This window comes from Sphaerodactylus townsendi, linkage group LG05 (assembly GCF_021028975.2).
Source record: "Sphaerodactylus townsendi isolate TG3544 linkage group LG05, MPM_Stown_v2.3, whole genome shotgun sequence".
Classification (NCBI taxonomy): domain Eukaryota; kingdom Metazoa; phylum Chordata; class Lepidosauria; order Squamata; family Sphaerodactylidae; genus Sphaerodactylus; species Sphaerodactylus townsendi.
In genome coordinates this window covers 6,942,455-7,012,084 of record NC_059429.1, presented here as the reverse complement: position 1 = coordinate 7,012,084, position 69,630 = coordinate 6,942,455, and the positions used below count along the sequence as shown (strand labels likewise).

Below are 69,630 nucleotides of genomic sequence, written 5' to 3'. Positions count from 1 at the left end.
GTGCCACGGCACTCACAGGGACCTCTCTGGAAAGGCCTTCTCTACATTCAAAGATAACAGGGATTGGACGAGGGATCTTGGCACGTGGAGCCTTTGCGCACAAAGTGATTGGATGCCTATTTTCCAAGAACCTTTTCGGAAGCTGCGGAAGAGAGGTCTTTTTCTCTCCGAGTTGCCACATTGTGGTCACTGGCTCAGTTGGGAGCGGGTCTGCCTTTCGTATCAGAGGGCTCAGCTTCAATCCCAAGCTTCTCCTTTGAAAACAGGTGTTGGGAATGCCCTTCCTCTGCCTGCATGAGTCCCTGGGGACTCATTGGCCGATTGTGGGCCAATGGACTGACAACGTTCACTTCATACACGCGTGCATGCATTCTGGGTTGATTGAAAACTAGCAAGCGCACACCATATGAACCCCCTGCTGACCAGTTTGGTTCCGTGGGACGCCTGCTTTGAGGAAGTGATGTGGGAGGTGGCACTCCAGGCCCTTTTCTTTCCACCCCCACCCCCCCTTTCAGGACAGCAGCGAATCCCAGCATCAGAGCCTCCTTTCTCTTGGCAGGTGAGCACTCACGGATACTCTCAGAACCAAATCCTTGTCTGGAAGTACCCATCCTTGACTCAAGTAGCAAAGCTGACTGGGCACTCATACAGAGTTCTTTACCTGGTAAGTATCCTGCCTCTTCTTCCGCTCCCGTTTTGTTTCTCAAGAGATCTCCCCTTCCCCACCAGGGCCAGCTCAAGAGAAGTCCTCCTTTCAGAGGGGCTTTGTGAGGTGTCCAGTGGGCAGGGGCGGAGCGAGGGGGAACTGCGTGTGGGGCACGCATGCGCCTCATGCCCTCGCCATGCCCCTGACACGCCCCCAGACAGGCATGCGCCTGGCCCCCCCTCCCCCGTTGATGCTTCACCACTGCCAGTGGGGGAACTCTTTGGAGACTTAGTGCCCCACAGGGACAAACCTTTTATGTTAACTGTATAAACCATCTTGAAGGTGTGGGTGTTGACCTTTAAGGCCTTCCGCGGCCTGGGACCCTCATACCTTCGGGACCGTATTACCCCATATGTCCCCACTCGGCCTCTGCGTTCAGCAGAGGCCAATTTACTGGTGGTTCCTGACCCCTCAATGATGCGGCTGGCCTCCACTCGTGCCAGGGCCTTTTCAGCCTTGGCCCCTGCCTGGTGGAACACTCTTCCTCCAGCTGTCCGGGCCGTGCGGGACCTTGGTGAATTCCGCAGGGCCTGTAAGACTGAGTTGTTCCACCGGGCTTTTGGAGAGACCAGCCGCTGACTGAGGTGCCCCTTCTATTCCTTCGGTTTCGGAGTCCCCTTTGCCATCTAGGGGACCCACTTTTTGTTCTGTTTTCCCCTCCTTGGGAGGGTTTAATTGGGGTTATCGCTGACGCCATTTTTATTGAATCTACCGCTGTTTTTTAAATTTAAATTATTTTAATCTAATGGGGTTTTTTGAACAACATGGATCCCACAGTGTGTGAGAATGTAGCAAAATTTCTGCTAACAATAATAGACGTAAGTCTAGATGAATACCAACCAATGTCTATGTATTATGACCACATATAGCCAGCAGTAATTTTTCTAGCTTCTGTCAGTATCCGATGACGTTTAAGTGAGTTAACTTAGCTGAAGGAATGTCCTATAGTTACAGAAGGACCATGTATATATTTTAGTATTTAGTATTTTAGTACCAGTGTCTATAATTGTGAGCAATAATGGGCAAATTTTGTATGCTGATTTTGTATGTTTATTTTATGCCAATAAAGGCTTGTGACGTGACTTGAATCTAATGGGGTTTGTCTGCATATATTATATGTAGAATCTGTGTTGTGCACCACCCAGAGCCCTTCGGGGGTTGGGCGGTATAAAACCCCCCATAAATAAATAAATAAATTAGTTGAATGCATTGAATTCAGCTCTATTTCTGGAGCCAGTTTGGGGCCACAAAGCAAGATAAAATTTAGTAAATGCTGCTTTCTGGTGCAAGTGTCATTTGGGGGGGTGTCCTTCATCTCTCTTCCCACCTTGGCTTCTGTTCTCGTCCTTCCTCCCCTAACCTCTTCCAGGCAATGTCACCTGATGGAGAGGCCATTGTAACAGGTGCTGGGGACGAGACGTTGAGGTTTTGGAATGTCTTCAGCAAAACCCGCTCTACCAAGGTAAAACACCTGCCTGTCGAGTATTGTGCCACATGTACAAATTCTTACAAGCTCCTCTGGAGTCAAGTAATCTCTGTGTTGTCTGCATGCTGTCATGGCTGATCCAGTTGCACCCAGGGTGGAAAACCTGCCGTTGAAGGAGGTATTTGCTGTGCCTCTGGATGAGTTGCTGTAAGGGGCGAACACTCCTATAGTAGAAGCATGGACATAGTGGGTGACCGCGGAGAATGAATAATCCTCCTTCCACCGTCTGAAACAGAACAAACGTGTCTGTTTGGAACTTAGCACGTGGCGCAGTCCATCGTAAAAGCTCTGCCCAACTGCCTTCCTTCCCAGAAATGGGCCTCTGCTTTTTTTTTATTATTATTATTATTATTATTATTATTATTATTATTATTATTATTATTATTATTATTAGTAGTAGTAGTAGTAGTAGTAGTAGTAGTAGTAGTAGTAGTAGTAGTAGTAGTAGTAGTAGTAGTAGTAGTAGTAGTAGTAGTAGTAGTAGTAGTATTAATTGTATTTATAAACCGCCCTCCCCCGAAATCCCTTTCCTGGTCTGTGACTGATAGCACTGACCCCCTGTAGCGCGTATGTGAAGATGTTCATGGACTGCAGTTCTCATCAGCCCCTGCCACCATGGCCAATTGGGCAAGCTGGCAGGGGCTGATGGGAATTGTACTCCATGGACATCCGCAGCACCATTGGTTAGCCACACCTGCCCTTCCACAGCACCAAATGTCTCGCTATTCATCCAGTGTTGCCATTGAAAAAATGCCCAGATTTTCTCACGACTTTCTTCTCTCTTTCCCCCCCAATCCTAGGAGTCCGTTTCAGTTCTTAACCTCTTCACCCGGATACGGTAAAGCCCACCGAGAGACTCTGTTGGGGGGCGGGAGGGGAGAAAACCACTAACAAGATGTGCATGGAGCCTACGGTCATCGTCTGGGGGAGGGAAGGGGGGGGGGAGAAGTACGCTATGTCAATCTGTTCAGAAGGTATCGGAGATGCTTATTAAACACCTGAATATGAATGTTAGCAGACGTTGTTTGGGGGCAGCAGGACAGGAAGCAGCCAAACTTTTTCAGTTTTGTTCCAGTGAACGTTGCAAAGTGTAAACCTTGTCCTGTTCTCCCATCTACACAAGCAGCAGGGAGCCCCTGGCTTCCAACAGAGAAAAGTGTTACTATTATGTATTTTGAGTGTGTCTGCGCACTCGGCTGTCAAGTGAGTGTGTGGGTGGGTGCGTGTGCGTGCGTGCGTGCGTTTTAAAGAAACCAAGATTCAACATGTTTACTTGTCCTGATTGAGGAGGATGTAATTATTTTTGCTTTCGAGGGGTGCCAAACAAGAAAAAACCAGGGTTTAACTTGAAAAAAAGAAATTTAGGAAAGTAGTGAGTGGCTGAGAGAGTGGGGGAGGGGTAGGCAAAAGGGGCATTTCTTTGGCGCTGCACCGGTGAGTCACAGGTGGAGAAATCTAGTTCACTGTTGAGCTGGTGACTGGCAGATTGATAGTGCTGAAAGCGGAGGAGAGAACTCCTTTTCCAGCCCTCTGTGCACAGGGAGGGAACAATACTGGGGTTACTTGTCTGGAAGAGACCAACGCTCTGCCTTTTCATTCTTTTCATCCTAAGCATGTTTCGGGGGAGAGCAGGGAGAATCCTGCAGACTGTTCAAGTTACTTATTTCCAAGTAACGACACATCAGATCATGGCCCACAAAGCACGAGATATTGTCAGGCGTTCGGTCTTGCTTGACGATTGGAGGGGGGAAAGGGGGGAGTTAGATTTTTGGAAGGGGGAGGGTCACCTAAGATGGGCATAGGTTTGGTTGGGGTTGTTTTTTCTCAGAGAAAGGGGAAAGAAATAGCTCCCTTCTATTGTTTCAGGCACGAACAGCAATTGCCATTTGGGGGTTGCGGTCTCTTTCATGCTGGTCCAAAGTTTGTTTTTCTTGGAAGTTAGCGAACTCTCCGTTTAATGGAGCACATGTGTAAGAGAGAGAAAAGCACTTTGTGTTCTTACATGCTGCTTTGAATCCAGACCTCTTCCAGCAGCTCAGGAGTTTGTGCCAATTATACCCCCAGCTGTCTTTTTGTGGGGGTTGCTCTCTTCCTGCCTCTTGTTGTGTGATTGGGGAGGCAAATGTTCCTTTTGTGTGCAGGGTGTGTCTGTGTGTGTGCGTGCAGAAAACTGACAATGGTCCTATTTGATGTGACACGCAGCAGCGTGTCTTCCTCATGTTGTCAGACTGTGTGAAGGGTGCAGCGAGCGTGTGTGCATTTCTGTTCGGCGGCAGACGAAAGCCAAACCGTGTCCAGCTCTCCCACATACGCAAAACAAAGGGAGTGCCGTCCCAGAACTCTTTTTCCCCCAGCTCAGACTGGGTTTGCTCACCATTTGTCAGGGGAGGTGTGGGAAAGGGAGCAAACCACTCAGCGACACCTCCGGAACGGACGCACCCTGACGAAAGAGACCGCGCAGCACTTACAAGGGGCACCCTGACGAACTGTGTGTAAAACCAACATCCTGTCGAAACGCCCTCTCTCCTGTTGACTGGAAGGTGAAGAACGCATCTCTGGACTTCCGTGTCCCTGGAAGTGGGACCGCTTCGGATGTCTGCTTCCTGCTATCTGCTGGGCAGTTGCTGCAGGCCAGGGAGATCCGAGGAAAGAAAATATCAACGCTACTGCTGTTTGTCTCAGAATTCTCTTGGGTGTCAGAAAAAGTGATATTTGTGTTTAAAAAAGAAGTGTGTGTGGGAACTGGGGGATCACATTGTAAACTCGTATTACAGTACATGGTTCTTCCTTTCTGGCCAGAATTTGGGGAGGGGGGAGGGCGAGGTTCTGATGGCATTTCCCCCCTCTTTTGGTGTTTGTTATGAATGTGATCTGTCGAAAGGAGAAACGGGAACCCTCTTGTCACTCGAAATATCAAGTTTAATCTATCTGGCATTAAAGGGAATTGCTGACATTCTCTGCCTAAAGTGTGGTGTTTGTCGAAGCTTTTGGCCCAGCGTTGGTTCTCTGTTTAGTCTGATTCTCTGTTTAGGTACATTTGATAAAAAAATATTGACTAGCCCTGGGCCCAGGACAGAACCCTGTGGCACCCCACTAGTCACTTCTCTCCAGGATGAAGAGGAGCCGTTGATGAGCACCCTTTGAGTTCGGTCAGTCAACCAGTTACAAATCCATCTAATAGTGGCATTAGTCTACACATTTCATTAGCTTACCCTGTTTCCCTGAATATAAGACATCCCCTAAAAATAAGACATAGTAGAGGTTTTGCTGAAGTGCAAAATATAAGGCATCCCCCGAAAGTAAGACATAGCAAAGTTTTTTGTTTCGAAGCATGCCCGACAAACAGAACACAGAAAAATAAGACATCCCCTGAAAATAAGACATAGCGCATCTTTGGAAGCAAAAATTAATATAAGAGACTGTCTTATATTCGGGGAAACACGGCACTTGCAAGAATACTATGGGGCACCTCGTCAGAAGCTTCACTAACATCAAGGGATGCTACGCCCACAGCATTCCCTTCGTCTACCAAGCTACTCACACTATCAAAAAAAGAGGTGACTTGTTTTTCAAAAACCCACGCTGACTTTTTGTGATCACAGTATTCCCTTCTAAGTGCTGGCAGACCGTCTGTTTAATGATGTGCTCCAGGGGGATGGTTGCTAAGGGGATGGTTGCCAAGAGGTGTATATAGCAAACAATGATCCTCCTTTTCTCACCTGCTGAGAAAAGGCAAACCCTCCGGCTGGCCTGGAGGAGTTGCAGTCCAACCATGGATTTCCACGGCTTGGCTTACAGAGATTTAGTGTTAGATCGACCGTATGTCCCCCAGAGCACTCTGGAGACTCAATTCCCCGCTCCGCTGTACAGGTGAGTGTCTTCTTCCATTCCTTCACCCACCCACTTGGGTTGGCTTCCGTTCCCCATCATCTGGGGGGGGGGTATAGAATATTGTATTCATCTCCTGCCCCCTGAACGAATGGTGTTTGAAACGAGGCTCACATTCGCGTTTTGCTAATTACTGTGTAACTGCCACCAGCTCAGTTTGCCCAGAGCAAGCTAAATGTTTTGTGGGGGTGGGGGTCTTTGTGTAGAAAATCAGTGGTTCATAGTGGTGCCCCCGGTCGAGGGGCACCGGGCGCTTCGCCCTGCTTTCCTCAGGGTATTGACACCAGTCCAGTCTCTTGGAATAATACTTTTTACACGCAGGATACTTGACCTTCAATTTAAATGGTTAAAAGCAAGTTAAGCAGTCGATGCAAATTAGAGGGGACTCGTTTTAAATTTGTCGTTTTGGTGAAGCAGCCAGTTTGCAAAATGAAAGTTTTCTGTTAAGAGGCATGAAGCGCCGGACAGGAAACGCGTGCAGGTTGGTAGGAGCCCCCACCCAGCACGTTCTCTTGATGATCAGGACAGTTTGGAAACTGAAAACCCTCCGATCAGAAGTTCTGCTAGCCCAAGGTCTGCTTGTTTTGCCTGGATTTGTTCAATAACGGGGAGAGGGCGGGGCTGACCCACACACGAGAACCAGTCGAGCAACGCAAAAGCCGTTGACAGACATAAGGGGCTTCACGTCGTAGTGTGACATCTATGAACTTTTCTTTTTGCTAGAAGAAGAAGAAGAGTTTGGATTTATATCCCCCATTTATCTCCTGCAGGAGACTCAAAGGGGCTTACAATCTCCTTGCCCTTCAACCCCTCACAACAAACACCCTGTGAGGTGGGTGGGGCTGAGAGAGCTCCGAGAAGCTGTGACTAGCCCAAGGTCACCCAGCTGGCATGTGTGGGAGTGCACAGGCTAATCTGAACTCCCCAGTTAAGCCTCCACAGCTCAGGCGGCAGAGCTGGGAATCAAACCCGGTTCCTCCAGATGAGATACACGAGCTCTTAACCTCCTACGCCACTGCTGCTCCTGTTTTTTTGGAGCAGCAGAATGTTAAAAAAAATTCCTCAGGCTTTTATGTAACCGTTCTAATTTGTGCTCTACCAAAAATATTTGCTAATTGTAATTATTTGGGGGAGGGGGGAATCTCCCATTGATTCTTCTGCTAGTTTATCACGTTGAGGTCATTTTTCAGGAGTCTCTGTTTCCAGTTCCACCTCTCCACGTCAGGTGTAGTGGAGTTTGCAGGAACACACATGGCTTTCAAGGTGACTGCTAAGCAAGAGCCTCCAGATACAGAGGCAGAATACCTTCAAGTACCATTTTGTGGGCCAAAGTGGGGCTTTGTGGGGATTTTCCATCCTCTCTTCATGAGGCTGGGTTACGTTGTCAGATGCTGGATTAAATGGGCTATCTGGCTTTCTTTTGGGTAGCTGCTCGTTTTGCCAGTGACTTTGGAAAGGTGAGCTGGCATCAAAATGTGGTCAACAGAGGAAAATTCAGGAAGGTCTGGGAAAGGGAGTTAGAAGATTAGAGACCATTTCTCACTCATTGAGCAGCTGATTTGGATGAGCTGGTTTTTATATCTTGTTTTTCTCTAAGGATTCTCGAAGTGGCTGACAATCTCCTTCCCTCCTCTTCCCCACAACAGACTCCTTGTGAGACAGGTGGGACTGAGAGAGTTCAGAAAGACCTGTGATTAGCCCAAGAGTAGCTAGCAGGTTTCATGTGGAGGAGTGAGGAACCAAGCCCAGTTCACCTGGTCATGAGTCCACCGCTTATGTGGAGGAGCGGGGAATCAAACCACCTTCTCCAGATAAGAGTCCATAGGTCCGTGGTGGCGAACCTTTGGCACTCCAGATGTTATGGACTATAATTCCCATCAGCCCCTGCCAATTGGCCATGCTGGCAGGGGCTGATGGGAATTGTAGTCCATAACATCTGGAGTGCCAAAGGTTCACCACCACTGCCATAGGTCTTAACCAAACTATTCCGCACTGTGTTGAGTACCTCGTTCAAATTCTACCAGCCCAAGTTAAAATGCTCTTTGAGTTGCAGCTCTCGGACAGATAATTTCCCTCCCAGTCATCTTGAAACCAAAGTCGGTCTGGAAATGGTGCTCAGCTGCTAGGTCGGATTCTGAGGCAAACGCAGGCAAGTGAAGGCCGATGCCTGCCTCCTTTGAGGACAAATATTTATTTAAGCTAGGCCTAGTTGTTTAGACAAGCCTTGTTTCCTCCGCACAACAGCATTGCAAGGTAGGGTAGGAGGTTGAGCGGACTGGGAATTGGAACTCCTAGTTCGTACCAGCGGTTCTTCCTGCCATGTGCTACCGTCTGTTACAGAATGTGGCCCTTTCCACTCTCTCTACAGCGATGAGTACTTAGCACTGAGAGCCCCCCGCAATGCGCCCGTCATCAAGGAGGCTGTGCGTTGGAAGTTCACCCCCATGGGGTGGGACGCCATCCCTCAGACCTGGTACACAGGTCTCACCAACTGCCGCAACCGTGATGCCTGGTATACCCTCACCGATGGTATTGGCCGGGAGGCCTACCACCGCTGGTACAAGTCCCATGCCAAACGGGAGAAGACGCTGCCAGCCGGTAAGGAAAGACCTGGTTTTATTTGAGCCCCTTTCCCTTGGAAGAAGAAAAATCTCTACGTTCCCTGGCCTTGCATATCTCACCTTAAGAACATAAGAACTAGCCTGCTGGATCAGACCAGAGTCCATCTAGTCCAGCTCTCTGCTACTCGCAGTGGCCCACCAGGTGCCTTTGGGAGCTCACATGCAGGAGGTGAAAGCAATGGCCTTCTGCTGCTGTTGCTCCTGAGCACCTGGTCTGCTAAGGCATTTGCAATCTCAGATCAAGGAGAATCAAGATTGGTAGCCATAGATCGACTTCTCCATAAATCTGTCCAAGCCCCTTTTAAAGCCATCACCACCTCCTGTGGCAGCATATTCCAAACACCAATCACACGTTGCGTGAAGAAGTGTTTCCTTTTATTAGTCCTAATTCTTCCCCCCAGCATTTTCAATGAATGCCCCCTGGTTCTAGTATTGTGAGAAAGAGAGAAAAAATTTTCTCTGTCAACATTTTCTACCCCATGCATAATTTTATAGACTTCAATCATATCCCCCCTCAGACGTCTCCTCTCCAAACTAAAGAGTCCCAAACGCTGCAGCCTCTCCTCGTAAGGAAGATGCTCCAATCCTTCAATCATCCTCGTTGCCCTTCTCTGCACTTTTTCTATCTCTTCGATATCCTTTTTGAGATGTGGCGACCAGAACTGGACACAGTACTCCAAGTGCGGTCGCACCACGCCTTTATATAAGGGCATGACAATCCTTGCAGTTGTATTATCAACTCTTTTCCTAATTTTCCCCAGCATAGAGTTTGCCTTTTTCACAGCTGCCATGCATTGAGTTGACATTCCCATGGAACTATCAACTAAGATGCCCAAATCCTTACCTTCCCCTCAAATCAGACAACTGTGTTCAAAGGGATGACTACATTCAAGCGGGGAGCGGCAGAAATGTGCAGAAGGTAGGGATTGGGAGGTGCTTGGAGCATATTTAGTTTGAGTGCCTTCTGGTCTCTCTTAAATCTGGCTTAAGAGATTTTGCAAATTCTGGAATGGGCCTGTTGGAAACAGCCGCTATTTCCTTAAATCGGTTTGCATCTTCTGCACCTGTGCGCGCGTGCACTCATATGTTACTGCTACGGAAGCACTCGCTGCCGCAAAATGGGTACCAGTGCACCAGTCCCTCAAGTCAGAAGCATCGTATTGGGCTCCTTCAGCTGAAGCAAGCATGCTTTTTTTTGGTGTCGTTTAAACCCAAGGGGGATGTTTGCAACAGTAGTACGGAAGGGGAAGAGGCTGAGATGCTCAGGCAAATGTGCAATCCAGAGCGGTAGCAAGGGCAATTGCGCCCAAGGCACGTGTGTGCCCTGCCACAGCCCAACCTTGGTTTGCCTCCGCCACGCCCCGGTACACCCGTCACGGTGTGTCATGCCCCCCTGCCCCTTGGTGCTACGCCACTGGCACAACCTGAAGTGCAAATGAAGAAGTGAGACGTTTTGTGGGATTTCAAGGGCATCTGTTGAATTTCAGAATCTGGGGTGTCAACCTTAGATGTCCATAAGAAGAAGAAGAAGAGTTTGGATTTATATCCCCCCTTTCTCTCCCGCAGGAAGGGGCTTACTCGAAGGGGCTTACAATCTCCTTGCCCTTCCCCCCTCACAACAAACACCCTGTGAGGTAGGTGGGGCTGAGAGAGCTCCGAGAAGCTGTGACTAGCCCCAGGTCACCCAGCTGGCGTGTGTGGGAGTGTACAGGCTAATCTGAATTCCCCAGATAAGCCTCCACAGCTCAGGCGGCAGAGCTGGGAATCAAACCCGGTTCCTCCAGATTAGATACGCGAGCTCTTAACCTCCTACGCCACTGCTGCTCCTGCAAACAGGATGAATGGGGGGGGGGGGACAACATCAAGGTATCTGTGAGCTGAAGTGCGGGGGTGGAGGGGCAAAAACCTTTTCCACACAAATCCCTAAAACATTTTCAGGCCCCCCTTCACCACAATGTATACCCACACTCACCCCTCCCAGGCACCATTTTTGTGATTTTCCCTTCTTTTAAGTTGTCCAACTGATGTTTCTATGCTTCACAGCTTTGTGCTGTGATCATCTGCGCCTTCTATCTTCCATCCTTTACAGATTAGCTCCTCAAAACTAAAGAAACTCATAGAAACAGAGCAGGAGAAACAGGCAAAGGGCAGAGAGCGAGCTCAGAAAAGAGTGCCAAGAAGGAACATCAGAACGAGCCTGCTGGATCAGACCAGAGTCCGTCTAGTCCAGCACTCTGCTACTCGCAGTGGCCCACCAGGTGCCTCTGGGAGCACACCTGCAGGAGGTGAAAGCAATGGCCTTTTGCTGCTGCTGCTCCAAAACACCTGGTCTGCTCAGGCATTTGCAATCTCAGATCAAGGAGGATCAAGAGGAAGCTCAGGGAAGGCAGAAAGGGGTGGTAAACGGCGTATATGCAGTTTTAAAAACGTTTCAACTAAAAAAAACATTTTAAAGGGGCATTTGTTTAAAGCATTTTGAGGCTGCAAATAAAACGTCGTGGGAACCAAAGGAGGCAAAAACCATGCAGAACTCCCTTGAGGAAATGTTTTATTTCCTGCCTGAAAACGTTTTAGTGCGGAAAGGACCAACGTGTCCCCAGTGTGCCTGGTCCCTGCTTCACAAAACGGGTGTCTGTCCTTTCCTAGAAAATGCCCAGATTTATTTCGCAGTACGGTCGCCCCCTCCACTTGAGATGGGATCGGTTCTTTGCTAAACGAACAACGCTCCAAAGAAGGGATCAGCCTTGCGGCAGCCATGACTTATCTTCATGGTGGGTTTCCTCGCAGCTTACACCCAGCATTTGCGGGACAGCAGCTGGTACGATCCGATTGTCCCGGCGCAGTATTTGAAGCCTGCTACGCGTTGGGGAGCCTTCCTCTGGCAAGACAAGCCAGTTCCTGGAAAGGAATACGGTAAGTTGCTTCTAAGGAAGGTGTGGGGTGGATCCTTTGACACCTCCTCGACTTGACCTATTGGTGTCTTGGCAACTTTTCTCCGTCTGAGGCTTCTTCTGCAAATTATTCCTGTAAGAGAACATTCCTTTTCCCATCAGCCCCTCATTCCTATTACATCTTCAACTCTGGATAAATTATGAACCCCTTACTCTATTGACCGAACCTGCGCCCCTGCCTGCCATCCTGTACCTCGCTGGGCTTTGCCTACTCCCGTATTCTGGGCCTCAACCTACCTTACAGTGTTGGTATGCAGACAAAATGGTGATAGGGAAAATGCCGTACGCGAACCTGAATTTCTTCAAGGAAAGGTGGGCTTGAAAGAAGTGAGGGGTGAGTTCAGAGGTGGGATCCAGCAGGTTCTCACCAGTTCCCGAGAGTGGGTTACTAATTATTGATGTGTGCTGAGAGGGGGTTACTAATTGGGTCTGCTTTTCCGTTAGAAATTCCATTAGGTCCAAAAAAAATCATAAAGTCCTGTTGCTTCCTATGTGGCTGGTTAGCGAAGGTAGAAAACGGGATAATTCTCCCTGTTGGGCTGTTTTAAAAACATGTTTTAGAAATAGGGTAAAGTTCCTTGTTTAAGGAAAGTCTCCTTCTTTTGATTTCTAGAAACAAAATTAAGTATTTGAAAGTATGAAGTATTTGACAGGCAGTCAATTAGAGGAGAAGTAGTTGTTTCTGTTGGCAGTAGACGATAGGACTTGCTACAATGAGTTTAAATTATGGACAGAAAGATACCAGCTGGAAATTAGGAACTTTTTTTAAAAAGTAAGAGTTTTTTACAGTAACAGAGAAATTATTAATGCCCCGCCCCCAGAATGCCCAGCCACGCCCCTGGAATGCCCCGCTCAGCCCCATTGGCGCTACGCCACTGTTTGAATCCCACCACCGTGGGAACCTGTTACTAAAGTTTTTGGATCCCACCACTGGGTGAGTTCCCTTATCAGGGGCTTGGCCCCAAGACCCTCTGACCCCCCAAAACCACAGATCACCATGGCTTGCAGTCCAGCTCCCCCCGCCCAATTTTGCCTTCCTCTTCTCTAGTGGTCAACCGCAATCGCTGTGCCAAAGACCTGCCAGGGAAGCCCGGCTATGTACCTCACCTGTCTCTGTACACACCCGTCTTCACCGCCAAGGATTATCGCACCTGGAGAATGTTCAGTCACCAACCTTCCACCAACAACCAATAAAACCTTTGCTACAATTGCCTCAACCGCACTTCTGAGTACTGTTGCCACCTTTTTGGAAAAATTCCTGGAGATTTGGGGGTAGAGGCGGGAGTAGAGAAAGGTTTGGATGACGTCACAAGGCCCTTTCCCCCGAGCAGAGCCGATCTTGCAAATGAGGGATCTGTTGTAATTCAAGAAAATTACAGCTCTCGTGGAGTTTGTGAAACGGCTCAGGCTTCGCTGCCTTTACTGGGGATTACTTAGATCCGTGGTGGCGAACCTTTGGCACTCCAGATGTTATGGACTACAATTCCCATCAGCCCCTGCCAGCACGGCCAATTGGCCATGGTGGCAGGGGCTGATGGGAATTGTAGTCCATGAACACATGGAGTGCCAAAGGTTCGCCACCACTGACTTAGATCAAATCTGTCTTAATGACATAGCCAGGGGTGGCCAACCTATGATGCTCCAGATGTTCATGGACTGCAATTCCTATCAGCCCCTGCCAGCACGGCCAATTGGCAGGGGCTGATGGGAATTGCAGTCCATGAACGTCTGGAGCATCATAGGTTGGCCACCCCTGAAATTGTGCTCGTGTGTGTGCAGTATTGTTTGAAGAACAAAGAAGAAATCCTGCAACTTGCAGGCACTGATACTGGGCAATTGACCCTAAGCCCTCCTATGGGGCTCTACTGGAGTGAAAGACAGACAGTGTGTGTACCTACAGATGCATGGACAGGGGTGCAGGTAAAGGGCAAGGGCCCACAGCGGTGAGAGCCCACCAGGACACAGACACACACCCAAAGGTTAAACACCAGCACCTGGGGTCTGCTTTGTGGGTGGTTTATAGTGGTGTAACCTGCAACTTGATACGTGTAAGAGGAAGTCTGCCTTCCCATTCTCTCAGACTAGCTAAAATTCTGCAACCTGGGCACAGAAATCCCGCAATTAAAATTATTTCACACAGTCTGCCTTTGGTGGGTCTAAAATGCAAGACTTTTTGTGCACCCGAGAGAAGGAGTTAAGTGTCCCCCACCACACACACATTCTGTCTCCTGGATTAAAAAAATGCCTCTCCCACCTCCATAGGGTTGCCAGCTCCAGGTTGAAAAAGCCCTGAAAATTTGGGGATGGGGTCCGGGGAGGACAGAGACCTCAGTCGGGGTGCGGTGCCATCGGGTCTGCCTTCCAAAGCAGCCCTTTTCTCCAAGGAAACAGATCTCTGTAGTCTGGCGAGGAGCTGTCAATCCAGAGGCTGCCATCCCTAACTCCCTACACACTCTATAGTCCTATAGCAACTGCATAAGAAGTCTAGAGGAAGTCAGCATCTTGACATTTATACATATCTATATATATAAAAATCTATCAGTGTGTTTTTCTGCTGACAGGTAATCTCCCAAACTACTGGACCGATTGCTTTGCAGAAATGTTCACACACAATAGCATTTGCATGTGGCCCAGGTTTCCATACTGTTTCCACACTACTTCCTGGTGTGTACATGCTGCTAACAGTTCCAGTTATTGTGTACATGCCACACCTGTGACAGCTGGAACCACAGTTCTGTTTACAAGAAGTGTTTGTAGCATGCATCTGCTGGCCATCGAAAAGCAACACCCCTCACTGATACAAGGGAAACAACCATTGCCTTCCTTTGAAAAACGCTGCATACCATCTGGAGTGAAAGGGATCGGGCCCGCCATCTGGACATGGCCCACCCAACCTAGCGGAGGAAGGGGAAGGTGAGGGAGGGTCTGGGGGTTTGCTGGACCAAACCCTCTGAAATTTGAACACGTTGCTCATGTCTCCCAGCATAAGCTTTTCAGCTGCGTAATGTAATCCCTGCAAGGGAAGCCAAGGAGTGAAAGGGATAGGGACAGCCGCACCTGGACATGGGCTCCACCCACCCTAGCAGAGGAAGAGGAATGTTAGGGAGGGATGGGGCGGGGTGCCATGCAAGGGAACGGGAGAGAGGGAGGGGAGCGAGGGGCCCCTTGCCCCTCCCTTGCAAGCATTGTGCAGTGACACATGTTCGAACCGTTCGCTTCCCCTTTTCTTTCTTTTCCACTTCACCAGACTGAGCCACAGCAACGTGTGGCCAGGCCTGCTAGTATGTATATATTTTGTTAAGCAGAGAGAAGTCTGAAACTCTGAAGACTGCCTGAAGGTTATTACGAAGTCAGGGCCTCTATGGCCACTCATATATCTGTCTCCATTTTCCCACTTATACCAAAAATGCCAACAATTACGGGGTTTGTTGGCACAAAATTAGGAGGATGACTCCCCGGTGGGGTCACCATTTCCCCCATCCTGCCTGTTCTAAATCCGTGGTGATCCGGTTGCTCTGATCAGACTCTACCCATTGGAACCCGCTGCCTCCCCCCACAAGACGTCTACCGCCTTTTTCTGTATCTAGTGAGGGGAAATTTGCCTCTGTTCCAGCTGGCGTAACAAAGGAGATGTTCTGGTTTGCAATATAAATGGCTAGGTTTTAATCTTCCAGATAGGGTTGGACTGGATTTAAGGCCATCGAACATATTCAATCCGCTCCCCCCAACCTCTTGCTGGCAGGGAGAGTAACACACACACACACACCCCACGTTTCCTTGCTTCAAAACACTGTTCCACTTCAATAGAACCGTAGAGTTGGAAGTCTATGAAAATAAGCCCGTTTTGCTGCACCCCAAAAGACTGAGGAGTCACAACCTTAACCAGCAAGGTATGAAGGAACCAGCTGCTCTCTGCTTGTTCCCAGCGGTAGACTGCCTCTGACCATGGAGGCTCTACTCTTAGCCTTTATGGGTATCTTTGCCATATTTGGGAGGGTGGCTTTTCCAAAAGTTTGGCAGGATATCTGATAGCTTTGGGAACAATTCCTTGCCATCGATTACTGGTGGGTTTTGTTGGGGCTCAGGAAGAATTCCAGGCGTTTCATAACAAAGATTTCTTCCACGAAAAGGAGGAAACTTTTGAATAGCTCCAAAAGTGACGCTGCTGCCAGTTCCAGGATCGGCAAGTTTTGCCCTGATGGGCAAATGGTTGTTTATGATCAGTAAACGCCACAGGGCATCAAGAAGGGAACATCTCCCTCCTTTGATTCTAACCCGTCTGCTTTTTAACAAAAAAAAATTCACTTGTTGGTGGCTCTTTGTGTTCTTCTTGCTCTGTCCTTGGTGGGTGAGGAGGTAGCTCCGTGTCACTCCTGCCAGCCATACAAAAAGGACTTTGGAGCGCCCGTGAGTTTTGATGGCGTCCCTTCAGCACTTCTCCAAAGAAAATATTGGCTTCGTTTCACTGGGATATAAAAATTCGGCTTCTCTGACAAAACTTGTGCAGTTTCTGGCACGGGCTGAGATTCTTGTGGATGGAGCACGCAAACTCTTCTGCTCCAGCTCTGACCAGCAGGAAAGACGGCAGCTGCGGAAAGTTCACGCAAGACCCCAGTAAGGGCTGGATCCAGCCTGCCTCAGCTTGCTTTGTATCTGTCAATGAAGAAAACAGACCAGGCTTAGCAAAGTACAGTGACCAACCGCCCTGTTGCCTTGTCCTTTTCCCAAGATGCTCCGCAGGACATCATGTGATCCTCCATTTCTATACTCACAACCACCTCAGGCCACGAGTGACTGACCCAAAGTCACCCGGCAGGGCACGTGTGATTCTCCCTTCTGTTATATACTTACAACCACCCTGTGAGGTGGGCTAGGCCAAGAGTGACTGGGCCCAAATTGTCCAGCAAGCTACACAGCCACAACGGGATGGGCACTCCGCTCACCTTATTCCCACATTCTGACCACTCTACCAGACAGCCTCTCAAGGGCCAATGGGAAACCTGGCCAGTTAAAGGTGAAGCCTGACGAATAAGAGATGAGTCACCAAGACAGTGATCAAATAGTTGCAAAAAAACCCAACCAAAGCAGCTGAGAGTGCGAGTTAGTGGGTGCTGTGTGAAGGTGCTGTGGCTTCAAGGCTGTGTTGCAGCAGCATTCTCTCTAGCAGCGTTCTGTACATGCCATCTGTGGCTGGCATCTTTCAGAGGATGCCAGCCACAGATGGTGCCAGAAGCTGGCGTCAGGAGAAACTGTTAGAATTAGCCATACAGCCCGGAAACCACACAGCACCCAAGTGATTCCGGCCGTGAAAGCCTTCGACAATACAGGGGGAGTTCTGTTTTGCACTGACCTTTGACAGGGTATTGCATAGAGCAGGGATCTTCAAACTATGGCCCTCCAGATGTTCATGGACTACAATTCCCATCAGCCCCTGCCAGCATGGCTAAGTGGCAGGGCCGATGGGAATTGTAGTTCATGAACATCTGGGGGGCCATAGTTTGAAGACTCCTGGCATAGAGAAAAGAGAAGGCCTTCACTCAGAGGCTGCCGTGGCAGAAGAAACTTGGGAGGTACAGAGTCTTCCCAGTAGCGTAGTGCCAAGGGGGCGGGTGGGGCACGATGCACCGGGCACGTGCCTGTCCGGGGGTGCGGTGGAGATGCAGGCATGCCTTGGGCGCAGCTCCTCCTCGCTCCACCCCTGTTGCTTCCTTCAGCATTGGCAGTTGCGGGTGGGGGTCAGGCCTAACTCCCGCTGGGCCTGGCACTCCAACGACCGGCCTGGCCCCCGCTGCATCTGGCTTGTTATCACCGCTCAGGGTTTGGATGGCTTTTCTATTGCTTCACTTTTGTAACTAGCGAGTCAGGCATACATCCCCCTTATCTCCCATTTCCTGGGACAAGGAGGGAGTCTTTCCCAGGCTACGATTCCATAACAATGCTCTCTCCCACCCATCCTTGTCTTGTGCAAATTGTTTTGGGAAAGTGGGGAGGGGGGGGATGCCGAATGAGGAAATGTTTTCTGATATATACCAGGGACGGGAGACAGGGCCCCCAGCTGTGGCTTCTCAGACGTGAGGTACTGACACAGCTCAATAAAACCTCTTGATACCCTCATGAGTCTCAATTATTGAAGGAGGAGGAGGAGGAGGAGGGGGGAGGAGGAGGAGGAGGGGGAGGAGGAGGAGAGGGGAGGAGGAGGAGAAGGGGGAGGAGGAGGAGGAGGAGGGGGAGGGGGAGGAGGGGGAGGGGGAGGGGGAGAAGGAGGAGGGGGAGGAGGACGAGAAGGAGGAGGAGGAAGAGGGGGAGGATGATCCCCCTGTGGCCCCTTGTTTGGGTGGTGGCTGGAAAGGAAGCAGCTTGAAACAGGAGCACAGAAATCCAAGCTGGGGCGCTGGGCATGAAGGGTGGGCAGGCGTAACACGGCCCGGGTGGCGTTCGGAGAGGGGAGGAGGCAGTTTCCTGTCCCAGTGGGGAGCTACGAATCAATTTCTTAAACCATTTCAAAAACAGCTTTATTTTTTTAAAATGTAAAAGCCCTGCTCAATTGTTTGCAAACTGATTTGGAGGAGGAGGAGGAGGAGAAGAGTTGGATTTATATCCCCGCCCCTTTCTCTCCTGCAAGGGCTGACAAACTCCTTTCCCTTCCCCCCTCACAACAAACACCCAGTGAGGTAGGTGGGGCTGAGAGAGCCCCAAAGAACTGTGACTAGCCCAAGGTCACCCAGCTGGCGTGTGTGGGAGTATACAGGCTAATCTGAATTCCCCAGAGAAGCCTCCACAGCTCAGGCGGCAGAGCTGGGAATCAAACCTGGTTCCTCCAGATTAGATACACGAGCTCTTAACCTCCTATGCCTACGCCACTGACTGACTTCTTCTACTGCCTGGTCTTTTTAACTGAGAGGGCTGAGGATTGAGTCTGTGACCTTTCGCACGTCAAACGCATCCTCTTCCACTTGGCCCCGGCCTCTCCCAAATGACAGCTCCGTTTACTGTTTATAACCACAGGAAGTTGCCTTCAATCACGGCCGCAGACTCAATGAGGTGATTTTCAAGGGCCGTGACCACATAGTTGGTAATTGTAGATTTCCGCAGGAGTGGCGTTAGACCTGAGCTCTCCTGGGTCAGAGCGTGCACCTGAGTCTCCCTCACAACTCCAGGGAGAAAGCATTTTCTCGCCTCACCTTTCCCTCAAACTAGTTTTAGCATGCAGCGGCGGAGCAGCTGGAATGGGTCCACATTTAGGGATTGCACAAAAACACAACTGTTTAACATACAGAAGGGCAGGCCTGTGGCGGGGGTGGGGGGGAAACAATAGAAGGTCACACCACCCGCCCACAGCATTCTCCTGTTGTGACGATCCCACAAATAAGTTGAGACTCAACTTTGAAGTTATGGGAGTGGAGGAAACCGTTCTTGCCTGTGGCAAATGACGTACGATCAAATAAACGCAGAATGCAGACCCTCGGCGACTCGATAGATAAACAATTGGCCATGCTGGCAGGGGCTGATGGAAACTGTAGTCCATGAACATCTGGAGCACCGTAGGTTGGACACCCCTAGTTAAGAACATTTCTACACTTATCGAATCTTACACATGTAGCATTGTATGTTGCCTGGGTATAGTATTTTGTTTATATGGCCATGGCCATGCTGGCAGGGACTGATGGGAATTGTAGTCCATGAACATCTGGAGCACCATGGCAAGAAATAGGGAAGGTTATTATTTATAGGCATATTGGATTATACAATAATAGAACAAAGAAAGAGAAAGCTATTCAAACTCATGATTAAGAACCTAAGAACATAAGAACATAAGAACAAGCCAGCTGGATCAGACCAAAGTCCATCTAGTCCAGCTCTCTGCTACTCGCAGTGGCCCACCAGGTGCCTTTGGGAGCTCACATGTAGGATGTGAACGCAATGGCCTTCTGCGGCTGTTGCTCCTGATCACCTGGTCTGTTAAGGCATTTGCAATCTCAGATCAAGGAGGATCAAGATTGGTAGCCATAAATCGACTTCTCCTCCATAAATCTGTCCAAGCCCCTTTTAAAGCTATCCAGGTGAGTGGCCATCACCACCTCCTGTGGCAGCACATTCCAAACACCAATCACACGTTGTGTGAAGAAGTGTTTCCTTTTAGTAGTTCTATTTCTTCCCCCAGCATTTTTTCAATGGATGCCCCCTGGTTCTAGTATTGTGAGAAGGAGGGAAAAATTGCTCTCTGTCAGCATTTTCTACCCCATGCATAATTTTGTAGACTTCCCAATCATATCCCCCCTCAGCCAGCCTCCCTCTCCAAACTGAAGAGTCCCAAACGCTGCAGCGCCCTTCTCTCCTCATAGGAAGGGGGGGGTGCTCCAGTCCCTCAATCATCCTCGTTGCCCTTCTCTGCACTTTTTCTATCTCCACAATATCCTTTTTTTGAGATGTATTTTACCAGAACTGGACACAGTACTCCAAGTCAAGCGGGTCGCATCTCACTGCTTTTATATAAAGGCATGACAATCTTTGCAGTTTTATTATCAATTCCTTTCTAATGATCCCCAGCATAGAGTTTGCCTTTTACAGTCAGCCATGCATTGAGTTGACATTCCCATGGAACTATCAACTAAAGAGCGCTTCAAATCCTTCCTCCTGGTCTGTGACTGATAGCACTGGACCCCTGTAGCATGTATGTGAAGTTTGGATTTTTTGCCCCTGTGTGCATCACTTTACATTTTGCTACATTGAACTGCATTTGCCATTTCTGAGCCCACTCACCTAATTTATCAAGGTCCACTTGGAGCTCTTCGCAATCCTTTGTGGTTCTCACCACCCTACATAATTTGGTACCCTGTTTCCCCGAATATAAGACAGTGTCTTATATTAATTTTTGTTCACAAAGATGCGCTATGTCTTATTTTCAGGGGATGTCTTATTTTTCCATGAAGAAGAATTCACATTTATTGTTGAACAAAAAAATGAACATTTATTATATACTGGGTTTGCCTCTTCCCTAGATACCCTCCTCTTTTCCCCTCCTTCTGACTCTCAGGGCTTCCACCCCCCTTCCTTCCTGGTAGCCCTTTCTTTGCAGTTTCTCTCTGTTCTCTCCTGTCTTGCTTGCCGTCTCTGCTCCCCCCTTGCATTTCTCTCTCTTCTGTTTTGGCCCCTCTCTGCTCCGCTCCTCTTTCTCTTTCCTTCTGACTTTCTCCTGCTCCGTTCCTCTCCTTCCTCCACCCCAGCGCCTCCTGCTTGCCCCCAAGCTGTCCCCTCCGGCCGGACTGGCTGCACGCCGCCAGCCTTCCTCGTCTCATCCTTGCCTGCTTTCTTGACAGCCCAGTGACCCTTCCTCCCCTCTTGGGAAGACTCGAGGGGCTTTAGGGCTGAGCTGTTGCTAGGCTCTGAAGTGAGCTGCAGGTTAGGGCTGCTAAGTCCTGAGAGGGGAACTCGTCCGCCCCTTTCCATCTCCTGCATGAACAACCACACCCTAAACCTCAAAGTCCTCTTTGCTTCTTCCAACGGGGCCTAAAAGTACGCTAATTCTCCTACTGGCCTAAGCAGCGGTGCAAAAGGCTGCAGAACCAGCACCGCTAGTTGTTGGTCCCTCTCCCACTTCAGCCGTGCATGCAGAAACCGACCAGGCAGCCTTGCAAGCTGCGCGCCTGACCGAGTGGGAGGGACCCATTGCTGTAAACAAAACCCTGGCCTGGGCAGTCTTTCCAACCAACCCAAATGTGCCCAGGCCCGGGGGGCAAGTTCGCAGTTTTGCATCTCCAGGCATCCCTTGCAAAAAAAAATGGGAGGGAGCAATACCCACGATCCTTCCAGCGCTGCTTGCAAAACCGCAGGTAAGCGATGTGTTTTTCTGTGTTGCAAACCCCTGGCCAAGTTGTGGGGGTGCAGGGAAGGCTGCAACTTTGGGGTCTTTTGCAAGCTGGAAGCTTGCAAACTCTGCAGGTGTGTGGGGAAGGAGGAGGAGAGAGTGGTGGAGAAGCGGGCTGGTAAACAAGAGGAGGAAGAAGGAGCTCCCTGCGTGTGCTTGGTGAAGCTCCTGACCACCGCCTCGACGACCTCCCCTGGCACAACAGGCGTCCCTGTCATCATCCCTCCTGGGAGATGATAGGGGCAGGAGCAGCGGCGGGGAGAGGCAGCAAGGGGTGGCGGAGGGGCAGCGGCCGAGGCCCCTGCTGTGAGCCCGGAGCCTTGCAGGCGTGGGGAGGGGGGAGAGAAGGCAGCAGCAACGAGCCCACTTGCTCCTGTGCCTGGGCGCTGCCATCGCTGCCGCCGGCGAGCTTCTCCCACCAGCCAGAAACAGAGGCTGGACTGGCCCTCAGGCGCAGGTTTAATGTCGCCCACTTGCTGCTCGGCCAGCTAGCTCTGGGGCGGGCAGCAACGTCTCAAAATATTAGAAGGGTTTTAACTTACTAGAAGAAGAGGGAGGAGTTTGGATTAATAAAACCACCTTTCTCTCCTGTAAGGAGACTCAAGGTGGCTTTCAAGTAGAAGGCTTAGAGGGAGAAAAGAGGCACGACGACCTTTCCCAACGATGCACAAAGAAAGCTGCTCTTTTCCCCTCGGTGGTCTCGAGGTTTCTTTCTATGGGAAAGAAAGGCGGGTAAAAAAAGCCAAACTGTTGCTGTTGCTGGTGCACTTCCTCCAGGGGCCGCTCCACAGCTTCCTGCTCTGGTGTTCTGTTCCGTGGCGGGCAAACAAAAACTTTGCTACGCCTTATTTTCGGGGGGTGCCTTATATTGATCACTTCAGCAAAACCTCTACTATGTCTTATTTCATGGGTATGCCTTATATTCGGGGAAACACGGTATCATCTGCAAACTTGGCCACCACGCTACCCACCCCTACTTCCAGGTCATTTATGAATAGGTTAAAGAGCACTGGTCCCAAAACGGATCCTTGGGGGACACCACTCCCTACATCTCTCCATTGTGAGAACTTCCCATTTACACCCACTCTTTGTTTCCTGTTTCTCAACCAGTTTTTAATCCATAGGAGGACTACCCCTCTTATTCCTTCATTGCTGAGTTTTCTCAACAGTCTCTGGTGAGGAACTTTGTCAAAAGCCTTTTGGAAATCCAAGTAGACAATGTCCACCGGGTTCACACCTCTGTCCACATGCCTGTTTACACCCCTCAAAGAACTCCTGAAGTAAGAAGTTTGTAAGCCACAGGATTTGCCTCTGCAAAAGCCATGCTGACTCTTTCTCAGCAGGTCTTGCTTTTCTACATGTTTTATAATTTTATCTTTAATGATAGATTCTACTAATTTACCAGGAACAGATGTCAAACTGACTGGCCTGTAATTTCCCTGGTCCCCCTAGATCCCCCTTAGATCCCTAGGCCGGTAATTTCCCGGGTCCCCCCTAGATTAGAGCGGCCCATGCAGTAATAGCATTGGGGCGGAAAGACAAAAAAATCTGGACAATGCAGAAATGCTTGGAATATATATGGGAGCAAATACAATTAGAAATTTTTGACGTAATGTGAAGAAACCAAATATGGCAAGAAAAACAAAAAGACACGAAGTGGATCTGGACGGAATTCAAAGACTGGCTAAACGAAATTGGGATTACAGAAGAAAACTGGAAAAGAAGATTGAAAAGAATGGACCTGCTGCTGTGCATCTAAAGAAGAAAAGAAGAAGGGGGGAGGGGGGAAAAGGGGGGGAAAGGATATGGAGGATGAAATATAAGACATACAATATAAATCTGTAATAATTCCAAAATATCAATAAAAATATTTTTTTAAAAAAGAAATAGGGAAGGTGGTGGTCAAGGTCTTAATGCAGGAGCAAATATGGATCTGATCCATATGAAGCCGGGTTCAGATCCTGCTGGGCCACCAGTGGGGGGCAGGGATGTAGGGTAGCCAGCTCCAGGTTGAAAAGGTCCTGGAGATGTGGGGGTGGAGCCTAGGGAGGGGAGGGGCCTAGTGAGGCACAACGCCATTGAGTCTGCCCACCAGAGCAGAGTCCTTTTCAGAATCGTGTCCCACTTGCAGTCTTGGCATCTCAAATTGTGGTGTAATTTTGGGCTAGAACAGGGGTCTGCAACCTGCGGCTCTCCAGATGTTCATGGACTACAATTCCCATCAGCCCCTGATGTTCATGTGGAAATTTCAGTTTGGAGCAAAATAGTGGGCCTAGCCAGGGGTGGCCAACCTATGTTCACGGACTACAATTCTCATCAGCCCCTGCCAGCATGGCCAATTGGCAGGGGCTGTTGGGAATTGTAGTCCATGAATATCTGGAGCACCATAGGTTGGCCACCCCTAGTCATATTTTCTTGCAAGTTCTCCCTGTCTCCTTCCTGGGGAGATAGTTTTAACAGATCCCGGAGCTCTCCTGGCTGATAAAAATCTGCAACTTGAAAGTGGGTGGAGAGAGAAGAGACTGTGACCGGGCTGTGGGGCGACTCACTGCCGTTGGAGGTCCACTTCGGGCCAAGCGCCCATCAACATCAGCTGCTCCTCCAGCTGGACGATACGTAGGCCGATGTATCCCGAGGACAGAAGGAGGACCACCACTCTGAGCAATAGAGGAGGCAGTTAAACACACAAAACCAACTGCGGGAAGGCGCTACGGCCTTGCAAACTGCTCTAGGAGATCTGAGCATGCACAGAGTTGCTTGCCCTCGTGTCTTGCGGGTCCTCAGAGGGCTCCCGCCCAACTAGGGCCACTATGCAAAGAGAGCTATCAAGTGAATCCCTAAGCCCAAGCGAAGGTGAGAGCACAGCTACTCTATGGAGCTCCTATTTGGCTAATTCCAAATAACAGCATTATCAAATCATTCCACTCCAAATTCTTGCACAAATTATTTGGCGTGCCAAACGCTTCGCCCCAGACGCAGTCTTATGTTTAGAACCTGGCTGATATTCTATAGAGGCCACTATGTGGCTAATCATTATAAAATTCTGGTTAAATATTCACTACCGAAGCTCCAGAAACTCATTGACCCAACTTACCTTGAGTGAACTCCACCATTCAAAATGGTGCACAATAGTTACAGCAAAGATCGGGGAACTGGGTTATGACAGTGACTCCTTCAATCTGCTAACCTTTACTGAAACTTTTGCCCTCATTAAGGAGAGGCTGTTAGAAATGGACTATCAACAACTGCAGAGCTTGGCAAATAAATCTTGTTCACCAACGAATATGTCAATTCCCTCTCCACGCAGGGATACCCGCCTATTATATTACAAGCTCACAAATCCCATACACAGGAGAGCCTATATGCTGGCTAGATTTAACATCATGCCATCTCCACATAGAGGGAAGACTTAAAGGTCTTCCAAGCTTACAAGAAGGTTCTGTGCCTGTAGCAGAGGACAGCTGGATTCCATCCCACACATTCTCCTGAACTGCGTATTATACCAAGAACTCCGATCCAGCCTGCTATCCCAAGCTATAGACCAGGGGTAGGGAACCTGCGGCTCTCCAGATGTTCAGGAACTACAATTCCCATCAGCCCCTGCCAGCATGGCCAATTGGCCATGCTGGCAGGGGCTGATGGAATCTGTAGTTCCTGAACATCTGGAGAGAGCCGCGAGGTTCCTACTCCCTACAGGCAGACCCCTATCATTGATTATACTGAATCAGATAAAGTAGTTATGCTTTTAAATTGTCAGGATTCTCATTGTTGCCTGATAGTGGCAAAGTTTTTGTCAGAAGTTTGTAAACTGAATGTATGACAAACGCGAAGTTTTTTACTATTCACTTTTTAACTGGAACTGTATTTTTATACTATCGTGTATATGCCAATAAAGGCTTATTGAAATTGAATTGAATCCCTAAGCCAGGAGTGTCCAGCTCTGCTCCCCAAAGGTCCTGGCCCCATGAGTGGCATGCTGTGCTTCCCATTTCCACAGGCCACGCACAACTTGGCCTGCTCTGAGTAGAAACCGTGGTTCCCTCAATACATAGATTTACTTCATTTATATCCAGCCTCAATCCCCAGTGGAGTCTCAAAGCAGCTTATATCTTTCTGTTTTCCTCCATTTTATCCTGTGAGACGGGTTAAGCTGAGAGGATAAGCCTGGCCCAAGGGCCACCAGCAAGTTCTGAACCTGGATCGTCCGGATCCGGGGCTAACAGGCTTAACACCACACTGGATCTCTGTGGGTGCGTGCATCACAGATGACTTACGACAACCCCATAGGGTTTTCAAGGCAGGAGACATTCGGAGGAGTTTGCCACCACTCAGTGTGGGCTGAGAGAGTTCGGAGAGAACTGTGACTGGCCCAAGGTCACCCAGCAGGCTTCATGTGTAAGAGCGGGGAATGGAACCTGGTTGTCCAAATTAGAATCCGTCGCTCTTGATCACAACCCCATGCTGGCTCTCTTTAGACATTTGAAAAAATATTTTAAGAGGTCTCAGAATTGCCCACAACGCTGCTCGTTGTTTGTTTACCATTGAGCATCGTTTTAATCGGTCCTGTCTTCCAAACAGCACAGGGCGCCGCTTTATCTTCACAACGACTCTGTGAGGCTGGCCTGTCTGAGAGAGTTTTAACTGGGCCAAAGTTTCTTCCCCTCCACATAACTTTTTGGCTCAGGAAGGATTTAAACTCAGGTCTTCCTGCACTGGGTCCTGGTAAAGCTGTTCCCCCCCCCCCCACACACACACACACAAGACATACACCCAACTCACAAGAAGAGGTAGATAAGGATCACCATGTTGAGGGGGCTCAGGTGAGACCACCAGGTCTTCAACGGATTTTTAGGATGTCCCCTTCCTGCAAAGAGAGAGGGGAACAGTTTTGAGGCTGTGAAACAGGGGCCCAGAAATGTATCCGCTGAAAAATCCACATGTCCCTTTGTATCGTTCGTTCGTTCGTTCGTTCGTTCGTTCGTTCGTTCGTTCGTTCGTTCATTCATTCGTTGCCCGCTGTTCTCATTGGGACTTCAGACAGATTACACACAATAAAGAAATACAATCTTTAAATGTGATTTTTTAAAATCCAGTACTTTTTTGCTAGTTTACTATGCTTTGTAAAGTTATTGTAAAGTTATGAGCAGCAGTTATTGTAAAGTTATTGTAAAGTTATGAGCAGCAGTGGCGTAGGAGGTTAAGAGCTCGTGTATCTAATCTGGAGGAACCGGGTTTGATTCCCAGCTCTGCCGCCTGAGCTGTGGAGATCTTATCGGGGGAATTCAGATTAGCCTGTGCACTCCCACACACGCCAGCTGGGTGACCTTGGGCTAGTCACAGCTTCTCGGAGCTCTCTCAGCCCCACCTACCTCACAGGGTGTTTGTTGTGAGGGGGGAAGGGCAAGGAGATTGTCAGCCCCTTTGAGTCTCCTGCAGGAGAGAAAGGGGGGATATAAATCCAAACTCTTCTTCTCTTCTTCTTCTTATTTGCTTACTAAGAGATCTGATTGGCTAATGGCTGGGAGGAGGCGGTCCTTCAAATAAGGTCCCAGGTACACGTGAAGCTGTCTCCCTCAAACTGAGTCAGACTGTCCGTATTGTTTACTCAGACCGCCAGCTGCTGTCCAGGCTCCCGGGCAGCGGTCCTGCCCATCACCCTCAACTTTGTGTGCTGAGGATTGACCGTGGGGCCCTCTACTCTATCCCTGAGCCAAAGCCCCTCCCCATCAGCGGAACCCGCAAAGATCCCCCGATTGCGGCCAGCCTCCCTTGAACAGCAAACGACCCTCCGAGAGCTGGGAATGTCAAAAGCAGCAGGCCAGGTAGGGGGAGGGAAAGGGACGAGCAAAACAGGTGGCAGCTAGTTCAACCAGAATGCAGAGGTAGACTGCCTTTGAATGTTGAGGCTCCACTGTCCCTTCCCACTGCAATTCCAAAAGTATGAGGGACACATCTGCTGCTTAGGATGTTGATTAAGTAGAAGTCACAGGAGAGGCCTCGGAACTGCTTCCTAGTGGGTGGAGCAGTAAAGAAAGGGTTCATCCCATTCAGCCAGCTTAAGAAAGCCAGGCCAGACTCACCTCTGCTTGCGACCGCCAGCACCTGCTCGGCAGGTGTTTTCGTGGGCTTCTGCGGTTCACTTGGTCCATCTGCAAAGAAGATCTTCCAGTTACTGTGGCAGGCAGGGATAAATGAGGTTGGAAAAGACTTGTGGTTCCTAAGGAGGGGTGTCAAATGAATGATCCACCGTGTTTCCCCGAAAATAAGACCTACCCCCAAAATAAGCCCTAGCATGATTTTTCGGTATTTTTGGAGGATGCTTGAAATATAAGCCCTACTGCAACTATAAGCCCTAGTTACCAGACTCCTCCAGAAGCATTTCATCCTCCACTAGGTTGTGGTCCAGCTGTCTTGAGGTCTATAAAGAAAGAAGAGCAAGGTTAAAAACAGAGATGGTTTTTGTTCAGGGGGTCAAAAGTTATGGACTCTCAAAAGGGGTGCCCCCATTCCCCATTGTTTCCGATGGGAGCTAATAGAAGATGGGGGCTACACCTTTGAGGGTCCATAACTTTGGCCCCCATGAACCAAACTTCAACAAACCTGGGAGGTATTATCAGGAGAGTCTCCTACTAATACCACTCTGGTTTTGTGAAGTTTGTCTAGAGATCTGTGCTAAGGGACTCCCAAAGGGTGCCCCCATTGTTTCCAATAGGAGTTAATAGAAGATGGGGGCTACACCTTTGAGGGTCCATAACTTTGAACCCCCTGAACCAAACTTCACTAAACCTGGGTGGTATCATTAGGAGAGTCTCCTCCCTAAAGATACTCTTGAAAGTTTGGGGCTGCTAGCTTAACAATTGCACCCCTGACAGAAGGCACCCCTCAAATTTCCCCAGATTCTCCTTTTAAATCCACCCCCTTGGGCATGGATTTAAAGGGAGAATCTGGGGTCCCCAGTTTGGACATTGAAAGTGATGCTGTTTCAGGGTGGGGGATAATCCACCCCCAAACAGCATCATTTTCAACCTCTCTTGTTAACCATGGTGGCTTTCTTTTGGACTGGGTGCTGCCTTTCCTAACCTGCGGAACACATTCCAGCTGAGCTTTTATTACTGTGTTTTTAAATAACCTCCAAGCATCCTAGACAGTTTTGACTCTCTTGATTTTCCCTTTCAGTTTCCTGCACACTATCCCCCTCATCTTTGAGAAATGTCCCTTTCTGAAGGCAAATGTAACTACATTAGTAGTTGTCACTTGTTCAAGATGCAGAGATACTGAATCTGACAGCATTGTGGTCGCTGTTCCCTATTGGTTCAACAACACTGACTTCCTGCACCAGGTCCTGGGTCCCACATAGAATTAGATCTAGGATCACCTCTCCCCTGGTTGGTTCCACAACCATCTGCTCTAAGCCACAGTCATTTAGCATATGATGAGAGGCGGTCTGGTTAGAAAGCCACTGCCAGTCAAAAGAGACACTACAGAGCTGGCTGGACCAAACTTCTATCTCATCCCTTTCATATTTTATACCAAACATGGGATGTATGGGATTCCACAGCTGGCCACTTAGTTCAGAAGCCCTTCCTAAATTAATTCCCCCAAATAAAATTCATGGAAGTCCCTATTGCCACCCAGACCCGGCACATTTACCAAAGATATCTTCGGCGGGTGCTCTAGGCTGCTGTGAGATGCCACTGGACTGGGATTCCGGCTGCCATCCTTGGAGGAGGAGGAGGAGGAGGAGGAGGAGGAGGAGGAGGAGGAGTAGGAGGAAGAGGAGGAGGAGGAGGGGGAGGAGGAGGAGGTTTAGTTCCCCGGACACCCAGAGAACACTGCAGGGCCCCGTTGCTGACTTATGGCCCCAAGCTGCACAGGACCCTGGAGTCCAGGGGGTGAGGATGGGGGCAAAGGGATGAGCCAAAGTTTAACCAGGACAGTTACCTGCAGATGCTTACAAACAGAACGCAGCAGCTGGAAAGTGGTTTCTCGTGAACGCAATGATCCAAACACAAACTACGGACCGAAGAGAAAAAGGGGAAAAAATGGCATCACCGTATGTCCCAAAAGAGAGACGAATTAATCCTATGTTGTTCCTTTTTATGTGCACTTTAATTTTTTTGTTCTGGGTCCAGCTGCATCCTCTTCAGGAGCAGCAGTGGCGTAGGAGGTTAAGAGCTCGTGTATCTAATCTGGAGGAACCGGGTTGGATTCCCAGCTCTGCCGCCTGAGCTGTGGAGGCTTATCTGGGGAATTCAGATTAGCCTCTACACTCCCACACACGCCAGCTGGGTGACCTTGGGCTAGTCACAGCTTCTGGGAGCTCTCTCAGCCCCACCCACCTCACAGGGTGTTTGTTGTGAGGGGGGAAGGGCAAGGAGATTGTAAACCCCCTTGAGTCTCCTGCAGGAGAGAAAGGGGGGATATAAATCCAAACTCTTCTTCGGGGGTCTTCAAACTATGGCCCTCCAGATGTTCATAGACTACAATTCCCATCAGCCCCTGCAAGCATGGCCAAGTGGTAGGACTCATGGGAATTGTAGTCTATGAACATCTGGAGGGCCATAGTTTGAAGACCCCTGCTCTTCTTCTTCTTCTCTTCTTAAGCTGAGTATCTCAGTGATGTCACAGCAGTTCATCCAATGGCAGGTGAGGCAGGAAGCTTCACGGCTGGAGCGTGAAACGAACTTAGCTTCACCTTATATTTCCATCAGCAGTTTCCGTCCTCTGCTTTTGAGGTGAGCATTGCCTGCTCTGACTGGTAGCAGCCCTCCAAGGGTCAAAGGCTTTTGCATCTTCTCCTACCAAATTCTTTTAACTGGGGGTGACTGAACTTGGGGCATGCCGCTTGGGCAGGCTGACCAGACGTCCCGCTTTTGGTGGAACAGTCCCGCCTTCGAACAATTTGTCCCGCATCCCGCGGGTTAATTCAATTGTCCCGATTTTTGGGAGGCTGCCGTACTGCCTTCTGGGGCGCAAGGCAGTGCGGCAGCCTCCCCCGCGCGCGGCCCCTACCCCCCCCCCGTCCCCGGTTCCCAAAGGTGACCATCTGGTCACCTTACGCTTAGGAAGCAGATACTCTATCCACTGAGCCACAGACCTACCCTTTGGTGAATCAACAGCGTTTGTGACCGATCAGGGAGATCCACTATTTTCCTTCCAAGCAGAAACAAGTCCAACGACTGCATGGACTCCCAACATTTCCCACAATAACACCTCAGGCCTGTCTTGTCTCTCCCTGTTCCTCACCTGAATTGCTATGGAAAATTGGATAGCCAGTGTGGTGTAGCGGCTAAGAGCGGTGGACTCTAATCTGGAGAACTGAGTTTGATTCCCCACTCCTCCACCTGAGTGGTGGGCCCTTCTGGTGAACCAGATTTGTTTCCCGGCTCCTCCATGTGAAGCCTGCTGGGTGACCTTGGGCTAGTCACAGTTCTTTGGAGCTCTCTCAGCCCCACCTACCTCACAAGGAGTCTGTTGTGGGTAGAGGAAGGGAAATGAGTTTGTAAGCTGCCTGAAGTCTCCTTTCAGGAGAGAACCCAAACTTCTATGCTGCCTCAGGTGAGGAGATATTGCATCAGAAAGCCAAGGGAAGGAATGGAGAGTTTGGAGATTGTGATGGCAGAACTAGCAACCAATTGCTCATTCCTGTATATTAATACCTAGAAGAACATCCTGGCTTCCGGGATCTATCAGTACCTGAGTGACATCAGCAGCTATTGCGTCAACCTGAATTCTCATCTCAGACCTATTTGTGTGAGGTCAGGACAGGTTTTAGGAATGGCACAGGGATCAAGGAGGAATGCAGGAGTCAGAAGTGAGCTACTCTGCAACCCACACCCCCGGTCTCCATGGGCAGGTTTCCAAATAGGTGGAAACACATTCCAATAACAATTAAATAAATAACAGACATATAATATTAACGACAACAGTTCTGGCCTAGGTAACCCAAATTCCACATCAAGGCCAGACTGCAGCATTTCAATACCTTTGTTCCTTCCCAAGAAGAAATGATGGAAAAAAGAAACTCCAGGTTATTAGAAGATGAGTCTGTAGAAGAAGAAGAGGAGTTTGGACTTATATCCCCCTTTCTCTCCTGTAGGAGACTCAAAGGGGCTGACAATCTCCTTTCCCTTCCTTTCCTCACAACAGACACCCTGGGAGGTGGGCGGGGCTGAGAGACCTCCGTAGAGCTGTGACCAGCCCAAGGTCACCCAGCTGGCATGTGTGGGAGTGCACAGGCAATTCTAAATTCCCCAGATAAGCCTCCACAGCTCAAGCGGCACAGCGGGGAATCAAACCGGGTTCCTCCAGATTAGAATGCACCTGCTCTTAATCACTACGCCACTGCTGCTCCAGTAATTGTAGTCTGCAATTACTGGAACTCTTGACTCCTCTCTCCACTTCTGTTCCTTTCCCCCACGGCACTCATTTGTTTATGCATTTTCAAATCTTGGGAACCTTAAGGTCTAGCAACTTAGGGATATTTTCAAAGCACAGGAGAATCTTCGGATGCTAGAGATTTCCAGGAAGACTCTCTTCCTTCTGTCTCAGTTCATAGCCTCTTACCTTCTCCGCCTCCACTGTTCGGATGCTGATGGCATTGGGCACCAGCAGAGCTGTGTTGGCTTTCTTGAGGACGCTGACAGTGACCGCTGGAATTATGACCTGATCCAGGGAAAGGGAAGGAAGGGAGAAAGTCAGAAGGAGATACTACCTCTTAGTATTCCCTTGACCATAATGGCTCAGGCTAGTCCAATCTTCTCAGGTATTCAGAGGCTAAGCAGGGTTGGCCCTGGTTAGTACCTGAACGGAAGACCACCAAGGAAGTTCAGGGTTGCTACACCGAGGCAGGCGACTGTAAACCAACATTTCCTGTCGTGAAAACCCTACTGGATGGCCATCAGTCAGCTGCAACTTGATGGCATTTTCCACCACTGCCTAGTTGGTCCTAGAACGGTGGTTTATTTATTTATTTATTTATTTAATTAGGCTTTTATACCGCCCCATCCCCGGAAGGCTCTGGGCGGTGTACAGCATATAGGGATACAATATAAAATAGGTAAACATTTAAAAGCAGCGATAAAAAATTACAAATTTTTGTTCCAAGAATTATATAAACATCTCAACAAAATAGAGTGGCGTCCAGCATTCCAATAATAAAAAGTCCCTCCCCCCAAAAAGAGAGGCATGGCGAGTCTCGTTAGGTGACAGGGGCCACAGAAAGGGGGCACCATTAGCGGCCGGTTCCTCCAAAGGCCTGGCAGAACAGGTCCCTCTTACAGGCCCTGCGGAACTCCCCAAGGTCCCGCAGGGCCCGGACAGCTGGAGGGAGAGCGTTCCACCAGGCTGGGGCCAGAGCTGTAAAGGCCCTGGCCCGTGTGGAGGCCAGCCGCATCACCGAAGGGCCAGGGACCACCAGTAGATTGGCCACCACCAATCGGGGAGGCCGTACGGGGACATATGGGGTGATGCGGTCTCGAAGATACGATGGTCCCAGGCCACGTAAGGCCTTAAAGGTTCTCAACCTTCCTAATGCCGCGACCCTTTAATACAGTTCCTCATGTTGTGGTGACCTCCAACCCTAACATTGATCCATTTGACAGATGGAGAACACTGATGCAGAGAGTCTTAGGCAGTGGTTCTCAACCTTCCTAATGCCGCGACCCTTTAATACAGTTCCTCATGTTGTGGTGACCCCCAACCCTAACATTGATCCATTTGACAGATGGAGAACACTGATGCAGAGAGTCTTAGGCAGTGGTTCTCAACCTTCCTAATGCCGCGACCCTTTAATACAGTTCCTCATGTTGTGGTGACCCCCAACCCTAACATTGATCCATTTGACAGATGGAGAACACTGAGGCAGAGAGTCTTAGGCAGTGGTTCTCAACCTTCCTAATGCCGCGACCCTTTAATACAGTTCCTCCTGTTGTGGTGACCCCCAACCCTAACATTGATCCATTTGACAGATGGAGAACACTGAGGCAGAGAGTCTTAGGCAGTGGTTCTCAACCTTCCTAATGCTGAAGAGCCACAGTTCGACTCCCCCATGTTGTTGTGAGGGGTCCCGACTAACAACCAGTCCAGGTTGACGAGATGCAGAACCACTGTCTGCTAGAAGGTTGCTGTGTGGCCATTCACAACCTTCCTAATGCAGCGACCCTTGGCCTGGTTCTCTCTCCAGTTGAAAGACCCCAATCCTAACATTGGTGGTTTGGATGCAGCACTGAAGGGGAAGAGTCTTGGGCAGAGCTGGGTCCACTGTCCATTAGGATGGCCACTTTAATACAGTTTCATGACTGGTGACTAATTCCAACATGGATCCAATTTGCGGGTGGGGAACACTCATGCAAAACAGAGGCTGGAGGCGAGGGGTTCTCGGAAACCTGCACCCGGGGCACTGCATGCAACCCTGTGTCCCATGCTTACTCCTTGACACTGGCGCGTGCCCAGTGCTTCAGCCCCATTTGTCCCCTTGGTGCTACGCCACTGCTGCAAAGGGCAGGGTTTGGGGAAGAGGGGCCTTAGCCGGGCATAAGGGGTCCCGACCCACAGGTTGAGAACCACTGTCCTAGAAGGTTGCTGTGGCCATTCACAACTCTAGACTTGGGGTTCTCCCAGGGTAACTGGCCGTAAATTGGAGGTTTAAGTGGCGTGAGGAGGTTAAACAGAGCTCGTGTATCTAATCTGGATGGAACCGGGTTTGATTCCCCAGCTCTGGAAATCGCCTGGAAAGCTGTGGAGAGCTTCTCTGAAATTCAGATTAGCCTGTGGCTCCACACCGCCAGCTGGGTGCACCCCAGGCTAGTCACATGCGCCCGCTTACTCTGGAGCTCGGTCTTCAGCCCCATTTGTCCCCCTTGGCTCGCCACTGCTGCAAGGGCTTGGGGGGTTTGGGGAAGAGGGGCCTTAGCCGGGCATAATGCCATACAGTCTACCCTCCAAAGCAGCCATTTTCTGAGGGGAAAGACGAGGAGAAGTGGCATTAGAGGTCAGCCTTTGAGTCTCCTACAGGAGAGAAAGGGGTGATATAAATCCAAACTCTGCCTTCTGAGCTGTGGGAGGCTTCTCTGGAAATTCAGATTAGCCTGTAAACTCCCACACGCCAGCTGGGTGACCTTGGGCTAGTCACAGCTACTCAGGAGCTCTCTCCAGCCCCACCTACCTCTGGGGTGTTTGTTTGTGAGGGGAGAAGGGCAAGGGAAGATTGTAAGCCTTTGGGTCTCCTACAGGAGAAAGGGGGGATATAAATCAAACTTTCTTCTTCTTCTTATCTGGGAATTCAGATTAGCCTGTACGCTCCCACACACGCCAGCTGGGTGACCTTGGGCTAGTCACAGCTTCTCGGAGCTCTCTCAGCCCCACCTACCTCACAGGGTGTTTGTTGTGAGGGGGGAAGGGCAAGGAGATTGTCAGCCCCTTTGAGTCTCCTACAGGAGAGAAAGGGGTGATATAAATCCAAACTCTTTCTTCTTGCGCGCGCGCGCGCGCGCACGCGCGCGCGCGCGCGCGCGCGCGCGCGCGCGCGCGCGCGCGCGCGCGCGCGCGCGCGCGCGCGCGCGCGCGCGCGCCCTCTGGGAATTCAGATTAGCCTGTACACTCCCGCACCGCCAGCTGGGTGACCTTGGGCTGATCACAGCTTCTCGGAGCTCTCTCAGCCCACCTACCTCACAGGGTGTTTGTTGTGAGGGGGGAAGGGCAAGGAGATTGTCAGCCCCTTTGAGTCTCCTACAGGAGAGAAAGGGGTGATATAAATCCAAACTCTTCTTCTTCTTCTTCATCATCTCTCTTGTCTGGAGAACTGTTACAATTCCAGGAGATCTCTAGGCCCTACACGGAGGCCGGCACCCCTGGCATCCATACCCAGCTTGACCAATCCAGAGGTTTAATATTGGATAGAGAGTTCTCTACCCTAATCACCGCAGCCAAGAAAACGTGCTCCCCCCTGTATTTTTCTCTCCCATTTGAATGGGGCCACTTGGCACACTACCTGTATTGCTTAATAAACCCCGTTCAAAGGAGAGCCATAATGCTCGCCAGGTTTAATGTTATGCCTTCTGCCTTGTTACATGGCAGATTTAATAAGCAAGAAAAGGCTAAAAGATTGTGCCCATGTAACGATGGCTCAGTTGAATCTCTGGCCCACCAATTACTCCACTGTCTCAGATTCAAGGAAATCAGATCCAAGTATGTGAATCTTACTCCTTTACATTTACCCTTTCTCCCCGATTTAATTAGATTACACTACTTGTTGGACAACCCTGATCCTTCTCTCTGTATGATAGTGGCAGACTTTCTCCTGGACATTACCAAACACCAGTAGATTTCCTTCGACCTAACATTTATTTCCTGTTTTATATATGCTTTTTAATCCGTTTTTTATTATTGTTGTACTGCTGTCTATGCCAATAAAGGCTTGCTTCCTTCCTTCCTGTGAAAGTAATTGGAATATATTACTAGCCAGCTGCAAAGGTTGATGATGCTCTCGGTCATTTCAGGCAGGCGGCCGCCACCTTCCCATCCCCCGCCAGCTCCTTCTGGCTTCGGCAGAATGGAAACCCCTACCTTAACTTCACGCCGCAGCATGCTGCAGTAGAAACAGATGTGGTTATGGGAAATGTAAAGGCGGCCGTGATACGGCACCTCCCGCTGCCAGGCGCATGAGAAGGCTGTGAGAGAAGACCAAGGAAAAGGGAGTTAATGGAGAGATCTGGAGAAGGAACATGCAAGACAGCAGGGGTATAGCGAGGGGGAACCGCGCCCAGGGCGTCGCACCCCACCGCATCCCGTTGGTGCTACGCCACTGCAAGATGGGATGACAGACTGGAGATCACATACTGTCTAAGAGCTCCTCCTCTTCAGGAAGATCTTTAAAGGCCCGATGGAAATTCACAGAATGCTTCATCAGCTGGCGAGAGAGGAAAAGGGGAAGATGCGTTAGCTGTCGCCATTGAGACAGAAGCGTCACATTTGTATTCTGAGTAACACATGATGAAAAGATTTCTTAATGTATCTACTTAATCATTTAGGATCTTTTCACTTATATCCTCATTTCCTATCACTTGTATCCTCATTACTATTTCTCTACATATTTATATTAAGAGATAATTGTAAGCCAAGCATATATAACAAGATAGTAGTTAGACTAGAACAAAGATTTCTTAGGCTGTTGTAAAGATTTATTTTTTCATGTATATATAGCAGCATACATTTGTATGCTGCTATATATTGTACGTATTCAATTAAATTAATAAATTTAATTGAATACGTACAATAAGATCTCAGTTAAAATCAGTTAACCTGCCTAATAAGATTAACAATTAAAATTGTTTTTACCCAGCTTATCTGTTAATTTCAGTGTATTCTTAGTCATAAGATTATAAATGCAGATATATTTCATATTAATTTGTCTTGCACTGGTAGTGAAGCAAAATTAAAGTTGTGCTAGAAGTGGCCTTGCTTGCCGTGGAGAGAACGGAAAGTGAAAGTGGGGCTCCAGAAAATACATCCATACATGAAATCTGGCTGTGACGGACATTCACACCCAACAGCAGATCTGCGTGAGACCCATTCTCCATGCCAGAACTTCAGAGTTGCCAGCATATCGGAAGGGCAAGTGACTCCCTGCACGCCGGGGCCGGAGCGAGGCGGAACTGCGTCCGGGGCACGCGTGCATCCTGTGCCCCTCCACGCCCCCGCCCCGCTCTGGAACGCCCCTGGAACTCCCCCTCCACATCCCCTTGGCGCTACGCAACTGCTGCACTCAAAGGGGCTTTCTAGAAGATTCTTCATTTCAAAAAATACCAAGAAAAAGTGCTCCCCCCTGTATTTTTCTCTCCCATTTGAACAGGGCCACTTGGCACACTACCTGTATTGCTTAATAAACCCTGCTCAAAGGAGAGCCATAATGCTCGCCAGGTTTAATGTTATGCCTTCTGCCTTGTTACATGGCAGATTTAATAAGCAAGAAAAGGCTAAAAGATTGTGCCCATGTAACGACGGCTCAGTTGAATCTCTGGCCCACCAATTACTACACTGTCTCAGATTCAAGGAAACCAGATCCAAGTATGTGAATCTTACTCCTTTACATTTACCCCATCTCCGCGATTTAATTAGATTACACTACTTGTTGGACAACCCTGATCCTTCTCTCTGTATGATAGTGGCAGACTTTCTCCTGGAAATTACTAAACACCAGTAGATTTCCTTCGACCTAACATGTATTTCCTGTATTGTATATGCTTTTTAATCCATTTTTTTAATTATTGTTGTACTTCTGTCTATGCCAATAAAGGCTTGCTTCTTCTGATTTCAAAAAATAAAACAAGACTGCTTGCATTTAAACCCCAAGTCTGATCCTAGAAGATTTATCATGCGACACAAATTCTGCCGGGATTGCTTCTCTACACACCTAAGGGAATCCTGTTAATTTTAATCAATGGTGGTAGATTAAATACAGCTGATTACGGGAATGCAGATGGCCAGGGGACATTGGGTTCAATTTGTTCAAGGATTGCAGAAAGGAGGCACACTGTGATCTGGTTTGAAATCTTCTGCTAATGGCAGGGATCCAGGCCAATTAGAGGAGTTAATTAAAAAGCACGGGATGCCATGCTCATGAGTAACCCGGCACATGATATCCAAATTAGACGAGGGAAAATTGTAAGAGGAGGTTTGGCAATTGGAGAAGGACCTACTTTCTGGGGCAATTTGGGACATGTCAAATAGTCATAGTGAGGAAACTGCATAACCTGTACTCAGGTATAGGGGAAATTCTTCTGGTGTGCAACTCTTCTGGTGTGCAACTCTTTGCTATCACTTTACATGCTTTTCAACATCTGCACACTTGTATTTTGTTGCAGGTAAGACGTGTCTGTGGACCAACATGGCTGCCTCCAATCTTTGATGGTTCGGGGGCAAGAAGGAGGAGGAGGAGGAGGATTTATATCCCCCTTTGTCTCCTGCAAGGAGACTCAAAGGAGCTGACAATCTCCTTTCCCTCCCATCCCCCCAACCCCCGGTTTGTGGGTTTTTAAAACATTTTAAGTGTTTTTTCGGTTTTTGGCCTGCAAGGGGTGCATTGTTTAGGCTAGCAGCACCAAACTTTCAGGGATTGTTTGGGGGCCTCTCCTGATGATACTACCCAGGTTTGGTGAGGTTTGGTTCAGGGGGTCCAAAGTTATGGACTCCCAAACGGGGTGCCCCCATCCTCCATTGTTTCCGATGAGAGCTAATAGAAGATGGGGGCTCCACCTTTGAGGGTCCATAACTTTGGACACCTTGAACAAAACTTTACCAAACCTGGCTGGTATCATCAGGAGAGTCTCTTACTGATACCATCCAGGTTTTGTAAAGGTTGGTCCAGGGGGTCCAAAGCTATGGACTCCCAAAGGGGGTGCCCCCATCCCCCATTGTTTCCAATGGGAGCTGATGGGGGCTACGCCTTTGAGGGTCCATAACTTTGGACCCCCTAAAGCAAAATTCACCAAACCTGGCAGGTATCATCAGGAGAGTCTCCTAAAGATACCCTGAAATTTTGGTGCTTCTAGCTTAACAATTACACCCCTGACAGCAGGCACCCCCCAAATTTCCCCAGATTCTCCTTTTAAATCCACCCCCTTCGGCATGGATTTAAAGTGAGAATCTGAGGTCCTCAGTTTAAAAGAAAAAGAAGAGTTTGGATTTACATCCCCCCTTTTTCTCCTGTAAGAGACTCAAAGGATCTTACAATCTCCTTGCCCTTCCCCCCTCACAACAAACGCCCTGTGAGGTGGGTGGGGTTGAGAGAGCTCCGAAAAGCTGTGACTAGCCCAAGGTCACCCAGCCGGCCCGTGTGGGAGTTCACAGGCTAATCTGAATTCCCCAGATAAGCCTCCACAGCTCAAGCAGCAGAGCAGGGAATCAAACCCAGTTCCTCCAGATTAGAATGCACCTGCTCTTAACCACTGTGCCACATTGAAAGTGATGCTGTTTCAGGGTGGGGGATAATCCACCCCAAAACAGCATCCCTTTCAATGTCGTTTAACTGGGGACCCCAGATACTCCCTTTAAGGTCTGAGGTCCCCATTTTAAACATTGAAAGTTATGCCATTTGGGGGTGGATTGCAGCATCACAGCAGCAGCCCATGGTGGGGGGGCTTAAAACTCAGATTTTTTCACCAGGCTCCATTTTCCTCAGCTACGCCTCTGCCCAGAGGGGAGGGCAGAAGGGACTGGTGGGGGGATGGGGCAGGGCAGGGCAGGGGAGTCTGCTGTCCCCGGCCTCGGAGAGCTGCTTTTATAAGCTCTGGGGCCGGGGGCTGGGATTGGGGAGGCGTGGCCCCTGAAAACCCCCCCCCCCCCTAAAAATCTATACCTATGTCCCTGGCCAGAGATCAATTCTCCATAAATCTGTCCAAGCTCCTTTTAAAGCTAAATACATCAGCTGGAATTTGAAAGTAAAAACAGGAGGAGGAAATAACAGTCAATTGTTTCCTTTTCTTCCCCAGTAATTTTCACTGAACCCGTAACCTGTTCTACACCTGGAGTCTCATAAGCCAATGAAAACGGAAGCAGTTTCTTATCTTTCATTCTAGGATTTAACAGACTGCAGACCAGAAGAATCTCCATCTATCCTGACACATCTCTGTCCCCTTCTATTTTTTCTGCTTCCGATAACGCCTCCCAATAAACACCTCGCTTAACTTGTCTTTCGGTTGGTTGTAACAAAAAGGAACTACACAACGGTTCAGGGAATGTTGTAGGTGCTTCTTCCTGCGGATGGGGTTGAATTTGGATTAAACTCATTTTCTTAAAAAAAAACACAGAAAGCATCTCAGAAGACCTGATACCTGCCCGGCATCCATACCCCCACTCACCCCTGTTAACCTACATTGGACATGGAATTTCTGGGCTGGGAAAAACCAGTTTCCTTTTCTGCCTCTTTGGAGAAAGTGAGATCATCGGTTTTGGATCTAGCATAAGAAAGCAAAGAGAACAACATTTCTGCATCACATTTCAAAAAAAACATTCAGTCCTTGCTTTTTAAATCCAGCATCAAGGGAAGACATGAGGCATCTTCCCCCACAGAACTCAAGGTGACGTACACAACAACCCTGTGAGGTAGATTATGATGTGAAAGAGCAGGGGCGGAGTGAGGGGGGACTGCGCCCGGGGGACGTGTGTGCCCTGCACCCCTGCCACGCCACTGCCCCACCCCGGAACGCCCCACACCAGTGCACACCCGGGGCAAGTGGTCCCACCCTATCCCCTGGGTGCTACGCCACTGGGAAAGAGTGACGCGCTCGGTCTTAGTAAATGTGCTACATGGCAGAGTGGGGATCTCACCGTAATGACTCACCGTAACAAGGGGGGATGGATCCCATTTCGGGGTCCCCCAGAAAGAGGTTCCTCCAAGCTCTGGGACTTCTTTTGATCCCACATCTTCTTTTTCCCCTTCTTCTGCTTCCCAGAGTGGTCAGGCACGCAGCTGGGGAGGAGAAAGGCTTGTTGAGTGACAACACACAGCACTCCCTCAGCTTCAGCCACAGGGCAAATGCCAGGATTTCCTCTAAGACTGTCAGTCACCTGTGAAGTAACCACCCATCATTATACTCATGAGACTCATTTTCCTAAATCCTGGGGCATCAAAGGGCAAATGTCAGCAATAGGAAGAAAGGATATCTTCCATGGCGAGAAAGAACTGGAGAGCAAGAGTCTTAGCCAAATAGAAGAGTCTCTTCCTCGTAGCAATGGCCAAGTCGGTTTGTGTGGGAGCAGGCAGCCCTCAAGGTACACAGGTTCGAGGCTGTCTGGGGCTTTCAAGGTCTATTCTAGAACCTTCGACTGGTCTCAGAAGCAGTTTGAAAGTCAGGACAGATGGAACAAGGCTAAAGTGATACGGTCCATACAAACCACTCCATCCAACCTTCTCGCCACCCTGTTCTCTACCAGTCATAGTTTCTGAACACTCTCCAAGGGCAGCCCCACATAAAGCATAATGCAGTAGTCTATTCTAGATGTTCTACCCAGTTGCTGGCCCACTTGACTCCGTCATGCTGATTCTGGCGACTAGCAAGGTCACCATTCTTTCCGATAGATGATAGATAGATAGATAGATAGATAGATAGATAGATAGATAGATAGATAGATAGATAGATAGATAGATAGATAGATAGATAGATAGATAGATAGATAGATAGATAGATAGATAGATAGATAGATAGATAGATAGATAGATAGATAGATAGATAGATAGATAGATAGATAGATAGATAGATAGATAGATAGATAGATAGATAGATAGATGGATGGATAGATGGATAGATGGATAGATGGATGGATGGATGGATGGATAGATGGATGGATGGATAGATGGATGGATGGAGGGAGGGAGGGAGGGAGGGAGGGATGGAAAAAGTGGGAGGAGGGGGGATTGAAAACATTTTAAGAGATTTGTGCAAAAAGGGTCATGGATTCATAGGGTTATCATGTCAGAAGCAACCTGATAGCACTTAACACACAAGAACAGGCACATTCCTTCGTACTTGGGATTCTTGATATACTTTCTTCAGTCCAAAATAGGTTTTGTTTTTCCTGTGGGACTGCACAAACACACGAGCGTCTTCTCTTTCTGCAATAACGCACCACCATTTTGAAGACTTAAAGGAAGGAAGCCCTAACACAGGCTTTCCCGTCATAGTTAAGCTGCCTGCCTGCTTCCTTTCTCCCGTACTTGGATTAAAAAGCAGATCACGCAGCTATAATATGCTCCGATGGATCCCCTATAGATCCAGAGAGTTGGTTTTGGACGGTAGAGATACTCTTTGAAACTTAGTTTTAGCTTTAAAAGGGGCTTGGACGGATTGATGGAGGAGAAGTCGATCTATGGCTACCAATCTTGATCCTCCTTGATCTGAGATTGCAAAGGCCTTAGCAGACCAGGTGCTCAGGAGCAGCAGCAGAAGCAGCAGAAGGCCATTGCTTTCACCTCCTGCAGGTGAGCTCCCAAAGGCACCTGGTGGGCCACTGCGAGTAGCAGAGAGCTGGACTAGATGGACTCTGGTCTGATCCAGCAGGATCCTCCTTATGTTCTTATGACCTCTCAAGCCAATGCCAGTTTCATGGGGTTATTGTGACATACATGTGTAACTAAAACAGAACTTGCTGTGCTCCGGAAACAGGGCCCAAAACATCTATTCCATTACATGGAAAAGTACAGGGAAAATCTGGTTGTGTGGGTTGGATCCAGAAAATACTGAACTTACTGGCTGCCTGCCCGTGACCTCTCTCTGCCTGGAGCAGTTTAGAAGATCTAAGGAATCCCGTTTAAGATTTAAGCACCAGATGGATTTTTAAATTGTAGAAACAGAAACGCAACGCTGTCCAATGTTATACGATGTCCAGCGTTGATCCTGCAAGCAGTGGGATCTTTTGGACTTCAAAAAGGGCAACCAAGAAGAAGAAGGAGAAGGAGAAGGAGAAGGAGAAGGAGAAGGAGAAGGAGAAGGAGAAGGAGAGGAGGAGGAGGAGGAGGAAGAGGAGCAGGAGCAGGAGGAGCAGGAGGAGTTTGGATTTATATCCCCCCTTTCTCTCCTGCAGGAGACTCAAAGGGGCTGACAATCTCCTTGCCCTTCCCCCCTCTCAACAAACACCCTGTGAGGTGGGTGGGGCTGAGAGAGCTCCAAGCTGTGACTAGCCCAAGGTCACCCAGCTGGCGTGTGTGGGAGTGTACAGGCTAATCTAGATCCCAGAGAAGCCTCCCACAGCCTCAGTGGCAGAGCTGGGAATCAAACCTGGTTCCTCCAGATTAGATACACGAGCTCTTAACCTCCTACGCCACTGCTGCTCCAAATTTGTCAAGGAAAATGCAGCCTTCAGCACTTCACGATGCTGAGTTACTTGGACATTCCAGAAGGAAGGATCAGCTCTCTACTTTAGCCTGGCCTGCCTCCTACTTGGAAGTTTTGGAGTTGGAAAACCCACGTCTCCAACAGGATACAGGGCATGAGCTGATCCAGTCATGCAGCTCCCACATTCCTGGGATAATCCCGGAAGAGGATTCCTGCCCACGCAAGAACAGTTGGGCCCGAACGCAGCCACCTCGGAGCGCAACTGTATTGCCAACCTGATACGCCCACTGTCTCCCGCAGAGCAACTCTCCCCCCAGAGAAGACAGAGAAGCCTCGCTGAAACACAAAGCCAAGCCAAGCCTTTATTGGCATACATAGAACAACAGCAACAAAACACAACAAACATAAAAATTTTAAAAGGCAAAAAGGATAACCTCAGATGAATACATATTATTACTGGCTCTGAATTATTTCCGTAACAAAGCTTGCAACCTCTTCACAAAAAAACAGAATCAGAATTGTTCAACAAGAGAAATAATCTAATCAAATCTGTTAACTCAAATTGGGTGTAGATTAACATATTTAGATCTAATTTTAGCAAATTTGGGGCAGTGCAATAGCTGGTAAGCCAATGTTTCAACGACCTTAGAATTACAGCTACACAACCTTTTAGATTTTTCCAGGTTATTAAACCTGCCATGTTATTAAACCTGCCACCTCGCTGAAACACCCACAAGCCGCTATCGCAACTTTCCGTCAACAGATAACCAAGTCCCACTGGTAGAAATTTTAACTGGCAACCAGGATGGATACCTCAAAAGGCCATGGCGATCACATGTGGATAGAATGCGCAGAAGTGAAAAAATTTTGGACAAATGTATTCTTATATATCGAGAAACTGGTGAAGATTAATATTGATTTAAATAATGACAATGTTCATGGGCGTAATGGAGGATAGAAGGGGGTTAAAAATATAGTTATATGTATAAAATAATGATCAAAGCAGCCCATGCAACTTGGGCTGGAAAGAAAAGAAAAAATGGACATGGGTGCTGTGTGGTTTCCGGGCTGTATGGCCGTGTTGTAGCAGCATTCTCTCCTGACATTTCGCCTGCATCTGTGGCTGGCATCCTCTGATTCAGAGATCCTCTGAAGATGCCAGCCAGGCCAGCAGCATTCAGGAAAAGACTCTACTATGCAACCATAACACTTCAAGCTATTCCGACAGTGAAATCGCCGACAATACAAAATGGACACTTCAGAAATGGCTAGAATATATCTGGGAACAAGTGACACTTGATATTTTCGATATATTAACCAAAAATAAGACGTGGCAAGATAAACCGAATGAAATTTTGAAGATATGGATAATATACTCGGACTGGATGAGAGAAGCTCGAGTCAATGAAGAAATATGGGAGAAGAGGCTACAGAGAATGAATTTACTGCTGTTTGTGTGACAAAACTATGAGGAAGAGGAAAGGGGGGAGGGAAAAGGGGGGAAATGTATTGTTTGAAAATGTATGAAGAAGGAAATTATTATAAACCGTAAAATTCAAATGATACAATAAAAAAATTATATATATTTTAAAAAGGCTATGGTGATGGCCGACATCACCAAATTCCTGCAAATTCCCCCTCTACTATCAAGTTCTCCCCTGCCTCCACAGAAACGATGACTCCCAAACCATCTGGACACTTATTGCTAATTTTAAAAATGCATTAAGGGACCTGGAAACGTTGCTGTGTGGAATCGGGTATCCCAGGTCCTGTCAAGGCCCTGGAGCGTTCAATAGAACAAGACCCTGCGTCCAGATGACTTCCTTATTACAAAGCAGCATTGGGAATAAGTCCTTCCATTGCCAGAACTAAAGCAGAAGCAGCAAAGTGCCCTCCGTTATATGCCCCATCATACCTCATGTCACATAACACCATCCCTGCCTACGGGTTCGCAAGGGGGAATGGCAGCCAGAGGTGGGATCCAGCAGGTTCTCACCAGTTCCCGAGAGTGGGTTACTAATTATTTGTGTGTGCCGAGAGGGGGTGACTAATTGGGTCCGCTTTTCCGTTAGAAATTCCATTCGGTCCAAAAATCATAAAGTCCTGTTGCTTCCTATGTGGCTGGTTAGCGAAGGTAGAAAACGGGATCATTCTCCCTGTTGGGCTGTTTTAAAAACATGGTTTAGAAATATGGTCAAGTTCCTTGTTTAAGGAAAGTCTCCTTCTTTTTTGATTTCTAGAAACAAAATTAAGTATTTAGAAAGTATTAAAATTATTTGACAGGCAGTCAATTAGAGGAGAAGTAGTTGTTTCTGTTACTTGGTGAAGACGATAGGACTTGCTATAATGAGTTTAAATTACGGACAGAAAGATGCCAGCTGGAAATTAGGAACTTTTTTGTTGACAGTAAGAGTTTTTTACAGTAGCAGAGGCCCCTTCCGCATATGCAAAATAATGTGTTTTCAAACCACTTTCACAACTGTTTGCAAGTGGATTTTGCCATTCCGCACAGCTTCAAAGAGCACTGAAAGCAATTTCAAAGTGAATTATTCTGCATGTGCGGAATGAGCCAGAGAAATTATTAATGCCCCGCCCCCGGAATGCCCCACCGCCCATTGAGAGCTCGCCACTATTTGAATCCCACCACCATGGGAACCTGTTGCTAAAATTTTTGGATCCCACCACTGATGGCACCCCACTAGTCCCACGGTCCAGAGGCAACGCAGTCTCCCTCGGGGTCAAGACAACCTACATTCCACACTACTGACAGAACGACAGCAGCAGGTGCCTGATGATGATGATGATGATGATGATGATGAAGAAGAAGAAGAAGAAGAAGAAGAAGAAGAAGAAGAAGAAGAAGAAGAAGAAGAGGAGGAGGAGGAGGAGGAGGAGGAGGAGGAGTTTGGATTTATATCCCCCCTTTCTCTCCTGCAGGAGACTCAAAGGGGCTGACAATCTCCTTGCCCTTCCCCCCTCATAACAAACACCCTGTGAAAAGCTGTGACTAGCCCAAGGTCACCCAGCTGGCGTGTGTGGGAGTGCCCAGGCTAATCTGAATTCCCCAGATAAGCCTCCACAACTCAAGCGGCAGAGCTGGGAATCAAACCCGGTTCCTCCAGATCAGAGTTCACCTGCCCTTAGCCACTGCTCTTAGCAACTACGCCACTGCTGCTCCTATAATGAGCTGATAAGGTACTCCTCGGGGAAGCAAAGTGCAAAGGGTGAGAAAATACAACCACAGCAATTAAGAGGGAGGGGAAATGAGGACAGAAAGGACCCCACAACCCGGTAGGGAGACAGGAGAGAGAGGAGAATGGCAGGATCAAACATAGGGTGAGAATCTACTGTTTTGAGACTTCGGCCTCTCACTGCTCCAACTGCTCCCGATCCTTCATTCTTCTCTGCTTTGTTTCCTGACAAATCACAATGGATTTACTGCGACCCAGGAGGACTTGAGGCAAGAAACATTCAGAGGTGGTTTCCCATTGACTGCCTACGGGGAACAACCGTGGAATTCCTGTCTCCCATTCAAATACTTGCTACAGTCGAGGCTTTGTTAAATTAATTTTTATCCATGAAAAGATACATACAAAAATAAGAAACTGTAGAGGGGAAAAGAATAAAAATGGTAGGAAAAAACATTGAACTGTGTCACTCACAACCTATTAACTAATATATTCAAGGAATGAATATGTATGAACAATAACCTGTATGAACAATAACAACAACATAATAGAAGGGAGCTTATGTTCAATAAAATGTAAACATACACATTTAAGAGGGAACCTTCCATCTAACTTTGTCCTCTAATACCATTCAAATAATGCCCATTGATAGATGTCCGATTAACAATTACTTATAGTCTTAACTATCAACGTGTTAATTCCTCTAATTCTAATTTTAATCCCCATTAGTAGCATTATAATTTTTGTTTAAGTAATTGATTCAGCAACATAAAGAAAATTCAATTCCCACTTCTCATCAAACTCCTGTTTTGTCTAAGAGTCTGCAACTCTCCAGATGTTCATGGACTACAAATCCCATCAGCCCATGCTGGCAGGGGCTGATGGGATTATGGATTCATAATTTTATCTGGAAAAGTCTGGAAGTGCAGACCTATTATTCTCACACTTTTCCTCCCAAATTTCTGTGTTAGGACACCTTTCGGCTTTCCAACTAGTTCCCATGACTATTCTGGCTGCGGTAAATAAATACAAATGTCGTTCTTTAAGTTTGTGACTGGCCCCGTGCCTCCCAGCAAACTTCCACAGCAGAGTGAGGATTCAAACCGGGGTTTCCCAGATCCTAGTCCAACCCCTTAACCATTGTACCACACTGCCGGTCTTTCTTCTCCCTAGATTGAAATAATTCATCTCATGCTGGCAAGCAACCAAACTGCCACTTACACAGACATGCCTCTTCTTCACATCTGCTTCCAAAGGAATCTGGCCAAATAACCCCTCTGGTCAGTCTCCACGCCAAGCACTGTTCGGTCCTCGGTGTTGGCAAAGCACGAGTACCAACCCTGCAGTTCAGGAAGAACTGGAAGCTTCCAGTTCAAATCCTGCCCCAGCCACAAACGTGTAGCCGAAGGCGGGTTGTCTGGCAGGCCAACAGTCTCAGTGGGCGGCCCCTTAGCAAATCACCACTGATCTCCAGGCAACCCAGGTCAGTTCAGAGCCAGGAATCCCAGCAGTTTTCGAGGCGGTTCCACCGCTCCTAGATCTGACAGCTCTGATTTCTTGGACAGGATCAGAGGATCTCAGAAGCAAAGCAGGGTCAGCCATGGTCAATATTGGGATGGAAGACCACCAAGGAATTCCAGAGTTGCTATCCCGAGGCAGGCAGTGGCCACCCCCACCCCCTCTGTTCCTTGTGCCTTGAAACCCTATGCCAGGGGTCTTCAAACTATGGCCCTCCAGATGTTCATGGACTACAATTCCCATCAGCCCCTGCCAGCATTGCCATGGCCATATAAACAAAATACTATACCCAGGCAACATACAATGCTAAATGTGTAAGATTCGATAAGTGTAGAAATGTTCTTAACTAGGGGTGGCCAACCTACGGTGCTCCAGATGTTCCTGGACTACAATTCCCATCAGCCCCTGCCAGCATGACCAAGTGGTAGGGCTCATGGGAATTGTAGTCTATGAACATTTGGAGGGCCATAGTTTGAAGACCCCTGCCCTAAGCACTTGCCATGACTTGGTTATGATTTGACGGCACTTTCAACCATCACCATTCCTGACCTAGATGACCCAGGCAAGCCTGAGCTCACAGATCTCAGAAGCTAAGTAACATCAGCCCCGGCTGGGATGGGAAACCACCGAGAAAGTCCAGGGTGATGCAGAAGTCTGCAATGGGAAACCATCTCTGTCCATCTCTTGTCCAGAAACTTTACTGGGCTGTCTACCAATCAGCTGCAATTTCCCACCGCCTTCAGAGACAACTTCCTCGTTCCAAACGGACACAATTCCCAAGGTCACAATTCCCGTGAATAAAAGGATCGCAGAAAACTAGATGCAAGTCATTCCCAGAAGTAAAAGAGCCACCGTCAGGATGCTAGAACTACTGACCATGTACTGAGTATGCGTCCAAGGGAGACAGGGTACCAGAAAGCAGAATAAAAATTGAGGTATTCATTCATTCATTCATTCATTCATTGAAAGAAAGAAAGAAAGAAAGAAAGAAAGAAAGAAAGAAAGAAAGAAAGAAAGAAAGAAAGAAAGAAAGAAAGAAGAAGCGAACGAGCAGTGAGCAGAGCAGTGAGCGAACGAGCAAACGAGCGAGCGAAAGCGAACCTGTATTGGAATACATTTGAAACTGTAAAAAGAGGATAAAATACAATTTACAGTTGATAAGCATAAAAACCCCATTAAAATATATCATTTACCCTTAATTATTTCAAGAAGGAAATTTGTCATTGTATATAGCAGTGGTGGCGAACCTATGGCACTCCAGATGTTAACGGACTACAATTGGCCATGCTGGCAGGGGCTGATGGGAATTATAGTCCGTGAACATCTGGAGTGCCATAGGTTCACCACCACTGGTATATAGGGTCAGGATTACTCAAAAGATTTGAGATTACAACGCAGTGGCAGTATCGTAGCCAATGAGGTTAATCTGAAGCGCAATTATTGCTAATTGAAAACTATTCCCAATACCCCATGATGACGACTTGAAATAGAAGAAGGAGGAGGAGGAGGAGGAGGAGGAGGAGGAGGAGGAGGAGTTGGATTTATATCCCCCCTTTCTCTCCTGCAGGAGACTCAAAGGGGCTTACAATCTCCTTGCCCTTCCCCTCCCCCCCAACAACAAACCCCCTGTGAGGTAGGTGGGGCTGAGAGAGCTCCGAAGAACCCTGACTAGCCCGAGCTCACCCAGCTGGCGTGCGTGGGAATGCACAGGCTAATCTGAATTCCCCAGATAAGCCTCCACAGCTCAGGCGGCAGAGCGGGGAATCAAACCCGGTTGAGAATGCACCTGCTCTTAACCACTACGCCACTACATTTATTTATTTACTGGACATTTCTTTCTCACCCATCACCAAATGGCCTGGGTGGAACACAATCATCAAACGCCATAAAAGACAATACGTCTTTAAAACTCTTTTAACAGCCATCCTCACCCTAACCCACCCGCCTTAAAATACATAAAAGGGTGGGGTGGGGGGAGTCGCAGGTAGAGAGGGTGATCTTGGCCCGGCGCCAAAACTCCTGCAGGGTTGGCGTCCGGCAGGCCTCCAGTGGGAAAGTGTCCCAAAGAGCTGGGGCCACCAGAGGGTGGGGGCGGGATGAGAGTCGGGGGGGGGGGCAGGCGGGGGGGGGGCAGGCGACCTGGGTTCCTCCCAGCTCCAGCAGTGGCGTAGGAGGTTAAGAGCTCGTGTCTCTAATCTGGAGGAACCGGGTTCGATTCCCCGCTCTGCCGCCTGAGCTGTGGAGGCTACTCTGGGGAATTCAGATTAGCCTGCGCACTCCCACACACGCCAGCTGGGGGACCTTGGGCTAGTCACAGCTTCTGGGAGCTCTCTCAGCCCCACCCACCTCCCAGGGTGTTTGTTGTGAGGGGGGGAAGGGCAAGGAGATTGTCAGCCCCTTTGTGTCCCCTGCAGGGGAGAAAGGGGGGATAGAAATCCAAACGCCTCCTCCTCCTCCTCTTCTTCTCCCGAAGCTTGAGATCAGCTTCAAAGTGGGATGAGAAACGTGACTGTAAAAATGGGTTCCTTACAGACCCAAAGTGCCCGGAGATGTGGGAGGGGGGAGGAGTGGGGGTATTAAAGGGGAAGGGAGTCCGGCCAGGTCAGGGTGCCCCCTCTCTCCCTCCCCCCACAAGTTTTGGGCAAAGAACAGCCAAGTGGGAGGAATGGTTCTGGCTCCAATCCAGGCCACCGGGAGTGATGCTCTGATCTGCTCTGCTTGCAGGGAGAGGCTAACACGGGAGATCTGGGGCCGGGGGCGGGGGGATCTGGAGGGATCGGGGCTGGGTGGGAGATCCAGTACCTGAGATTGGCCAGAGCCAGGCCGTCGGGTCCCGGGGCGACCCCCAGCTTCCCCATCCCGGAGGACGGCCAGCAAGCGCGCTGTCCAGGTGCCGGGCGGAGCAGGAAGGAAGGAGGGAGCCCTGCGGTGACCGGCGGCCCCTCCCCCGCCCGCCAGGTCTCCTCCCCTTTCCCACCTCCAGTTTGGGCAGCCAGACCCTGGACCTCGAAGGCCCCAGCGGATCTCTGGGGCCCGGACTCGACCCTCCGGCAAAGGACAGCCTCGCGCACTCCGGGAGGTCCCCCGGTCCACCCCAGGGTGCGATTCGGAGCCATTCCCAACGAGCCGGCGTGACTCCGGGTCAACCACTTGTTGCGCACGGCGCCCCCTGGCGGAGGCTTCGCAGAACGGCCCACGCAGCTCTTGACTCTAAACAGGGGGGAATAGATCCCTGCCCAAGGAGAAGAAGAAGGAGAAGGGAGAGAAGAAGAAGAAGAAGAAGAAGAGAAGAAGAAGAAGAAGAAGAAGAAGAAGAAGAAGAAGAAGAAGAAGAAGAGGAGGAGGAAGGGAGGAGGAGGGAGGAGGAGGAGGAGGAGTTTAGATTTATATCCCCCCTTTCTCTCCTGTAGGAGACTCAAAGGGAGCTGACAATCTCCTTGCCCTTCCCCCTCACAACAAACACCCTGTGAGGAGTAGGTGGAGACCCGAGAGAGCTCCCAGAAGCTGTGAGCTAGGCAAGGTCCCAAAGCTGGCGTTATTAATAGGAGGCGCAAGACAGGCTAATCTGAATACCCAAGAGAAGCCTCCACAGCTCAGGCTGACAGAGCGGGGGGAATCAAACCCGGTTCCTCCAGATTAGATACACGAGCTCTTAACCTCCTATGCCACTGTTGCCCGTTTTTATAAAACGGCATAATGGACTGGATGGAGCGTTAGTCTGGTGCAAACGCTGCTAGGAGAGAGCCTTAGCCAGGGCAGAGTCGCAGAGTTGTTGTTGTTGTTATTATTTATTATATTTATATACCGCCCTCCCCGAAGGCTCAGGGCGGTGAAGCCCTTTTTTTTTTTAAAGCGCCTCTGAAATCCCGGTCCTCAAATTTACTGAAAGTTGCAAAAATGCACCAAGCCACCAAACCATCGGCAAAACTGCCTTTGGGTGTCAGGAGCTGGGTGGAACTGGGAATCTTCAGATCCTCTGAAGATGCCAGCCACAGATGCAGGAGAAACGTCAGGAGAGAATGCTACTAGGACACGGCCATACAGCCCAGAGACCACACAGCCCCCCAGTGATTCCGGCCGTGAAACTGTATTGAGTCGAAAAGCGCCCTCCTCTCTGAAAACATAAACAGCCAACTTTTCGAAATCCGCACCAGGAAAGAAGGAAATACTCGATATTTTTGGAGTGATGAAGGCACCTCTTCCATGCCCTATGAAATATTGTCTCTTCCTTGGCCCTTTCACCTTCACTGAAGGACCGAGGCCTTAAACCTGTTCCCGGCTTCCTCTTTTCCCTTCCCCTTGACCTTATTCCACTTAGCTTTGTGTGTCTTAATCTGTGGACCAGATGATGGAACAACTTGTTGCCAACAGCCATAAAATGGCACTTTTATGGCACAGGCAGGCCTTTTTCAAGGTTAACAAACAATTTCCTGGCTGAGACCGATGGGGACAAAGGGCGCCTGTTACTCCATCAAAGGAATCTGCAGCTGGATAATTGTATGAATTTAATCAAATTGATTAAACCTGCATCAGAATAAGGCAAATCGTGCTGAAAGGAATTAGAAAAGGGTTCTTGGGAGAGGGGAAATGAGCACAAGTCGTCATCCCAAAGGACGGAAGGCATGTTCCCGGCCACCTGTGGTTTCTAGAAGTGCTTGTATTTTACAAAAGGAACATTATAAAGTGTCCAACCATTCATTAAATTCTGATTTCTCTTCAGATCATATGGATGGTTCACATTACGCTATAAAGGGCTTTTAAAACGTCTGCTTGGTTATTTGTGCCCCCTCTGAAACAAAATGAAAAATGAAAACTGCAAACTGCAAACGAGACCTAAATGGTCAACTATCTGTTGCCATGCTCATTTCTCTTCGAGGTTTAATTACCTCAGCAACAATCGGTTGGATTCCGCGGAGGTTTTCTGCTAGCAACGGCGTTTTCCATCAGCATCATAAGAACATAAGAACAAGCCAGCTGGATCACACAGAGTCCCATCTGGTCCAGCTCTCTGCTACTTACGGTGGCCCACCCAGGTTGCCTTTAGGAGACTCACAGGGCCAGGAGGTAAAACAATGGCCTTCTGCGGCTGTACCTCCCGAGCACCCTAGTCTGCTGAGTATTGCAATCTCAGTTCAAAAGAGGATCAAGATTGGTAGCCATAAAATCGACTTCTCCTCCATCAATCTGTCCAAACCCTTTTTTAAAGCTATCCCAGGTTAGTGGCCATCCCCACCACCTCCTGTGGCAGCATATTCCAAACACCAACCACACGTTGCGTGAAGAAGTGTTTCCTTTTATTAGTCCTAATTCTTCCTCCCAGCATTTTCAATGGATGCCCCTGGTTCCTAGTATTGTGAAGAGAGAAAAAATTCTCTCTGTCAGCATTTTCTACCCCATGCATAATTTTTATAGACTTCGGTCATATCCCCCTCAGGCGTCTCCTCTCTCAAGCTTAAGAGTCCCAAATGCTGTACTCTCTTCTGTAAGGGACAGGTTGCTCCAATCCTTCAATCATCCTCGTTGCCCTTCTCTGCACTTTTTCTATCTCTTCAATATCCTTTTTGAGATGTGGCGACCAAAACTGAGCACAGTACTCCAAGTGCGGTCTTTGTCTTTATACACTTTATGTCTGGTGGTTGAAGAGGCTGTTTGGGACAGAGGCAAGAGCCATGGCGAGCAGAAAGAATCCACTGGATCCAACCCATTATCCTCAATAATAACTTAAGACACATTGAAGAAACATTGCAGTCTTATCGTGGTGGGTTTCCCAGGCTGTGTGGCCGTGGTCTGGTAGATCTTGTTCCTAACGTTTCGCCTGCATCTGTGGCCGGCATCTTCAGAGGGGTATCACAGAGAAAAGTCTGTTTCACACTCTGTCTAGTGAGAAGGGAAACCCACCACAACCAGTTGATTCCGGCCGTGAAAGCCTTCGGCAGTGCAGTCTTAATTTTCAATATATGTTTACGGATTTAATAACTATCCCCCGTAAACGTAGAAAGTTATACTGGAAGCACTGCAGCCTAGATTTTTTTATTATTATAAATTATCACATGGAGTTAGTTCCTCTTTGTAGATTGTCAATGTTCCAAGCTTTGCCCAGGGCAGCGTATGAGGAACGCTGCCCGCAAACCTGTATGTAAATAAGGAAGGATTTGGAAGTCCAGTAGGAATAATGTGCTATGATTTGCGCAATTCCAGCCAGTGCTGCAAGGAGGCGATCTTGGGGACAAAACTGCAGAGGTCCCATAGCCATCTCAGGAACTGCAAGCAACAGCTAGCAATTGCCCCATTTCTTATTATTCAGTTGCCCCATTGTTCTTATTATTCCCATTATTTGTTAAAAACGAACCGTTATCTCTTTAAAACATGCAACCTTTTGCATGTTTTCTTGTCTGGTATAATTCTTGTCTGGTATAAACTCTGTATTGTGCGTGAACTATCTGGCTAGTACATAAAGTGAGCTAAAATTTGAGAGAGAGAGAGAGAGAGAGAGAGAGAGAGAGAGAGAGAGAGAGAGAGAGATGGCCAGTGATGCTTAGTGGTTAAAGAGCAGATTGGATTCTAATCTGGAGAGACAGGTTTGATTCCCACTCACTCCCACCTGAGGTGGTGCAGAGCTTATCTGCTGGGTGACCTTGGGCTAGTCACAGTTCTTCGGAACTGTCTCAGCCCCATCTTCCTGACAAGGTGTCTGTTGTGGGGAGAGGAAGAGAAAGGAGTTGTGAGCCACCTTGAGTCTCCTTGTAGAAGAGAAGGGTGGGGTATAAATCCAAACTACTACTACTCCTGCTCTTCTTCTTCTTCTTCTTCTTCTTCTTCTTCTTCTTCTTCTTCTTCTTCTTCTTCTTCTTCTTCTTCTTCTTCTCCTTCTCCTTCTCCTCCTCCTTCTTTCTTCTTCTTCTTCTTCTTCTTCTTCTTCTTCTTCTCCTCCTTCTTCTTTCTTTCTTCTTCTTTCTTCTTCTTCTTCCTCTTCTCCTCCTCCTCCTCCTCCTCCTCCTCCTTCCTTCTTCATTCTTCCTTCTTCTTCTTCCTCCTCCTCCCCCCTGAGAGATGGCTGCAGGTTAAGCCACACCTGTCTGTGATGCCGCATTGTGCAGGACAAACAACCCTTTGGCCTATGGTGGGGTTAATTTCTCATCACTCTCTTTCTCCATGCTGGGGGTCAGGAGGGGGCAGCATATTGTCCCCCCAAACCTGGACTCTCTCTGCTTCCTTTTCCCTCCCCTAACTTTGGCTCCCATCCTATGATATTGTCCCTGCTGCCTGCCTGCCTCTGGATCCCACTTTTTCAACCTTAATTTGCTTGTGATCCATCTCAGTACCATTTGCCTGATGCCACCTTCCTCCACAAAACCCACATCCCCACCCCGCCATTGCCTCGATTTCAACTCCTCCCTCCTTCCGGGCTGTCTGAAACCAAGCTCACGGAGTAGCTGCCATTCCTCCCTTTCACCCCTTTCCTCTCGCATCCCATATGGCAGGAACCTAGATAGTAGCTTCTTTACGATGTGGACTTTTTGTTGTGAACCTCAGGTGGCTGACGGACACCATCGTCATCAGGCAATTGTATTGACTTTGCCCTGACGTTTTGAGCAAAGCGATAAAGTCATTGCTGGGGCAATCGACATTAAACTCCAGAAGCAACCAGTTATTGTGCTGAGCGGCTCAATGAAGGATCACAGGAACAGCAGACAGGATGAAATTGCGTTTCAGTTATTAACTTCAGCCGACTTCTTGATTCCAAATCTTGGCTTCATCTGCCATGAGGCCAGCCCCTTGTAGATGTGGGGCAGGGGTCTGCACCCTGCAGCTCTCCAGATGTTCATGGACTACAATTCCCATCAGCCCCTGACAGCATGGCCGTGCTGGCAGGGGGCTGAAAGGCGTAGATCCATGAAGTTATCTGGAAAAGCCACTGAGCTTCTGAACCCAGGCACTGATGAGAACATCTGGAGAGCTGCAGGTTGCAGACCCCTGATGACGGAAACAAGAATCCCATCACACAATCCCATGCAGAGGCAAGCCCCTACTGAGTCCCGAGACCCCCGGGATTGCAGCCAAAGGAAGCTAATTGTCTACAACTTCTGGAAAAGCAGATTTTAAAAAAACAAACTGGGGTTGTCAGATGATTGTGGCTGAGTCTGTAGAGATCCAAACTGGATTTGTGTTGCCGTTTAAGGAATTCTCCCTTCTCTTTGGCACGTGGCTATTCTGCCCAGTCTTCCAAATAGGTCAGAGTCTGTTTGAGGATGTTCCCTTTCAATGTTAACCTCACAATGGCCCCTCTCCGCACGCCACGCCAAGATAATGCGTTTTTTCAAAACCACTTTCACAACTTTGTTTGCAAGTGGATTTTGCTATTCCGCGCACAGCTTTAAAGAGCACTGAAAGCAGTTTGAAAGTGCATTATTCTGCATGTGCGGAATGAGTTAACCTGGGAGGTGGGTTAGGCTGGGAGAGAGATCGCCCCTTTGGAGTAGAATGGGGTCTCCCAAATCTGGGGTCTCCCAAATCATACTCTGTCCACCTGAGTTCCTTTCCTTACCAACTGAGCCAGAAGCCGGCACCTTCCCTTCCGCAGTAAGATATTTGTTATTACAATTCATTTATACATAGAGGGGTTTTTTTAAAAAAAGAAAGATCATGTATTTAAAGAGGGGAGGTGGAAAGCAAGGAGTCTGGGCATCTTCTGAGCGTCGTTAATAGAATTATAATTGTAAGCCAGGCTGTAAGTTAAGCTATTGAACAAAACATACACTTAGCCACCCCTAAGGTGCAAATTCACTCACGGTTCACTCGGCTGGCCCACGGAGACATCGTCCCAGTCCATGGCTGGCTACTGCTGGCTGCTTTTTGTCCGGCTGTCAGGTCTGTTCTGGCAAGTAGTTGGTTTTATCAGCAAGCAAGGTAAGACGAGTCCAAAGCGCACGCCCCGGATGGGATTTCACCTGCGGCAGGGAGGCAGCGGCTTCAATGAAAGGCCCCAGAGAAAGCAAAGGCAGGTGATTTCTTTCCAGCCGCAGTTGCCTAGAGACTCACACCCCCTTCGAATCGTTTCCACGGTGACTGAAGGTTTATTTCTCTACTCTCAAGGAGGCCAAGTGCTGTCGCCAATGCGGCCTCTGCGTTCCCAACACAGACGCAAATCCACTTGAAATAGCACCATCTGCGCCTCCGCCCCACACTTAAAAGGTGGAAGAGCGTGGTGCGCCAAGGAGAAGGAGAGGCGGAAGCAAGAGAATTAAGGATTACATGGGAATCTGTTGCAGCTTCTGGGTCAGAACTGCCATTCAAGACCGGCTCCCGACAACTCAGTTGAATGCGAATATCCCCTCTCCCCAGGGAGATTAACACTATATTGTTTAAACTGGGGCCAGTGCTCTTTAACCTATTCATAAATGACCTGGAAGTAGGGGTGGGTAGCGTGGTGGCCAAGTTTGCAGATGATACCAAATTATGTAGGGTGGTGAGAACCACAAAGGATTGCGAAGAGCTCCAAGTGGACCTTGATAAATTAGGTGAGTGGGCTCAGAAATGGCAAATGCAGTTCAATGTAGCAAAATGCAAAGTGATGCACATAGGGGCAAAAAATCCAAACTTCACATACAAGCTACAGAGGGGTCCAGTTGCTATCAGTCACAGACCAGGAAAGGGATTTAGGAGTGCTTAGTTGATAGTTCCATGGGAATGTCAACTCAATGCATAACTTGCAGCTGTGAAAAAGGCAAACTCTATGCTGGGGATGAATTAGGAAAGGTTTGATGTAATAAAACTGCAAGGATTGTCGTATGCCCTATATATATATAAAGCAGTGGTGTGACCGCACTTGGAGTACTGTGGTCCCAGTTCTGAGTAAGCCACATCTCAAAAAGGATATTGAAGAGATAGAAAAAGTGCAGAGAAGGGCAACAAGGATGATTGAGGGACTGGAGCACCTTCCCTATGAGGAGAGGCTGCAGCGTTTGGGACTCTTTAATTTGGAGAGGAGATGTCTGAGCGGGGATATGATTGAAGTCTATAAAATTATGCATGGGGTAGAAAATGTTGACAGAGAAATTTTCTCTCTTTCTCACAATACCAGAACCAGGGGCATACATTGAAAATGCTGGGGGGGAAGAATTAGGACTAATAAAAGGAAACACTTCTTCACGCAACATGTGATTGGTGTTTGGAATATGCTGCCACAGGAGGTGGTGATGGCCACTAACCTGGATAGCTTTAAAAAGGACAGATTTATGGAGGAGAAGTCGATTTGTGGCTAACAATCTTGATCCTCTTTGTTCTGAGGTTGCAAATGCCTTAACAGACCAGGTGATTGGGAGCAACAGCCGCAGAAGGCCATTGCTTTCACCTCCTGCACGTGAGCTCCCAAAGGCACCTGGTGGGCCACTGCGAGTAGCAGAGAGCTGGACTAGATGGACTCTGGTCTGATCCAGCTGGCTTGTTCTTATGTTCTTATGTTCTTAAACTCAGTGGCGTCACCTATGCATGTGTAACCTCAGCTTGTGGGTTCTGTGGGGCAGAACTTGGAATGAGTTTGCAACAACAAATTTTAAAAACAAAATGGTTTATTTTCTTAACATATAACATATAATATCAACATTTAACATCACACTTCAAGGTCCTGTTCAGATTTCACTTCAAGTCCTTCTAGTTACAGTCTACTGATACTGCCAAGTCCAATTCTTCTTTGCAAGTGGGTTGGCTCCTGAAGACTCCAAGGGCTTGGTGAACAGGATTCAACATGATGAAGGTTTCCAGGAGAACTCTCACCCATTACAACCACAAAAAGAAACCCTGAAACAATAAACTCCAACATTTACAACATAGCAAAAATAAACAACTGCCTTCCCACTAGTTCCCAACAACATTGCAGTTACCTTAACAAGGTGTTAAGGGCTTATACCAATCAAGGTCCCAGTCTGGTAGCCTTGTCTCCTCCCAACTACATGACCTCTGCAGCCTTCTGCTGCTTTGAGTCTCCACCCCTTTCTGGGTCAACCCATTCTGAGCATGGGGGTTACACATGCAGCATGAAGACCCCCAGATTTATGGAGGGTTGGTAGGGAGCAAGTGTGTGGTTGCTACCTGCATTGTGGGTCAAGGGAGCAGCAAAAACTTTACACTTGGTAGCCCTGTAAGGTCAAAGTCAGGCAAGGTCCACATTGACAGTGGGCAGATCGTTCCGCCAAGCCTTTGGTTGAGGCCTTTTGTGCATCCCACTCCCATCATAAGGACATAGGAACATAAGAACAAGCCAGCTGGATCAGACCAGAGTCCATCTAGTCCAGCACTCTGCTACTCGCAGTGACCCACCAGGTGCCTTTGGGAGCTCACCTGCAGGAGGTGAAAGCAATGGCCTTCTGCTGCTGCTGCTGCTGCCGAGCAGTTATTCTTGCAAGTTTTGCAACCTTTTACCACAAGTGTCTCCCGTCGTGCTCTGCTGCCAAAGGTGCCCTGGGCTCAAAAAGGTTGCGGACTCCTTTTCCGATCCAAAACTTTCCGGTCCACTACGTTACACCCCACCTTTATCTGGATGCCCATGGAAAGGCAAGGGGCCCAGAATTCCACAGAAGATGAGCCAAAGCAGCTGATCCAACATTTTTATCATGTACCCACAAAACTGATCGAGTGGATAATTCACTATCAGGGGGATAGTCACTATGTGATTGAGAGGCATTCCTGAATCAATGTAACCGGTTAAATCAACAAACGAATGCTGCTAAAAGATATCTGCAACCAGACCGCTATATGTAACCATCACCATTTGGGACATTCTTTCCTTGTTCCTTACTTTATGGCTTCACATGCTTTATAGATAACTAGACTTCCCCTCACCCTCTGGTCCCATGAGAGAAAGAATTGCATCCATTATCTCATGGGCCAGGAAGCCAAGTGGCTCTCTCTGATTATCTGTCACTGATCTTGGGCCGCCTCAGGTCCAGGGACTGTTTTTCTGTCTTTCACGAAGAAGAAGAAGAAGAAGAAGAAGAAGAAGAAGAAGAAGAAGAAGAAGAAGAAGAAGAAGAAGAAGAAGAAGAAGAAGAAGAAGAAGAGTAGTTTGGATTTATATCCCCCCTTTCTCTCCTGCAGGAGACTCAAAGGGGCTGACAATCTCCTTGCCCTTCCCCCCTCACAACAAACACCCTGTGAGGTAGGTGGGTCTGAGAGAGCTCCGAGAAGCTGTGACTAACCCAAGGTCACCCAGCTGGCATGTGTGGGAGTGTACAGGCTAATTTGAATTCCCCAGAGAAGCCTCCACAGCTCAGGTGGCAGAGCAGGGAATCAAACCCGGTTCCTCCAGATTAGATACACGAGCTCTTAACCTCCTACGCCACTGCTGCTCCTTGGGAAACCGACTTCTTGGGAAAATGAGAAGGCGGATTTACAACAGGTAATTGAGGTGAGGTTGGTCAGAATTGGCTTTGCCAAGCTTGTGTGCTTTGATACCTCAACAATAAACAATCCTATTGTCGAAGGCTTTCATGGCCGGACTCACTGGGGTGCTGTGTGGTTTCCGGGCTGTATGGCCGTGTTCTAGCAGCATTCTCTCCTGACATTTCGCCTGCATCTGTGGTTGGAAACCACACAGCAGCCCAATAAACAATCCCGATCAATACCTCAGAGTCTGTCTGTTGGCTTAAGGTTTCGAGACCTAACGTTCACCCAGACGCGAGGCTTTAAATTTTATCTTTCCCTGCCCTGTTCTGCAGATCGTGGCCTGGCGTAGCTGTTCGTGGAATATTTTTAGCTATTGTATTTTATGTTATGGAATCTGTCCGAGTAATATTGCGCAGGGGTTTTTAGGAACTGATTTTTAGATTTATTGTATCAATGTCTTATTTAAGCCCCTGCAAGTGAGAAGCACAAGCCATATGCTAAAAAATAATCAATACACCTTTGAACTAAACTCCAGGGCAGATCAGCACCACAAGTCCAAACAACACAACACAACACAAGCCTTTATTGGCATATAAAACAGGACAACATTTTAAAACAAAACAAGGTGAAGAAATGCAGTTAAAACTACTAATTTCCAGTATAAAATTTGCAGCAGTTTCACAAAAGAGCACATCAGAGCTGTTCAGGAGATCGGGTATCTTATAACACTCACGCCACTGAGAACATTGCAAGAAAATGGAGTTTTCAGCACCACGAGTCTCTTCCAACACCTTGCTAACCAGATAAGAAAAGCAGAAGCCACACGTGTTTGCCACTGCAGCCTCTGCGCTGCTGGGAGGCGCAACGCAAGGGACACCAGCTTTCCGCTTGGCCAGCAGCTTAATCATTCTCCCATGCGCCCCAGTCTTAATGGCAGGTTGACCTTCGCCTCTGAAAACCTCAGTTTTGCTCAGCAGATGGCAGGCCTGATTGCAAAAGGCAGGTGAAGTCCCTGATGTCATCTCTGAAAAATCAACCTGTGCACAAGCCAGGTAGAAGCGCTCCTGATCCCTCCAACCCCAGACTACCACACTAAGAATGTGGCACAAGGCCCACGGGATAAGACCTGGCCTTGTCCAGTCTACCATCCTCGTGTCTCACAGTGGCCGGATAGTTGCGTCTGGGAAGGCATGAAGGCAACAGCCCTCCCCGACTGGCAGTCATTCAAGGTAGACTGTCACTGATTGTGGAGGCTCTGTTCTGCTGTTGTGGCGCTCTAGCAGCAGATTGGTCTTCCGCAAATGACTCGATTCCCTTCTAGAGCCAGAGCCAGTGAATCCCACAAACTGAGGAGATCAGGAAGCCGGCCGCACTCCTGACTTTCCACAAATTATGCAAAACTGAATTATTCAAAAGGGCTTTTCTATACAGGCAATACAATGGGACTACTATACGCAATGATTCACAAAGTTCCTTGGATAAATTAGTAGGGGCTGTCCGATGCTACTGTGCATAGCTTGCTGAAACGAGGATCCTTCTAGGTCAGTGATGGCAAACCTTTTCGAGACCGAGTGCCCAAACTGCAACCCCAAACCCACTTATTTATCACAAAGTGCCAATGCGGCAATTTAACCTGAATACTGAGGTTTTAGTTAGAAAAAATGGTTGGTTCTGAGGCATGCGTTACTCAGGAGTAAGCTTGGTGGTAGTTGTTGGCTTTGCTTTGAAGCAACCATGCAACTCTTCGAACGGGTGAATCACGACCCTAGGAGGGTTTACTCATAAGCAAGCCACATTGCCAGCAACTGAGCTTACTCCCAGGTAAAGGATCGCGCTTTAGTTCTTTGAATGAAAATCAGTGGGATTTAACAGCGCTTAACAGGGTTACCTATACTGCTTCCCCAAAACTAGGTCTTAGGTTTAATGCTAATAATCGAGCCCAGTGGCCCAGGCCAGCCTAGATATGTGGGGCGGGGATTTCCCCCCCCCCCCACATGATGAACTCTGTACGTGCCCACAGAGAGGGCTCTGAGTGTCTGTCTGTCTGTCATCTATCTATCTGTCTATCTGTCTATCTATCATCTCATTGATGCCTGTCATCTATCTATCTGTCTATCTCATTGATAGAAAATATCAAAATATAAAAGAGAGAACAAATCCAAAACAGAATGAAAATAATGAAAATAACAAGATTATACAATAGAAGTAAAATATTAAATTAGAAATGGTTAATTCGGGGGAATCTTACTTTCCCTTACTTAGTGACCACTGCCCAGTGCCAGAGTGTCCGTGTGTCCTGGCTTTGGCCCTCCAGAGTTGGCTGCTGTGTGAGAAAGGATGCTGGGCTACATGGACAATGGATTGTGTCTAGCAGGGCTCTCACTGATCTACCTGTGTGCTGTCAACAGTGTTTGGGCTTCTCTACCTAATCTGGACAGCCCAGGTTAGCCTGATCTCGTCAGATCTCAGAAGCTAAGCGGGATCCACCCTGGCAAGTATTTGGACGGGAGGCCTCCAAGGAATAGCAGGGTTGTGAGGCAACAGCAAACCACCCCTGAATGTCTCTTGCTTTGAAAACACCACCAGGGGGTCACCACAGGTCAGAGGTGACTTGATGACCAGAACAACTATCAGTTTACTGACCCCAGAGCAGGGGTCTGCAATGTGTGGGTCTCCAGATGTTCATGGACTACACATCCCATCAGCCCCTGCCAGCATGGCCAATTGGCTGATGGGATGTGTAGTCCATGAACATCTGGAGACCCACAGGTTGCAGACCCCTGCCCCGGAGGAACACACTCTTCTTTTTTTCTGGTCAGTGAAATTTTCAGATGGGCCCACGGACAGCTACCGGCTACCACCGTGAAGCAGAACTTCCATATTCAGAGGCAGAGTACCTGCGACTACCAAAAGTCCATTTTCCCTGCTTCACTTTTTATCTAGGAGCAGCAGTGGCGTAGGAGGTTAAGAGCTCGTGTATCTAATCTGGAGGAACTGGGCTTGATTCCCAGCTCTGCCGCCTGAACTGTGGAGGCTTCTCTGGGGAATTCAGATTAGCCTGTGCACTCCCACACACGCCAGCTGGGTGACCTTGGGCTAGCCACAGCTTCTCGGAGCTCTCTCGGCCCCACCTACCTCCCAGGGTGTTTGTTGTGAGGGGGGAAAGGGCAAGGAGATTGTCAGCCCCTTTGAGTCTCCTGCAGGAGAGAAAGGGGGGATATAAATCCAAACTCTTCTTCTAGGTCCGTCTGATTCCCTTTTGCTGGTGGCTCGACCCAGTCTATACCTCCCCAGTCTTTTGCCAACCGTCCTCTCTGTCCTGTTTGCTCTTGAAGTGGAACTCTAATCCTGTTCAGGCAGGTCCGAACTCGCTCAAGATTTCCCGATAGAGCTCCACATCTCTAGAAAAGCAGCAAGCCCTAAGAATGTTTTTTTTCATTCACTGAGGTTTCCCTGGCAAGTGTGCAACGGCAGGTGAGGTCAGCTGTCTGCGTGACAGAAGGGAGATCGCAAAGCAAACGACCGCAAAAGGCCGACTGAAAGAAAGCCAAAGTTCGTTGTCACCAGTTTTTAACAATGTCCAGCTACTGTGTTTTATGTTTCCAGCAAAGAGTGACTCATGCCGGAGGGGAAATCCCAGCTCGGAACAGGGCTTCCGCGTCATTTAGACAGCTAACATTCAACACACACACGTATTCCAAGACCTCAGCACTGCCAAGCCCCTACCGTGGACTCTCCAAGTGCTGGTGGTTGTGGGTTTTCCGGGCTGTGTGGCCGTGGCCTGGAAGATCTTGTTCTTAATGCTTCGCCTGCATCTGTGGTCGGCATCTTCAGAGGTGTATCACAGAGAGAAGTGTGTTACACGGCAACACACTTCTCCCTGTGATACACCTGTGAAGATGCCGGCCACAGATGCAGGGGAAACGATAACACACTTCTCCCTGTGATACACCTGTGAAGATGCCGGCCACGGATGCAGGGGAAACGATAACACACTTCTCCCTGTGATACACCTGTGAAGATGCCGGCCACGGATGCAGGGGAAACGATAACACACTTCTCCCTGTGATACACCTGTGAAGATGCCGGCCACGGATGCAGGGGAAACGATAACACACTTCTCCCTGTGATACACCTGTGAAGATGCCGGCCACGGATGCAGGGGAAACGATAACACACTTCTCCCTGTGATACACCTGTGAAGATGCCGGCCACGGATGCAGGGGAAACGATAACACACTTCTCCCTGTGATACACCTTTGAAGATGCCGGCCACAGATGCAGGGGAAACGATAACACACTTCTCCCTGTGATAGGCCTCTGAAGATGCCGGCCACGGATGCAGGCGAAATGTTAGGAACAAGATCTACCAGACCATGTTACTATGATCAGTCCTCTTGTATTGTTATTATGTTATTGCCTATTTTATTCTGTCAATATCAATAATCTGATATTGGATTATTGTTGGGCTTTATTGTGAGGCTGTTAATGCTGTTACTATGATCAGTCCTCTTGTATTGTTATTATGTTATTGCCTATTTTTTAATTATTTTTTAATTATTATTTATTAAACTTGCTATACCGCCCTATCCCCGGAGGGCTCAGGGCAGTGAACAACATAAAGTCATACAAAAAGTCATATTATGTTGTACGCCGCCCTGAGCCCTTCGGGGGAAGGCGGTATATAAATTGGGCGGTATATAAATTAAAATTCCAATTCCAGTATGTCGGGAGTGCTTTGATTGTGTGTTCCTGCACGGCGGGGGGCTGGACTAGATGGCCCTGCTGGCCTCTTCCAACTCTATGATTCTATGAAATGTTTATTCCTGATGCAGTTTCAGGCTAAAGAAATCGTCTGGACCCAGAGCCTCATTATTGAGCACTTCAAGGGCACGACATATTGGTTCCCAGGATCCATCCTTCGGCATCCCCGAAAAAAGGCCTCAATTCCTAGAAAAACTGCACATTCTATGGCTGTCTGTTCTCTCACTGGTCTGATCCAGCAGGGCTCTTCCCAAGTTCTTAAAATTGCCGACCCCCGTCTAAACGGGAGCAGCAGTGGCGTAGGAGGTTAAGAGCTCGTGTATCTAATCTGGAGGAACCGGGTTTGATTCCCCGCTCTGCCGCCTGAGCTGTGGAGGCTTCTCTGGGGAATTCAAATTAGCCTGTACACTCCCACACATGCCAGCTGGGTGACCTTGGGTTAGTCACAGCTTCTCGGAGCTCTCTCAGACCCACCTACCTCACAGGGTGTTTGTTGTGAGGGGGGAAGGGCAAGGAGATTGTCAGCCCCTTTGAGTCTCCTGCAGGAGAGAAAGGGGGGATATAAATCCAAACTACTCTTCTTCTTCTTCTAAACACCCCCCTTAAAAAATCACAAATCAAAAACTCTCTGAAAGATTGTTTAATTTATTAGATATATATATATATTTTTAAAAACTCTTATATATATAATTTTTACACAGACAAAAAAAAAAAAGATTAGAGAAACACAAAATGAAGTGACCTGCCCGTTGTGGGAAGAAAAGAACACGAGGAGGCCGAAGGGTTTTGTCTCTGGTGCAAGGAAGGCAAAGTAAACTCACGTCAGGTGTGCAAACCGTGCTCACTTGTGAGCAATGAGACATCATTGTGCAAAATGTGCCGGGGGGGGGGGGGGGGGGCAATGAATGGAAAGGACAGTCCAGGGGAGGGGCAAAAAGGGGGGGTGGGGAGGAAATCCAGATAAAAGTCACGGGTCTTCCGGGCATCTTGGTCCACCCAGAGCCGTTCTCGCCCTTCTGAGGAACTTGCAGCTCAGTTGACCACAATGGAATCGTCCCCTTCCCCCAGGGGCCCAGACACGATTGGCCCTGATCCTGCCAGCCCTGTGACGGAAACGTCATCTGCGGGGGGAAAAAGAAACAAGAAGTTGCCAAAAATGGCCCACCGGTTCCAGCGCAGATTGTTTTGGTCTGCGCAAATTCTGAACACTGGAAACAGGTTTTTTTTATTAAAGGTCTCCCAAGAGACATTTCAAAACTCCATAACAGTGGTGGCGAACCTATGGCATGGGTGCCAGAGGTGGCACTCAGAGCCCTCTCTGTGGGCACGCACAAACAGAGTCCCCCCCCCCGCCCCACATCTAGGCTGGCCTGGGCTGCTGGGCTCGATTATTAGCATTAAACCTGAGACCTAGTTTTGGGGAAGCAGTGTAGGTAACCTTGTCAAGCGCTGTTAAACCCCACTGATTTTCATGCAAAGAACTAAAGCGTGATCCTTTACCTGGGAGTAAGCTTGGTTGCTGGCAATGGGGCTTGCTTCTGAGTAAACCCTCCTAGGGTCGTGATTCACCCGTTCGAAAGGTTGCACGGTTGCCTCAAAGCCAGGCCAATGACTACCACCAAGCTTACTCCCGAGTAACACATGCCTTGGAGTCAACCGTTTTTTCTAAACTAAAACGTCAGTATTCAGGTTAAATTGCCGTGTTGGCACTTCGCGATAAATAAGTGGGTTTTGGGTTGCACTTTGGGCACTCGGTCTCGAAAAGGTTCGCTATCACTGCTCTATAACAACTAGGACTAGGACTAGTATACTAGATAGCAAATTATAAATATGAATATAATTTATATGAATACAAATTATAAATATGAAAGCACCGCCAGTCCTACTGCCACAACCATAAACACACATACAAAAATTCTGTGGTTAAGCTAAACCGTTTACTAAGCGGAGGAAAAAATAAGAGCGCCCAATTATCTAAGACAGTGAGCATTCAGCAGAATTCGACTGAGGAAGTATTTATGAAAACACTATGTTAACACGAACGGCGTTATAGAATGTATTTCCTCTGAATACTTCGAGTTCCAGAGAAGGAGTACAGCAGTGGTGTAGTGGTTAAGAGCAGGTGCACTCTGATCTGGAGGAACCGGGTTTGATTCCCCGCTCTGCCACCTGAGCTGTGGAGGCTTATCTGGGGAATTCAGATTAGCCTGTGCACTCCCACACACGCCAGCTGGGTGACCTTGGGGTAGTCACAGTTCTTCTGAGCTCTCTCAGCGCCACCCACCTCACAGGGTGGTTGTTGTGAGAGGGGAGGAGGGAAAGGGGTTTGTTAGCCCCTTTGAGTCTCCTATAGGAGAGAAAGGGGAATATAAATCTAAACTCCTCCTCCTCTTCTTCTGCACCTGTAAGGTGGTGTGTGTGTATGCTATCTGGCCTTGAGAAGCTTCTCGCTGGAGACTCTTAGCTTCACGCCTGGAAAGGGGAATTTCACTGTTTTGGTTATCTTTTGCTTGCTTGCTAGCCCATGTGAAATCCTGCCTTGTTTATTCTCTTTTTGGCGGGAGCCTGTCCCTGTAAAAGCTGCTGTTCGAGATTTGGGTTTCAGTTCTTGCATTGCCTGTTTCTGACTAAGAATGCCAGCTCAATAAAGAACTCTTAATGGTTGCTTTTGCCTCGACTTTACTAGTTCATTACAGCACCACTCAAGTCCTTAATAGGGCAGCAAAGACTGTCACTAAGTGAATAGAATGCTTTTCCTCTGAATACTTCGTGTTCCAGAGAAGGAGTACAGCATTACTCAAGTCCCTAGTAGAGCAGCAAGGACCGCAATTAAGAGAATTATTTGATTCTTATACGTTTTGTATACATTTGTATGGTTGAATGTGTTTTATGTTCACACTGTCTTAGATAATTGGGCACCCTTATTTTCTTCCTCCGCTTAGTAAACGGTTTAGCTTAACCACAGAATTTTTGTATGTGTGTCTGTGGTTGCGGCAGTAGGACTGGCGGCGTTTTCACAGTTCAAAACTCCCCCGCTGTTTCTTACGGGTGCTTGCTTTTCAAAAGTGTCTATAGCACTCATGGGAAGCCTTGAAACTAATTAGTGGGTGCCAGGTTGCTCACCCGGGCAGGTAACTTCCTCACCAGAGTTGCCAACCTCCAGGGGGTGTCTGGAGATCTCCTGGAATCATAACTTATCTCCAGACTGCACGGTGTCTCTGGGGAAAATGGTTGCCTGGAAGGGCAGATGCTGTGGCGTCATCCCTCAATGAGGCCCCTCCCCTCCAAATTTCACCCCCCCCCAAGGTCCATCCCCAGATCTCCAGGAAGTTCTCAGTTCAGAACCCTCCTCTGACTAAGCCTCCCACTGCTGCTTGATGGGTGACGGGGGGAGATGAAATAGCACCCTGCAATGAGACAATGTCACTGTATCACAGGACACTCTAGGACCCACCCAAAACTATGGTAAAAACCACAGTTCTTTTGAGTGAATTCTAGAGCACCTTGCAACACAGCGGTCTATTCCTCAACCTCTACACCAGAACTGGGCATTATATGGCCCGGGGGCCACATCCGGCCCGCCAGATGACCCTGAGCGGCCCGTATGACAGACCTGGCCCTGGCCTAAGAGGACCTGTTTAGAACCGCGCTGCTCATTCTTCCACTAACCCTCCCCCTTCCCCCCTCACCTTGCCACTGCGCCGGAAAGGGCCTCTGAGAAAGGCCACTCCCCTCACGCAGTGGCTTCTGGGGCGTTCCCCTCCTTTGAAAGCTCCGCAGAAGCTGGCAACCAAGGCAACCAGCTTCTGTGGGGCTTTCAAAAGCACCAGTTGTTGAAAAAAGTAGGTCAAGGGACTTAAGTCTCCCCACTTGCTTGATTGTCACAGTGGACAACTATGCAGGTAGGTGAAGCCTGTGATTCTTTGTGCCAAATAGTGTTGTATGCAGAACTGTTGCCACTGATTCCAAGTTGATCTGTGCCCCTGTCTGTCACTTATCAGCCCCTATTATGCAGAATTGAGTTCAGCCTTTTGGCCCGGCCCTCCACAATATTTTCTGTTTCTTATGCGGCCCCATGGAAAAAATAATTGCCCACCCCTGGTCTACACCCCACTTACGGAATCGGAGACGTATGGGCCACAGCATGATGCAGGCAAGGAACAGGCTGGCCATCACAGCAATGCCACCGGTGACGGCTACCATCACCCAATGGTAGAAGGTCATACAGCCCGGGCAACACAGTAGAGTCCTGCAAGGTGAAGAGAAACACGGGCAATGAGGAACAAGCAGAGTAGGATTCTGTTCACTTCTTCAGTCAGAGATCCGAGTGTTGATCCCTGGCATGTGTCAAAGGTATTGAAGATGCAAGATTTTTTTCCCCATTTAATTAATTCATTTGTGCCCTGTTTTGTTCCCCAAAGAGCCCCCACAC

General features: G+C 48.5%; 4 protein-coding genes and 1 non-coding gene across 7 annotated transcripts in view; 3 read left to right on the top strand and 2 right to left on the bottom strand.

The window, feature by feature from the left end:
- Nucleotides 1-406: 406 nt before the first annotated feature.
- FZR1 (fizzy and cell division cycle 20 related 1) lies at nt 407-5,145 on the top strand. Its single transcript, XM_048496701.1, has 4 exons — nt 407-469; nt 560-664; nt 2,076-2,168; nt 2,993-5,145. The coding sequence occupies exons 1-4, from the start codon at nt 407-409 to the stop codon at nt 3,032-3,034; spliced, it is 303 nt and encodes a 100-aa protein (XP_048352658.1). The 3' UTR covers nt 3,035-5,145.
- A 777-nt stretch (nt 5,146-5,922) lies between these two features.
- On the top strand, nt 5,923-12,867 carry TEKTIP1 (tektin bundle interacting protein 1). Its single transcript, XM_048497135.1, has 4 exons — nt 5,923-6,062; nt 8,449-8,678; nt 11,489-11,614; nt 12,701-12,867. Exons 1-4 carry the CDS (start codon nt 5,965-5,967, stop codon nt 12,844-12,846), a joined length of 600 nt encoding a protein of 199 aa, XP_048353092.1. The 5' UTR covers nt 5,923-5,964; the 3' UTR covers nt 12,847-12,867.
- Nucleotides 12,868-15,288: 2,421 nt separating this feature from the next.
- Nucleotides 15,289-57,001, bottom strand: LOC125432417 (GRAM domain-containing protein 2B-like). Of its 3 annotated transcripts, none has more exons than XM_048495908.1 (13): nt 56,843-57,001; nt 40,857-40,985; nt 40,389-40,470; nt 36,356-36,425; nt 36,083-36,186; nt 32,084-32,182; nt 29,459-29,530; nt 29,168-29,236; nt 27,878-27,935; nt 27,598-27,666; nt 26,297-26,381; nt 24,067-24,174; nt 15,289-16,305 (listed from the first exon to the last, which is right to left on the bottom strand). In XM_048495908.1, exons 1-13 carry the CDS (start codon nt 56,881-56,883, stop codon nt 16,290-16,292), a joined length of 1,002 nt encoding a protein of 333 aa, XP_048351865.1. In that variant the 5' UTR covers nt 56,884-57,001; the 3' UTR covers nt 15,289-16,289. The 3 variants fall into 3 exon arrangements, with proteins under 3 accessions (XP_048351865.1, XP_048351863.1, XP_048351864.1); XM_048495906.1 differs by lacking the exon at nt 56,843-57,001 and adding an exon at nt 50,856-51,187; XM_048495907.1 differs by lacking the exons at nt 29,168-29,236; nt 56,843-57,001 and adding an exon at nt 50,856-51,187.
- LOC125434059 lies at nt 49,440-49,523 on the top strand. Its single transcript, XR_007244704.1, has one exon. It is a non-coding gene; the product is annotated as a U4 spliceosomal RNA (small nuclear RNA).
- Nucleotides 57,002-65,829: 8,828 nt separating the features above from the next.
- MFSD12 (major facilitator superfamily domain containing 12) overlaps nt 65,830-69,630 on the bottom strand; it is a 21,384-nt gene continuing 17,583 nt past the window's right edge. The window contains exons 9-10 of the mRNA XM_048496699.1: nt 69,317-69,447; nt 65,830-66,319 (exon numbers count right to left, since the gene is read on the bottom strand). Coding sequence (XP_048352656.1) covers nt 66,231-66,319; nt 69,317-69,447 — 220 coding nt within the window. The 3' untranslated portion in view covers nt 65,830-66,230. The remainder of the gene's footprint in view (nt 66,320-69,316; nt 69,448-69,630) is intronic.

Excerpts from the sequence above, each read along its gene's own strand:
- FZR1 (XM_048496701.1), top strand. The coding sequence starts at position 407 with ATGAACCCCCTGCTGACCAGTTTGGTTCCGTGGGACGCCTGCTTTGAG. Across the intron at positions 665-2,075 it reads CATACAGAGTTCTTTACCTG|GCAATGTCACCTGATGGAGA; the intron begins GTAAGTATCCTG and ends AACCTCTTCCAG. Across the intron at positions 2,169-2,992 it reads GCAAAACCCGCTCTACCAAG|GAGTCCGTTTCAGTTCTTAA; the intron begins GTAAAACACCTG and ends CCCCAATCCTAG.
- LOC125432417 (XM_048495906.1), bottom strand. The coding sequence starts at position 51,169 with ATGGCTCCGAATCGCACCCTGGGGTGGACCGGGGGACCTCCCGGAGTG. Across the intron at positions 40,471-40,856 it reads ATCCATCCCCCCTTGTTACG|ATCCAAAACCGATGATCTCA; the intron begins GTGAGTCATTAC and ends TTCTTATGCTAG. Across the intron at positions 24,175-26,296 it reads ATCCTTATCTACCTCTTCTT|AGTGGTGGTCCTCCTTCTGT; the intron begins GTGAGTTGGGTG and ends TCTATTGCTCAG.
- TEKTIP1 (XM_048497135.1), top strand. The coding sequence starts at position 5,965 with ATGGATTTCCACGGCTTGGCTTACAGAGATTTAGTGTTAGATCGACCG. Across the intron at positions 8,679-11,488 it reads GGAGAAGACGCTGCCAGCCG|CTTACACCCAGCATTTGCGG; the intron begins GTAAGGAAAGAC and ends GTTTCCTCGCAG. Across the intron at positions 11,615-12,700 it reads AGTTCCTGGAAAGGAATACG|TGGTCAACCGCAATCGCTGT; the intron begins GTAAGTTGCTTC and ends CCTCTTCTCTAG.